The sequence below is a fragment of the Camellia sinensis genome, chromosome 7 (assembly GCF_055761805.1).
Source record: "Camellia sinensis isolate YWXY chromosome 7, ASM5576180v1, whole genome shotgun sequence".
In the NCBI taxonomy this organism is placed as follows: Eukaryota; Viridiplantae; Streptophyta; class Magnoliopsida; order Ericales; family Theaceae; genus Camellia; species Camellia sinensis.
Window position 1 is genome coordinate 78198909 of NC_138967.1, and position 72089 is coordinate 78270997.

General features: G+C 35.0%; 2 protein-coding genes and 1 long non-coding RNA gene across 4 annotated transcripts in view; 2 read left to right on the forward strand and 1 right to left on the reverse strand.

Moving 5' to 3' along the window:
• The window catches only part of LOC114272686 (chitinase-like protein 2), a 4408-nt gene extending 3433 nt beyond the window's left edge, over positions 1–975 (forward strand). The window contains exon 3 of the mRNA XM_028214406.2: positions 273–975. Within this exon, the coding sequence (XP_028070207.1) occupies positions 273–684 (412 nt within the window). The 3' untranslated portion in view covers positions 685–975. The remainder of the gene's footprint in view (positions 1–272) is intronic.
• Positions 976–32118: 31143 nt separating this feature from the next.
• Positions 32119–52238, reverse strand: LOC114272685 (integrin-linked protein kinase 1). Of its 2 annotated transcripts, XM_028214404.2 has the most exons (12): positions 51224–52238; positions 48639–48713; positions 48450–48554; positions 46941–47026; positions 43993–44113; positions 43732–43811; positions 43384–43446; positions 43145–43266; positions 42463–42548; positions 42030–42154; positions 36830–36961; positions 32119–32259 (listed from the first exon to the last, which is right to left on the reverse strand). In XM_028214404.2, exons 1-12 carry the CDS (start codon positions 51638–51640, stop codon positions 32253–32255), a joined length of 1419 nt encoding a protein of 472 aa, XP_028070205.2. In that variant the 5' UTR covers positions 51641–52238; the 3' UTR covers positions 32119–32252. The 2 variants fall into 2 exon arrangements, with proteins under 2 accessions (XP_028070205.2, XP_082734405.1); XM_082878279.1 differs by lacking the exon at positions 43384–43446 and having other exon boundaries at positions 43145–43185; positions 43762–43811; positions 51224–52189.
• Positions 33436–34906, forward strand: LOC145795174 (uncharacterized). Its single transcript, XR_014335526.1, has 2 exons — positions 33436–33633; positions 34690–34906. It is a non-coding gene; the product is annotated as an uncharacterized LOC145795174 (long non-coding RNA).
• Positions 52239–72089: the final 19851 nt, after the last annotated feature.

Sequence of the window (72089 nt, forward strand, 5' to 3'; positions counted from 1 at the left end):
CTGAAATGGATCGTAAGATCCGGATCGGGATTCTCATAACCATGGTTGGTTCCCATCAACATCAGTGATCGAGCCATCCGTTTCTGCGTTTGAGTATTGCTTTTGGTTGAGGTTGTTTCTTGAAGCAACATCAAGATGGATTTATTGTCTTTTGTAATTTACTTCTGTTTTAAGTCATAGAAATTGTTGTGAAACTACTTTATTTAGCTGTTTTTTAGGCAGAATATTGATTGCTTGTTATTATTACTATTATTTACTTTTCATTCCCACAGGAACTACAACTATGGAGCTACAGGGGAAGCCCTAAAAGTTGACCTGTTGAGCCATCCAGAATACGTAGAACAAAATGCAACCCTTGCTTTCCAGGCAGCAGTGTGGAGGTGGATGACACCAGTGAAGAAGTCACAGCCTTCCGCTCACGATGTTTTCGTTGGCAACTGGAAGCCCACCAAGAACGATACAATGGAGAATAGAGTTCCAGGCTTCGGCACCACCATGAACGTCCTTTATGGAGATAATGTTTGTGGGCAGGGTGATGTTGATTCCATGAACAACATGGTCTCTCATTACCTTTACTACCTGGACTTGATGGGAGTTGGCAGAGAGGAGGCAGGTCCACATGACAAATTGTCCTGTGCCGAGCAGAAAGCTTTCAACCCATCCTCTACCACCAGTTCTTCTTAGAGCTAGTACTATTGGTTCATACTCTTCGAAACAAGAATGATAAATAAGAAGGCCAACTAAGATCACATTTTGAGTTACAAGTCGATTTTATTGTGTGAAGCCCAGTTTTTAGTATTGAGATTTATTAAAAATTGTGGGTTGATTTTGTGCAGGAGCACGGTGGTGTTGTTTTGTAAATGTTGGAGCTTCTTCCTATAATAGATGTGCATTATGTAGTCATGATACTCCCAATGTTGTATGAAGTATGAACCTTTATATACTTATATGTTTCAATTGTTCAGAACTGAAAAATCCAGTGGTGCTCTCTCTCTATCTTCCTTCGGTTGGTTGGTTGGTTGGTCAATCAAATGGTAAATCCAATAGAAATTCTAGTCACGGCCTTATGGAACAAGAAAAGAACAGTTTTCAGTCCTAAAGACATAACAATCCATTGATAATGATGATTACATATTCTAGTGATCACCGCCTTTTGGAACAACAGTAGAACAATTTTCAGCTTAGCTTAAAAGACATAACAGTCCATTGATAATGATGATTAGGGATATAAAACCCTATTTTTGGTGTTTTATCCGGTCCAGATGAATACCAAGTTGTGAAATATCTGTAGCTCAAAGTTCTATGTGTTCAGATTGTAGGACAGCGTACAAATTATCTAAAATTGTCATTACAGGTGTTAACTGACTTTTTTTTTTAGGGACAAGCATCAATAAATCCCATATTCCCATCTTATATACTAATAAGTCTTTTTCAAAACGTTATGAACTCAATAGTCCCATCTGTGTAAAAATTACTTAATTAATCAATATATTTAGCCCTGCATTAATGGTTGGAGAAATTCTATTTTCACACACTTTTTTGTCTCTGTGTACACATTTAATGGAAAAAAAAAAATTAATGACAATTTTACCATGAAGCACAATAACCATAATGGACATCAACACACATTACAAATTAAATTCAGATTTTCTCTACACACATCTTTAAAAAAAAATAATAATTCTCAATGCACATATTTTGAAAAAAGAAAAACTAAGTGCCTCCATTGTTTTTCACTTCCTCTATTGTTCTCCATTGCTTGCTACACTCCATTGTTACACTCTATCCATTGCTTGCATAAACTACTTTGATATCAAGTACCAAAAAATTGTAAAACATTCGAAACTACAAAACCGAATCAATTTAAAAAATTCAAAAATTAAGTATTGAAAATTTATAAATAATTCGGAAGTTCATAATTGAAAATGTACAATAATTTCGGAAGTAAACAACCGAGAAAGACTATCTTATTTGGAAAACCAGTACCGAATGAGCAAAACTTATTTCATTTGGGAAAAAAATCGACCTATTTTATTCGTAATTTCTAAGATTTTTCTTTGCTCCTCCCAACAGAACTTCTGAGTTTGTAAGATTCTATGCTTCCCATTCGTAGTTTTTGCTTTCGTTTTTTTGCAATTTTTTAGGGTTACTTGTCGTTTCTAAATTTTTTTTTTTTTTTTTTTCTGATTGATCTCTCATTTCCTTCAGGTTTCAATGGCTACTAACAACGCCCCCTGCCTAGAAAAAGAACAGGTAATTCATATATATACAGAAGCTATATATGTATGCTTACGAGATAGACAAAACTATTAATTGGAAAATATTACTTTGTTGATAATTGTGTGCAGATATTTGGATTGGTAGAGATAGAAATGGAGTACAAGGTAGGTTTTTTAACAAGTAGGTGTATCAATCTGCTATGTGATTTGATTAGAAATAGCTCTTGATTCCTAGAAGGGTCTTCAATGGAGTTGTGGTTTGTTGCCATGGGTAGATGTGTGGAAAAGTTGAGTCTACAAAGGGTTTGAAGCTGTGGAAAATCTATTTAAATGGTGTGTGTACAAGATGTGAGTAAAGTTATAATTGAAATATGTGGTATGTGGAATGAGAATAATAACATATAACTAAATTCATAAGTGTGTGTACTAAGATATGATGTGCACAGAGATGATATGATGTGTGAAAATAAAATTTCCCTAATAGTTAACACATCTAAATTACCAAAAACTCATATTGTGAAATGACACATTTAACCAAAGTGTACTAAGGGTTATTGCAGTCGTTAAGAAAAATGCTTGGGAGCACTAATTAGTGCTCCCACTAATTAGGTGGCAATGGGTCCCGCCATTAATGATGTGATGTTTTGGTCTTGGAGTTGTATTTTTTTTTTTTTTTTTACTTTTTTAATGCATTAGTGCTATTAGTGGTGATGTTTTTAGTGGAATGAATCATTGTTGCAGTCGTTAATGGGATGTTTAAAAATCTCATATTTGTGATGGGAAGTGATTTTTAGGATGAGAGATTAGTGGAACTAATCAGCTCATAAGAAATCAAAAATGACTAAATGGATCACAATTCCTTCAAAAGGGATTTATGGGTACTTTTTTTTTTTCTTTTTCTTTTTGAGAAAATTAGTGATAAATCTATATTTCTATCTCTATAAGTCTTTAAGGACAAGGGTAAGACTATTGGGGCCATAAGGACATTTGTTAAAAATTTATTGGTCAAAAGGACTGTTACCCAAAAGACAACCTAAGAGGGGAGGGTGAATTAGATTTTTATAAATAAAAATAATAATACCCTAATAAAAATTATAACTAGCACAATAAATAAATATAGTTAATGAAATAGAAATAATTAAAACAAGTGTTCTAACAACTATGTCAGTTAATGATTTTAGCACAGTGAAAATGTGAAATATAGCTATGGCAATTTAAATAAAATAAAGAAATAAGGGAGAGAGAGAGAGACAAACAAATTTATAGTGGTTCGGCTTCAACTCGGCCTACGTCCACTCCTCAAGCTTCACTTGAGATTTTCTATTATACTCTAGCTGCACAGGGTACTAGCAACCTTTTCATAGATGGAACAATCCTTTACAGATTTTACACAGACTTTCTAAGTTAAGAACACTGAGTGTACTACACTCTTACAAAGTTGAAAAGAAAATGTTTTTGCTTTTACAGAAAGCTACAAGAATTATCTCTCAAAGATAGATATAAAAATAAAATTTTGATTTTTCTATAAACCTCACACAAGAAAGATGGGTTTAAAGCTATACGTTTTAGTGTATAATTTCTGAAAGAGGATGTAAACAAAAATTAAAGAACACTTCTCAGAGAATTTTTCAGAGAATAGGTGTGAGTGATTATAGATCAAAGAATATTTTCTAGTTTTTTTTGTTTTTAACTTGTTTACATTAGAGGCTTTGGTATATATAATGAAACTTATAGCCGTTGTATTCATTTGAATATCTTCCACTCCATCATTACTAATTTGAATATCCTCCACTTGAACTTTTTGGCCTGCTGCTGTGCTGGGCTGTTTGAACCTTTGTTTTAGGCTGTTTGAACCTCTGGTTTGGACATTATTTTTGAGTTGAAATGAACTCCTGATTTAAGCAAATATTAAATACATTCAAACATTATTTAGGATAAAAGTTTATGTGAGAAATAATGGGACAAAATAAATTTTGATTCTATTTTTCTTTTTCAAACATAATTAAATAAATCATCAAAATAAATTTTGAATTCTATTAAAACATAATTAAAAAAATCATCAAAATAAATTTTGAATTCTATTTTTCTTTTTCAAATAAATTAAAATATAATTAAATAAATCATCAAAATAAATTTTCGATTCTATTTTTCTTTTTCAAATAAATTAAAGCATAATTAAATAAATCATCAAAATAAATAAGTTTAACAATCTCTCCATTTTTTATGATGGCACACAATGATGTTTTGATTTGATTTGGGAGTAAGAAAAGCTCCTTCTCAAGTCATGCTCCCTGAATTCATTTCTAAATACATAGGTTAGCACATGTGTAATAAATAAGCTTTAATTAGAGACATGATATGAGACTAAGATATCAAACTATAAATATATAATTATCAGATTAGTTTTCAAATAATACCATAATTTGAAAATAATACCATAATATATAACATCATAACAAAATAATACCATAATACATAACATCATATAATTTCTCCCCCTGTGACATTATCAAAAGAAAATCATGGGTCAGAATCTGGAGGAGGAGAAGGAAAATGATAGTGATAAATGGCATCTACACAATTCAAAACGTATATATACATATATATATACGATTCGCGTGCCTCTCTCTTTTTCGTCAAAAATCGCATCGGACATGCGTCCTCGCTTTTGCGTCAGCCGACCGACAAAAGCGAGACGGGTCAATCAATGGCCTCGGCTCTCTCTCCCTCTTGTCTTCTTCTCAATCACTCTCTTCTCTTTCTTCTTTCTCATTCGCTTCCATCTCTTTCTTCTTCTACGTGAGAGAGATAGAACAGAGAGACTAAGCAGAGCAGAAAGGCTGCCAAAAACAACCCTCCCGTCGATTACATCTCTCTCTTCTATTTCATGGCCTCGTCCCGTCCCCTTACTCTCTTTCCAGACCTGAATGATCCCATAAGCGCTGCTGAGCTGAGTGCCCCGGCTCTTGCTCTTCCCAACCTTCCTATGATGATGATTGAGCAAATAATGGCAGTTCAATCAGACATTGAAGCCAATCATTTCACATTGACGTCTTGTATGGAGACGGTGACTGCAGTCACAAAATTGGCTCACTGACTACAGAACAAGACGAGTGAGCTCCACCAGGTCAACGCCCAACTCTCGCTACTCCAGCGCATGTACAAGGATGCGCGAGTAGAAATTTGCGCACTGAAAGCCAAAAATAAAGAGTTTAAACGAAAGACCACCTCCATGGTTCGATTTGGAGTAACGTCGTTCTTGGCCTTTGATAGTCAGCGGGGAGTTGTCGCTCTCAACGAAAGCATGGGGGCAGGGCCTTCAAAGGCCTCCTAAGGTGATAAAAAGAGGAAAAAAACGATGGAAGAGGCGAGTAAGTAAGATTAGCGTATGGCCGTAAAAAAAATGAAAGATTTTTTTTTTATGTATATATGTTTATTTTGATCGGCGTATGGCCGTAAAAAAATGAAGGGCGTTTTTTTTTTTTTTTGATGTAAATATTTGTATTTTGAGTTGTTTTTGTTTTTATGTTTAAGTAATGAAAAATGAAATTAAAAAGCAGAAAAAAATAAAAAAATTAAGCCCAAACAAAAAATAATAATGAGAAAAAAAATAAAAATAAAAGAAATTAAGCCTAATAGCAAAATAAAAAAATAAAATAAATTAAAATAATACCAGTAAAAATTAAACTTAATGGGACGTTGGTGTGGCTGGAATGGTAATGCAAAAAAAATACCATGAGGGTTTAAAAAAAATCAATGTATGCAAAGTTAATTTTACCTCAAAATGCAAAATAAAAAAAAATTACACAATTGAGAATAGCAAACTGTTAAGGATAATAAATGTATGAAGGACTTGAGAGCATGCAACTGATATAAATATTTCCATATCAATGTAGCAATACACATATATTATTTTAACAAAAATTCAAGTTTCACAGTCATAACAAAACTTTTTAAGTAGAAATCGACATTCTAAGCTCGCCACGAAAAAAATTGAAGTGATCCACGCTTAGGGTGTAACGCCCCAAATTTCTAGTCCAAATGATAATGCAACAATCATGGCTCTCTTAAAAGAAAACCAAATATGACTTCTCATACTTGCATTACATAATAATAATAGTTCCTCATGCGATATTACATTGATTCAACAACAAGTAAATAATCAAATAAGCACCCCCAAGGGTTTACAATCTTCCAAGGCTTAAGCCCGGTACACAAAATGGTTATTCAAACCCGCACATACATAGCCCTTGGCTTACAAATAGGATCACAGCAAATGAGAACTTTAGTGCTCTCAACACACACATTTCCACGCCCTCAATTAAGCGGGTTCACCACATCTTTTCCTGCACAAAAATCCGATAGGGTGAGCATAAAGCCTAGTAGGAAATCCTTAACAATGTATATACATTTTATACATGTCTCAAGAGATGAATGCACATGCCATGTCTTTTTGAAAATAAAACACATTTTCATCTTTTGAAAACCATCATGCTCAATGATGTTTTGCAATTTCAACTGTTCAAAATTAATCAATTTAATTAAAGGGGGCGGTAAATACAACTCTGGTAATCCTTAGGTCAGTGTTTGCAAGTAGACTATACGAGTACTACCAATTGTCATTTTTACCGGTATTAATCGGAAGGCTCGACACTTATCTGCGCGATTCTGGTCTTTCACCAAGGACACACAGGCTAACTTAAACAATTTCATCTACACCATCTATCAAGACTTACCACCGTATTTACCCCAAAATCATTTCATGAAAACCCATTTCCCAACATTCTTTTCTCAATGCAAATTTCCAAAACTTAACATAGTCCAATGAATGGAAATGCCAATGTATGCTTAATAATGCAATGCAACATTACTTTCATATTCAATTGTTCCACACAATATACCATTGTGATCAAAATTCTCAATAATCTTTTCAACACAATTCCACAAGATAAATATATATATATATATAATTTTATATCCAATTCATTCAAGAGAATAACATAATTCCCACATTTCGAGCAATCTCAACAATTTAGTCAATTCAAGACTAAATCAACATTTTGACAACAATTCCAAGATAAACAACATTTCTCATTTTTTTTTTCGCAACATCTTCCAAGGATTTTCAACATCTTTCAAGGATTTTCAACATCTTTCAAAGAAAAGATCCAATTTCTAGGTTTTCTCACAAAAACCATTCATCTCCCAGTTATTTACAAGAATCTCCCCAAAATTATCTTTCTTCAATCAATATGGTTCAAAACCTTCAATTTCTATTTTAAAAGGAAAAAAATTAAACCCTCTTTCAAAATCACTCATCTTTTTGAAATCAACAATCAATTTCTCAAAGCTAATCAAAGGATGATTTTGAAAATCATATGGATCTTGCAAAAACATATATATAACTCTAAGAAAATCCCTATCTCAAGTTTTGAAGAAAAAATGAGATGAAACCTCCAAAATCAGCAGTATCGAAACTCGATCTTCATCGCACACAACGAAACCCTCGAGATGATAACCAATTTTGGTGAAGAACTTAGGTCTAAATCCCAATGGATTTGGAGAAATCAAAGAGAGAAGATGACTTCTAGAGAGAGAAGCTCCCGATTTGGAATTCTAGAGAGTTTCGGAGAGAGAGAGAGAGGATTGAAAAAGTGATATGAAATATCAGATTCACGAACTGATATAACATGGTCTGCTCGAGCGTGGAATGCCCCGCTCGAGCGTTAAATACACAAACCCAATACTTTTGCAGATAAGTCAAACTTCTGAAACCAAACATTCTCCGATCGAGCGCATAAACGACCGCTCGAGCGAACAAGCAACGTCGAATGCATTTTGCATTTTTGTTTTGGGAGCACTGCCCCTCAACCTCGCCAGGGCGCTGCCCTAGGACCCACCAAGGGGCGCTGCCCCCTGGACCCCCAGCTCGACCCCCGACTGGCCCAATCAAAGTGGCAAATCATGAAAGAAGGATCGAAACCGGGATCGCTACATAGGGGTTTGTGAAAATATCCACAAATTGCTTGTCGGTGTTTAAAAATTCAAGTATAATATCCCCTTTTTTAACATGATCTCTTAAAAAATGATGTCGAATTTCAATATGTTTTATTCGTGAGTGTTTAACCGGATTTTTACTTAAATTGATGGCACTAGTATTATCACATTTAATAGGGATATGATCATAATACAAATCAAAGTCCTCCAATTGTTGTTTCATCTAAAGTATTTGGGCACAATAACTTCCGGAAGCTATATATTCAGCTTCAGCCGTTGATAAAGCAACATAATTTTGCTTTTTGCTAAACCAAGATACTAATGAGTTACCAAGAAAGTGACAAGTGTCACTGGTGCTTTTTCTATCAAGTTTGCATCCAGCAAAGTCGGCATCCGAGTTACTAATTAAATCAAATGCAACACCTCTAGGATAAAACAGTCCCAAATTTTGAGTGCCAACAAGATATCTAAAAATTCTTTTAACAGCACTGAGATGTAATTTCTTAGGATTTGATTGATATCTAGCACACATACAAACACTAAACATAATATCGGGTCTACTTGCAGTTAAATAAAGAAGTGAGCCGATCATACCTTGATATTTTGTTTGATCAATGAACTTACCTTTTTCATCCTTGTCTAGCTTAATGGATGTGCTCATAGGTGTTTCAGCTATTTTTGAGTCATACATACCAAACTTTTTGAGTAGTTCTTTTGTGTACTTAGCTTGGTTGATAAAAATTCCTTCCTTACATTGTTTGATTTGAAACCCAAGAAAATAATTTAGCTCCCCCATCATGCTCATCTCAAACTCACATTGCATACACTTAGCAAATTCCTTACACAAGATTTCATTAGTAGCACCAAATATAATGTCATCCACATATATTTGCACAATAAGTAAATCATTATTTTTAGTTTTAACAAAAAGTGTTGTGTCAATCGTTCCTTTAGAAAAATTATTTTCAATCAAATATTTACTTAATCGTTCATACCATGCATGAGGTGCTTGTTTCAAACCATATAAAGCTTTTGATAGTTTAAAAACATGATTTGGAAAAGCATAATCTTCAAAACCTGAGAGTGGTTTAACATAAACTTCCTTATTTATAAAACCATTAAGAAAGGCATTTTTTATATCCATTTGATAAAGTTTGAAATCTCTAAAACATGCAAATGCAAGTACCATGTGAATGACTTCTAATCTAACAATTGGAGCAAAGGTTTCATCGAAATCAATACATTCTTCTTAATTGTTTCCTTGTGCAACAAGTCTAGCCTTGTTTCTTATAATTGTGTCGGATTCATCAAGCTTATTTCGAAAGATCCATTTGGTACCGATAATAGTATAATCTTTAGGTTTTGGCACAAGTTTCCACACTTTGTTTCTCTCAAATTAGTTAAGCTCTTCATGCATAGCTATCGTCCAATGTTCATCGAATTCAGCTTCTTGAAAGTTTTTAGGCTCAATATGTGAGAGAAAAGCCAAGTTACTACAAATGTTTCTAAGTGAAGAGCGAACTTCAATACCTTTTGTAGGGTCACCTAAGATTAAATCCTTAGGGTGATTATGAACAAACTTTCATTCTCTTGGCAAATCATCATTGTTTCCTCCTTCTTCTTGAGGTGAGAGAATAGGTTGTTCAATCTCTTTATTCAACTTACATGATTGGTTCTCTTTTTTGTAGATACTTGAATCTTCCACATTTTGTTCTAAATCTATATTATCACTAACAATTTACTTTTGAGCAGAGATGTTAATTTCATCAAATGCCATATGTATAGATTCTTCCACAACAAGAGTTCTTTTATTAAAAACACGATAAGTTTTGCTAGTTAAGGAATAGCCAAGAAAAATTACTTTATTAGATTTTGAATCAAATTTACCTAAGTTATCTTTACCATTATTATGCACAAAACATTTACAACCAAAAACATGCAAGTGACTAATGTTGGGCTTTCTATCATGCCAAAGTTCATAAGGAGTCGTTTTGAGAATAGGTCTAATTAATGCACGATTTAAAATATAACATGCGGTGTGAACGGCTTCGGCCCAAAAATATTTAGGAAGATTATTTTCACAAAGCATTGTTCTACTCATCTCTTCTAAAGTTCTATTCTTCCTTTCTACTACACCATTTTGTTGAGGGGTTCTAGGTGCTGAAAAATTATGTCCAATACCATGCTCATCACAAAATAATTCAAATTTCTCATTTTCAAGTTCTCTACCATGGTCGGTTCGAATATTAGTAATAAGAAAGCCTTTTTCATTTTGAATTTTACGACATAGTTTTATGAAAGAAGAAACGGTTTCATCTTTGTGTGCTAAAAACATAACCCATGTAAATCTTGAATAATCATCAACAATAACAAGACAATAATGTTTACCACCTAGACTAAATGTCCTTGAGGGACCAAATAAATCCATATGCAGTAGTTGTAAAGGTTTGGTTGTGGAAATGTGAGATTTTGATTTAAACGATGTTTTAGTTTGTTTTTCTTGTTTGACAAGCACTACAAAGATGATCTTTTTCAAATTTAATTTTTGGAAGTCCAATGACTAAATCCTTTCTCAAAAGTTTAGCAATTAAATCCATATGAACATGACCAAGTCTTCTATGCCATAACCAACTATTTTTCATTATTAACATATAGACATTTAACATCACTAGCATAGAAATCATTGAGATGAAAAACATAAACATTATCGTGACGATTACCAACGAATAAAGCTTTATGATCATTTGTACTTTCAATTGTGCAATGTGATTTATCAAAAATAGCTCGATTACCTTTATCACATAATTGACTAATACTAAGTAGATTATGTTTAAGTCCATCAACAAGTAAAACATTTTCAATAGAAGGGTTAGGAGAAATATTGATGCTACCAATACCGATGATTTTTCCTTTCTTGTTGTCTCCAAAAGTAACAAAGCCTCCATCTTTGGATGACAGTGTAGTAAAGAAGGATTTATCTCCGGTCATGTGTCTGGAACATCCATTATCAAGGTACCACTTCCCTTCTTTAGCTTTGAACTTAAAGCAAACCTACAAGATGACAATCAAGTGTTGATTTTTGGTACCTATAGTTTCTTGGGTCCTTCTTGGTTAGTTTTGTCAGATCCCTTAACAATCCAAATCTTTTTAATTCCCATGTTTATATTATTTTTTAATGGACAAGAAGATATATAATGGTCTTTCTTTCTACAATAATAACAAGTAATATGAGGGTGAGTCATGAGACATGCATTTTCAAAAATTATATTGAGATTCTTTTATTTTTTAATAGGGTCATATCTAATGCCCGCTTTATCGAAAACACATCTTTGATTTCCAAGAAGCATGTTGAGATTATTTCTACCTTTTACAAAATTTTCAAGTTTTTTTTGCTAAATCATCAATATTGTTTTTTAAAGGAGTTTTCTCATTAGAGATAGTATCAAAATCATTTTTCAAAATAATTTTTTCTTTCTTTAATTTTTCTACATTAATAGATAAAGATGTAACAGATTTCTTCAACATATTATTTTTTACACGAACTTTTCTAAATTCATCTTGTAGTTCATGGAATGCACTTTCAAGTTCTTCATAAGAGTAGTTACCTCATCTTGAGTAGAGTCTTCATCTTCAAGAGTCATGAGACATAAGTTGGCTACTTCATTTTCAATTTCATCAGTTGAGTTTTTATCTTCACTTTCTCCCCAAGCTGCTACCATGGCTTTTTTGTTTCTTTTGTAGTCTTTTCCATGATTCTTTAATTTTGGACAATCTATCTTCATATGTCAAGGATTTTTGCACTCATAGCAAATAATAGGCTCTTTCTTGTTATCTTTTTTATACTGTTTCTTGAAAGGTCTTCTTCCTCTATAATTGTTTTTCTTGAAGTGCTTTTTGAGATTTCTACTAAACATGACATAGCTTTTATCCTCACTAGAGTTTTCATGTTCTTCTTCATTTGATGAGGCTTTGAATGCAATTCCACTTTTCTTTTTGTTTTCAACATCCTCGTGTCCTTTCATAGTGATCTCATGAGTCATAAGGGAACCCATAAGCTCATCCAATCCAACTGTGGAGAGATGTTTGGCTTCTATAATGACCGTGACTTTTGCTTCCCAATTCTTTGGTAAACACCTAAGAATTTTTCTCACCAACTCACTGTTAGTATAAGTTTTTCCAAGAGATTTCAAAGAATTTACAATTTCAGTAAATCTAATAAACATACTTGAAATAGATTCATCAGAGTTCATTTTAAACAACTCATAACTATGAATAAGCATATCAATACAAAATTTCTTCACTTGGTTTGTACCATCATACGTTACCTCAAGTTTGTCTCAAATTTCTTTTGCCGAATCACAACTTGAAATTCTATTATACTCTTTAGAGTCTAATCCACAAACAAGGGTGAGTTTGGCTTTAGCATTGGCTTGCAATAATTTATGATCCCTCTCATTACATTCATCTTCAGTTTTAGATACACTAATATTGTCTACTAATTTAGTAGGAATTTTTGGACCTTTGGTGACAATAATCCACATGGCATAATCAGTGGCTTGTAAGTATAGGGTCGTCTTATCCTTCCAACGACTATAGTTGTTTCCGTCAAACAATGGTGGCCTATTTGTGGCTTGTCCTTCAGCTAAGGTTGCCATAGATCGAAACTCCTAGATGGTTAAATCTAAAACAAGAGTTTAGGCTTTGATACCAATTGTTACCTAAAAGACAATCTAAGAGGACGGTGAATTAGGTTTTTACAAATAAAATAATAATACCCTAATAAAAATTATGACTAGCATAATTGATAAATATAGTTAATGAAATAGAAATAATTAAAACAAGTATTCTAACAACTATGTCAGTTAATGATTTTAGTACGGTGAAAATGTGAAATATAGCTATAGCAATTTAAATAAAATAAAGAGATAAGGGAGAGAGAGACAAATAAATTTATAGTGGTTCGGGTTCAACTCGGCCTACGTCCACTTCTCAAGCTTCACTTGAGATTTTCCACTATACTCTAGCTTCACAGAGTGCTAGCTAGCAACCTTTTCACAGATAGAGCAATCCTCCACAGATTTTACACAGATTTTCTAAGTCAAGAATACTGAGTGTACTACACTTTTACAAGGTTGAAAAGAATGTGTTTTTACTTTTACAGAAAGCTACAAGAATTATCTCTCAAAAATAGATATAAAAATGAAGTTCTGATTTTTCTGTAAACCTCACACAAGAAAGATGGGTTTAAAGCTATACGTTTTAGTGTATAATTTCTGAAAGAGGATGTAAACAAAAATTAAAGAACACTTCTTAGAGAATTTTTCAGAGAATAGATGTGAGTGATTATAGATCAAAGAATATTTTCTAGTTTTTTTTTTGTTTTTAACTTATTTACATTAGAGGCTTTGGTATATATAATGAAACTTACAGCCGTTGTATTCATTTGAATATCTTCCACTCCATCATTACTAATTTGAATATCTTCCACTTGAACCTTTTGACCTGCTACTGTGCTGGGCTGTTTGAACCTTTGTTTTAGGCTGTTTGAACCTCTGGTTTGGACATTATTTTTGAGTTGGAATGAACTCCTGATTTAAGCAAATATTAAATATACTCAAACAATATTTAGGATAAAAATTTAGGTGAGAAATAATGGGACATAATAAATTTTGATTCTATTTTTCTCTTTCAAACATAATTAAATAAATCATCAAAATAAATTTTGGATTATATTAAAACATAATTAAATAAATCATCAAAATAAATTTTGGATTCTATTTTTCTTTTTCAAATAAATTAAAATATAATTAAATAAATCATCAAAATAATAAATTTTGGATTCTATTTTTTTCTTTCAAATAAATTAAAACATAATTAAATAAATCATCAAAATAAATAAGTCTAACAAGGATATTTGTTGGTCAAAAGGACATCACCACTTATCCGTTCAAATCTTTTTTTATTTGTTCAATTTTTTGAACCTATCTATTTAAATTTGTATCTATCTGTTGAAAAAAACCAAGTCTATTTTTTTTATCTATTGAAATTCACCAAGCATTTTTTTTTTCCTATATGTTGATTTCACAAACCGTCTTTTTTTATTTCTCTCTATCTGTTTCTCTCTTTGTGCACCTTATCTCTTTATCTCTCTATCTGTTGATTTCACAAACTCACTTTTTTCTCTACCTCTATCGGTCTCTCTTTTTTACTCATTATCATTTCTTCATCTCTCTATCTGTTGATTTCATAAATCCACTCTCTTTCTCTCTCTCATCATCATCTCCCCTCCCTTTCAAATACCAACCCCCAAATTTTTTTCCATCAAAACAAATAGTTTGTTCACATATATAACACAATCAAAACTATTTTTGCAGAAAATCACAATCCAACTATCAATGAAATCCACCATATCATACGATCCTAGGGTTTATTTGATCGCAAAATGGAGCTCAATTTGATGATTACTTCAATTTACTAACCCTAGATTTCCCTCATGAGCTCGTTTATGGTTTAGCTTCTTCAGCTTTAACTGTCTTATCGTTGCTGGCGAAATCCTCCTTCTTTGAGAAGGTAGGCCTCATCCAGATGCTCTGTGGTAGAGTTATCATGGACGTCATCAACATTGAGCATGCTCGCATCGCGGAAGGGGTTGGCGTCTGTACCGTTATGGCCCTCGAACGTGCCCCCACCGACATTTCATCAAACACCTTAGAGGAGGAGAGAAAAGGGGGTGCAGTGAAGGGGGAGATCTAGGGTTTATGGTTTCTGAAGAAGAAGAAGATGAGGAGTACGACAGTGATGGCACCGGTGTGGAGGTGATGATGGTAGTGATGAACCTAGAAACTGGCTCGAGTGAGAGAGAAAGTTGGAGGAGAGAGAGAAAGATGAGGATGAATGTGAGAGAAATAGAGAAGTAGGTTTGTGTCCTTATAGAAAGAATAATTTCGCTCGTGGACCTTCAGACGAATGAAATATAAATTTGGACCTATGGCCTGAGAACCTTTTTTTTTCTTCTTCTTTTATTCTTTTTTGTGATGTGATGTTTTAGTTTAGAGGTTTAATTTTAAATTTCCAGTAATTAAGGGTTTAGTCATATGCTTCTACTTTATGGTTCAATCATTATATGGCCTACTTATTTTTGGTTTATATTAACACCCTAGCAAACTAATGGAAAATTTTCAAATTAGTGTCAGAGTAAAGAAAAATGGCAAATGCTAACTCTCGAGACCTGAATCTTTTGACTCCTTTGTATACTTGTATTAACTCTTGGGACTCTTCTATTGTCTATTCATATTAGGAATTGCCTTGTTTCTTCTACTGTCTTTTATTTTGAAAGTTTTTGGCTTGGTTAATGGTTGTTCCAGCCCTATTTAAGTAGAATTCTGGGTTGGCAATCGATCGCATTTGGGAGCAATTGATTGTTCTTCGTTAGAAAACCAAGTAGCTCTAATCGAAAGGAAATTGATCGCTGTACCTATTTGAATTGGTTGAAATTTCAGTAGAGTGCTCTGATCAATAGTTGATCGATTGATCGATCTTGAAAGTACGATTGATCGCGTTGACTAAAAATATGACTTAAAACGTCTTTTTTCCTCTCACTTTCCCCACTTCAGTCTCTCTCTCCGAAAACCTTCTCTATCTCTAAAACATTTATCCATTTTACACAAATCTTTCGATCCACCACACCTACGGTCAAAATCTGACCTTGCTCCTTTGAGTTAGATTGTAGAGTGCGTCAAGAGTTTCGTTCTAACCGGAGCAGAGGTAAGGATTATTGTTAGAAATTGGGCGCCCATGTGGCATGACCCTTAGAACCTTTTGAACCTCATCCAAATGGGTTTTGAATTTAAATTCAAACCTATTTGGATGAGCCACTCAGGATATATATCTATCATATCATGATATGGATAGATGATATAGATATCAGATATTATCTCATTTAACCAATGGATAAATGAGATAAATATAATATATATCTGATATATGGTTATGGGTAACCAAGAGAGAAACAACGTATGTTTTGTTTCTACCGATGATACTGACTCTCTTCCAAAAAAAAAATAACGATCAAAGTCATTTTGCACTGTGGTTTGTGTGGGTGATATTCACCATTGTAATATCACCCCACTGCTGGGATTGATTGATTGAGTATGGAAGCACGTGATTTATCCAAGAAGGTTCTATCATCAAGAAGGTATGATTTGATTATTTTATCCGCTGCATATTCTGTGTTTACTTGTTTACATTGGTATCAGAGCCATTGATGGATATTTTCGTGTTTCTATTTTTACATGCGTATATATACATGTATATGCATGAATATTAATGGAGGAGGAAGATGAAGTGCACGGTTTTCTTTTTTGCATTTTAACTCCATTTAGATTGAGAGAGTGATATATCTCAATTTTATGTTGCTTAAATGTTATTTTTTATGCCATAAATGTTTTTATTGTGAAAAATGGAGTCCGTCAGTACAAAAATCGGACCGGAAAACACCCGGGAAGGCGGCGCGTGTGATTCACGCGCTGTATGACGCCGAGCAGCAGCCCCACGCGCCACCACGCGCCTCCACGCGCTGAGCGCGTTAGGCACGCGCCCCCCACGCGCCACACGCGCGATCTGTCAGCTTCCTTCCACACGCGCGCGTTAGCCGCGCCGCTTCCAGCCGCGCCACGTGTGCGACACACGCGCGCCATGCGCCGCGCCGCGTTGACTCGCGCCGAGTTGCGCTGAGCGGCGCCAAGCCGAGCCGAGCCGTTTTCCCGCCTGGCTTGGCTCTAAGGCTCTGTTTGTTTGTTTTTAATTCTGAATTGCGTTAATTGGCCATAATTTATTGGTTATAGCTTTGTTTTAAGCATGGTTGGTACGCTTAGACTCAGAATTAATTTTTCTACATTCTGTAAAATTTTGAAAATTTTACGAAAATAAAAAATATTTTTTCTGTTTTAATAATTCATTTTTTATGCTTTAAAATGATGCTGGTATTGCATAAATAATTTTCTGGGGTTGAAATTTTTATTGTGGACTTCTGAAATGTTTTAATATCTACTGGTAATATTGTCTCATTTTATCAGTTTCTGGATTTTTTATTTCTAATTTTATGTGTATTTATTAGTCATTTAAAATTCCAGAATATTTCAGAAAAATTTCAGAATATTTCAGAACAATGTACATTTTAATTATGGCATAATCTGAATATTGTTTCTGTTTACTAGTTTCTGGATTTTTTATTTCTAATTTTATGTGTGTTTAATTAGTTATTTAAAATTCCAGAAAATACTAGAAAATTTCAGGATGATGTACTTTCTGTTATGGCATAATTTAAATATTGAATACAGCATATTTTTTTGGGTTTGTAATATGTTGTAATTAGAAGAGCATGATTATTTATTTATTTATTAGAATTCCATTATTAAATAAATATAGCATGAGTTATTTGTAGATTTACATTAAAATGCTATTGTATGGAATTTATCATGCTTTGTATATGCCATAGTCAGTGGGAGGTTATTCGGTTGAGAGAAATCTTTGTAGATTAACTCCCGAAAACCAATATTTTGCGCATAAATTAAACTAAATTTTGGATAATTGTCACTTGTGGCGCAAGAGATGATTACGAGCATAGCGGATTTTCGATCTTGCGACTTGTGTAATATTGTCACTATTTAATTTAGATTTTTGCGGCAAAATTATATTATGCTAATCAAATTAATCCCAATGCGAATTTCTCTCTAAATTGATTTAGCTTATGGAAGTTAATTTGGTTGACCTAAACTTAGTAGAGATGTTCAAATGTGAACAAACTAATCCCATTCTTTAGATGAGAAAAAGTCTTGGAGACTTTAGGTCAAACCTTAATTGAGCCAAAGTAAGGAAACATTACTCAAAGTCGCCGTGTTTTTGTTGCCTTGTTTGGCACAATAAAAACTAATGTGTGCGCTATAGTTAGCGGCACGCTACATAGTTTTGGTTGGCGAGTTTTGGAGTTATGAAATTAGTAAGCCCTCAATAGATCTGTATATGATCTTGACTAATGAGCTGCGCGGATTGACTTTGTAATTTGACTTGTAAATAATGTTACATCATTGGATGAAGTAACATTCAAGAGTCACGTCATCCAAGAAATGCGAGCTTAAATAAATTAGTCATTAAGTGTAAGACGAGTAGCCAGTACGAGCAGTGTTTTGCTCTCTACCCAATTATTGGGAGTGGATTGAGCGAAATTTCATGCACTATAATAGTGTGCGTTGAAATATCACATGAAGTTAAAAGATTAGCGCTTAGAAGCTGCAAAATCTATTAACACTGAGTGAAAAGATTAGCGCTTAGTGGCTGCAAAATCTATTAGCATTGCCAACTTGTCTAAGTGTGGACACTTACTGTTTCCACACTTGAGTGTGAAACATGGATGAGGTGCTTCTTTGTGTGATTCCTTTACTAGGCTAACGTTTTGAATAACATTTACCGCTAAGCGCAAACATTGCAGCATAGTAATGAAAAGGTTAAGGCTGACAAGGTTGTTATGACTCTAAGAATTTAACGCATCGCTTGTAAGAGCATTGTGTTGAATTAGACTCTTTAGCCTAATTCGCGCTTAAGTTACTTCAGGAGCTATCATAGTTGATAGCTTATTCTCTCCTTCTTGTGGATAGTAGAATTAATTGCAAGTAACTATGAAGCGAGAAATAGAGATGGCAACAGGAGTATCGTCATCTTTCAACTAGATGTATTAAAGTGTATGGAGAATAAAATTGACTTGAAGGTGCAGGGGATTAGCACTTACTAGTTAAATTTGCGACTTAGGCGCAGTTGATATCTCCATGACATCCTTTTTATGATCTAGTGAATATGACTTAGTCGTGAGTCATTACCTAGTTGGGCCTAAACTTTTAAAACTTGTCTTCGAGAACTCACACATTAAGATGATTGAAATTAGTTTATGACATTGGTCATGAACCAGTGGCTTATTATACTTAATCACATTAATGAGATGATGACACGATGGTTTGAGTAGGCCTTCTCGGGCCCACTCGCTTATGACATCCTGCTCTCATGTGAATGTGTAACTTTGTTCGCAATGGGTGCACACAAGTAAGTAGGAAAGCCGCAGAAGGTCATTTGTTTTGGCACATTTAGTCCACTATGATATTTTGTGACTAGATATGTGTGAGGGTACAATAGCTAAGCCTCAATCTCGACACATTTATAGATTACGATACGCATCTGAGTCAAGACTATTTGATCTCCCATAAGTCAAAAGTTTTGAGATGATTTTTGACATTGCACATATGAGGTCGAGATCAATTAGATAAGAGTTTTTTGTGCTTTTAGTTTTGACCAAGGTGGCGAGTATCTATTTGAGTTATTTTTTCAGAAAAACTCTGTGAAGAGAGATGGATGCTTAGAACATTGATTATTCCTAGTACTCAACAACACACTGGTGTAGTAGAGATAAGGAATTAAATATTGTTAATGTTAGGTAGATAATGGCGCAAAATGTTTCCCAATTGGGAATTGCACTAGTTTGTTGCCTATATCCCTAACTAAGTGCCCTCCATATCAGTTTTTACACTCCATTTTGAGTAATGGGTTAGCAGAGAGCCATCTATGGGCGATCTGTAACCATTAAGCAGCTTATCTTTATTCTACTTCTCATAAGATTGCGAAGTTAAGACCTAGGGTTCTATAGCACATTATTGTATGCTGTCTTGTAAACACAAAGGGTCGTGTGGCGCATTATTGTATGCGGTCATGCAAACCCTCCGGGTCATGTGCATATAGGTAAGCAGCTTTGTGGTAGTGTAACTAAGTCACATAAAGTTTTATTAGTAAAGGTGACGTGAATAGAGTTTTCGGAACTCTATAAGATGGAGAATTCCAAGCATAGCGCTCTATGTAGCCTAGTTGAGAATGGAAAGAAATTTCCAATATCCTAGGGACAGTGGGAGCGATGTGTCTACTAATGGATTACTCCATTAGAGCAGAATACTCTACATTCTTAGTTGCGTGGTAGCAAATGTGAAAATTTTCCACGTCATCACTGGGTGATTGAGAGGGAAACATTCATGATTGCTCCGCAAGATGATAAAGAGCCTAGGATAATGCCAAAGGCTCTAGTCTCCTGTTTTTAGAAAGTGGATCAATGTTGCGCAGTTTAAGACAAAGTCTTTGAGGATTAACCATTTTTTATAATTTGGTTGACTTTCCATTATGACGCAAAACTGTTATAAAGTTATGCGTAATTTGGATAGTCATTTTTGAGGCATAAGGCTCGCTAGATACCGAATGGTCGCACCATTGAGGAAAGTGTAGACCATGAGAAGACTTCCTCCTGGGGAGTGAGGTTATTTTGGCTTAGGCTATAATTGACATAAGTTCGGAACATTGATTTGTGGACATTGTGACCCGATTTCTCATTAGAGAATTGGATAAGTAGATTCGTAGGGATTTACCTTCTGCTTTTATGGTGAAAAGTTAGGAGCGCAAAAAGGTTGCTAGTTCCAATAAATCTTTTACAGCCTAAAGCAGTTATCCAAACAGTGGTTCTTAGATTTCGTCAAGCCATGATAGGGCAACGATGATCGATGAAGACCACTGAGGCATGATCAATGGTCCAAAAGAAGTTTTTCCTTACTTAGTCATTATGAGCCAGGAATTTATAAGGTTGTCGCCACCTAGGGTGGGCAGTCCTCCATTTTAGATATGATGGACATGGGTGATGTAATTCATATGCTCGGATGTACGATCCTTAGGGATTGTTTTAGGAAAATTCTCGGTTTGTCTTCGATGACTTACATAAGGAATATCCTAGAACGATTCTAGATGCAAAATTGCAAACCCATTGACTTACCTATCGGTAAAAGCCAGAGCCTTAGCTATTGAGTGAATCCTCAGATTGTCTTTTGGAGAAACAGATGACCTATATTCCTTGATTTTTTCTTTGTTGTGGGAGCCTAAAGTACGCTATGTGGGCGTATTCGGCATGATAAGTTTTATCTTTGATAAATGGTTAACTGAGTTGTTTAGACATTGACCTTGCTCATTAGACTGTGGATAAAATGCTTTATTAGAAGCATATTAATTTGCTCCTTGTAAAATTCAATGCGCTAGTTGGGCGCATCTGCGCTAGTTGGGCGCATTAAGAATGAACGCAAATTGGTCACCAAAAATATCTTTAGAGAGGTTATTGCGCAAGAGGTAGTGATCTTAAATCATTTCATGTGAGGCGCACATGGTGGATTCCGTTGTATATACTTATCGCAAGAGGTGCTGATAAGGCTTATGTTTGGAATCTATAATTGCGCAAGCTGTGGTCAATTTTTTTTTAAATCGATCACTTATTTTGAGATGATGGGATGTTGACACTATTATGGTTTGTGTCATAATGATTAGCAAATGATGATGTCAGCAGGCAAGATTGGCTCACTCACACGAGCAATCGCCCTTGGCGCTTGGGAGCGAGCAAGGATGAGACTGGTGGTTTATTTTTATTCGGAGCCAAGAGAGGCTTAAATCATCCACTATGTATGTCGCCTTGGTTATAACCAAGATGAGGTCGTGTTAAGGACCAAACATGGATGTTAGTACCCACTTTCCATGTTGTGCCTGTTATGATTAGCCAGATTCGAGATCTCATTTGGCGCCTAGAAGGCGAGCAAATAGAGAATTCGGGTTAGGCGCTAGAAAGCGACTAGACTAATATCTGTACGGTGTATCGAGTATGACGTCACTCTTTATGGAAGAGTTACTCCACCGTAACATATATTCATACTATATGTGCTTAGCGACCGAGTAATGAGGTGAGAGAATGGATCCCTACTTCCTCACCGTGTGAGTCTTACGAGTCATTATTGATATGACTTTCATTTATGTACCCTTTTGTGACTTTTGACTATGTCATAAGGTAAGGGGTTGATGTTCTGCTACTTTGGTATGTTGCCTGCGGTCATGCATGATTCGGCCTTAAGGGACATCACTGGGAGAGCGGTCAATCCTAAACTAAATGGCATGAGTGCAAAGGGAAGATCATCTAGTATTACACCACTGTTGTATATTCACTGCCGGCAACTCACATCGCTCTGTATGAGAGGCGAATTGAGTGTGAATATATTGCAAGAATTGAGAGGGTCAAACATGCTCTTTTTGAGGGATTAGAGATGTTTTTTGGACCGGTGTAATTAGATGGGTCTGGGGTATATGAGACACTATTTCTATTCTTTTTGGGTTGATGTCTCTATGCTGGCTCATTTTGAGTTTCTAGTATAGAGCTCCCACATGCAAGTGTTCTCAGCAGTCGCACGGTGCAGTGGCTAGTATGAGATTGTTTATTTTTGGGGAGATTGAGATTGAGACGTGGCAGTGTCATGCCAACTCATGTCCGAGTGGGAGATGTTAGAAATTGGGCGCCCATGTGGCATGACCCTTAGAACCTTTTGAACCTCATCCAAATGGGTTTTGAATTTAAATTCAAACCTATTTGGATGAGCCACTCAGGATATATATCTATCATATCATGATATGGATAGATGATATAGATATCAGATATTATCTCATTTAACCAATGGATAAATGAGATAAATATAATATATATATGATATATGGTTATGGGTAACCAAGAGAGAAACAACGTATGTTTTGTTTCTACCGATGATACTGACTCTCTTCCAAAAAAAAAATAACGATCAAAGTCATTTTGCACTGTGGTTTGTGTGGGTGATATTCACCATTGTAATATCACCCCACTGCTGGGATTGATTGATTGAGTATGGAAGCACGTGATTTATCCAAGAAGGTTCTATCATCAAGAAGGTATGATTTGATTATTTTATCCACTGCATATTCTGTGTTTACTTGTTTACAATTATATTACTCTTGTATATTTGTTTTATCGTGTTTATGTGGTATTTTTATTAGATATGAAATTTAGAGAAATTGGGAGTTTTGATATATGTATATGGTATAAAAATAGAGTTTTCTCTTTTAATTTTAAATTTAGAGTATTTGCTCCCAAAGTGATAAATGGAACTTCAATTTCAAGGTTTGGTGTTAAAATTGAAAGAATCCCTAATTTTGTTCAAAAACCTAAATTATTGGAATTGGGGAAAATTTGTGTTTTGTGTGTATAACTATGAAGCATGGACACTCCAAAGTTAGTGTCGTGGCGGTGTCCGACACGGGGACACGGGACACACTGGGTACGCGTACAGGACACGCCAGATGATGTGTCCTTTTAATTTAATGATTTTTTTGTAGGGGACACGGCGGGGCTCATTTTTTTTTTTTTTTGCGCCTCGTATTTAGTGCTTTTGTGAAGAATATTATTGGATGTTGAATGTTTTTCCCTTCTCGGTTATCGTTTATTATGATTTTTTTGTGAATGGATGATCTATTAATTTGTTTAAATGTAGTGGTTATATTTATTGAATTAATGTTACTATGTTAGTATTTGTTAATTTTGATTTAAGATGAATGTAATATGAATCTACATAACACATAAAAATATATAATAAAAAAATAAAATAAAATTCGTTGTGTCCGCCGCCGTGTCCGTGTCCCTATTTTTTGAAAATTGCCATGTCCCGTGTCAATGTCCGTGTTCGTGTCCGTGTCCGTGTCCGTGCTTCACAGGTGTATAATGTTGAGAAATAGATAATTGTGGTGGGAATTGTAAATTTCCTTGGATATATTGAGTATTATTGTAATTGTTGAGATTGTTAGACATCTTTTGAGACATTGGCGATTTTGGAAAATTATGAAAAATATTGGAAATGTTAATTTAATTATGCTCTTGCATTGCCTTAGTGGAATACTTTGATAGAGAAAATTGTTCTTGGCAATCGGTGAAGGATTGCATGTTTGTTGTAGAAATGGGTTGGAAACTAGGAAAATTAAAACTTTTTAATTCATGCATTGCGTTGGCATTTTCATGCTTTCATCATGCATATCATGGAGCTCTTTTGTGAATTTGCCTTGGAACTATTTTGGTAAAAAATGAAAATTTGTTGAATTATTTAAGTAAATAATGTGGTCAAATTTGGGATATGTAGAAAACGTTTGTAAATTGAAGCAAGTTAGCTTGAGGTCTTCAACTAAAGTTCGGAAGCCCGCTGAAGTCAGGTGTCCAATTGCTCTTCTGGTTAATAATCAGAGAATGTGGATTTTTGGTAGTTTTGTGTAGACTACTAGCGGACGCATGCTTAGGGATTTCTAGTGTATTATTTACTGTTTAATAATTGGTTTACTGAATTGGTGGAACTTGAAATATTTGGAAAAGCTTGCATTGTTGCATCCATTAACAAAGAAAACATTTTTGGCATGAAATGACATCACTTGCATTTATCTTCATATTAAATGCTAATCTTATATACATTGGTTATATTATCTCTACTGGGCAATTGTGCTCATCCCTTAGTGGAAAACTATTTTCAGATACCGGTGATATGCCTCCGCATCGTTGAAGGTTTGGGAGATTTGTGGAGAACAACGGCTCATTTTGTTGTTTAAATAGTAAAGCTTTGGCTTATATGTTTGGGGTAGAGCCCATCTTTTTGTAACAAGGTTCCAACCTTGAAATATATACGCCGATAGGGCACTTTTATTTGATTATTTACGTAGTTTTGTAATTGTACCACATGTTATAGATTCAGGTGTAGAAGGTTGTGAATGTATAAGTGCATGTGATCACTTTCAAAAAACTCTTAGTTTTTATGAAATGGAATATATGGAAGTGGAGATTGTTTCGACTATGATCATGGTTGTTATTTAGTATTCTATTGACTTCCGCATGTATAAGTGGATTGAATTTTAGATTAAAGAATAAATATAGATAATATAAATCAGACCCTATAGAAATTGGGGTAAAGTCTATTTGGTAGTGCTTTGGAGACTACTAGTAGACACGTACCTAAGGATTTTCAGTATTATATTTACCGCCCAATGTTTTGATGAAATGGAAGTTGTGATTAGTATGTTTTTGGAAAGTGCATGGCATAACCTCTTGGGAACAAAACATATATTTTGAGCATGGCATATCATTGCATCTCATGATCATGATAATGTGAAAACTCATGCATTTTGTTAAGGTTATCTTTGCTGGACTATATGCTTATCTCTATGTGCAAATCATTTTTCAAGTATTGACGGAATGCCTCCACTGAGATGAAGGCCAAGGAAGGTTTTTGGAGCTAAGACTTATATTTTGTGTATTTTTTTGTAAAGCCTAGTGCTTAACTTGTATTGAGTTAATACCCTCATTTTATTTGTAATAGAGCTAGTCCCTTGAAACATGTAAACCATTAGGGCATTCCTTCGTTATTTACTCTTGTGTTACATGCAATAGATTCAGACTTCTAGGATTATGAATATATCCACCTTTTGAAATCTCAAAGGACTTTGGAAATGGAATATATATATATATAAATTCGATGGGATTTTCTTTACGTATGAATGTTAACTCACCTTGATAATTATTATTGACTTCCGCATGTATAATTCTATTGATTAATGGAAATCTATAATACATATGGGTTAGACCTGATAAATGGGGTCTAATGAAACTGAGGGCGTTACAGTACTTCATTACAATTCAATCTCATAATGCATTCCAATCAAGTTTTCAATTGAGTCAAAGTAGGTAGATAGATTCGACTTGCAATGTTAGGGCTCCAATAGAGATTTGAGGTAAGTAAACAAAATTCCACTTACGAATTAGGGCTCCAAATTGTCGCAAACCAAACTCTAGTTATACAACTCAAAGTAAAATCTATCCAATTCATGCAATCAACATGCGAACAAAACAATGCCGATCAAAAAAAAAAAAAAGTGAACAAAACAAAGGATCAAGCTCAAATGCGCTGATACCAAATAATGGAATGAAACATCATGACATATAGGAATTCTAGACAAAAGGCTAGTTCGACCATCAACTAACACAACAAACTACTCACATCAAAGAAGACCAGAACTCGTGTAGAGACCCTAAATTTTGTAATTTACTTTCGAAACTCTAACTTTTCGTTGATACTAGATTTGCCCAGTTTTTTGTCTGGTTTTTTGCCTTTTTTCTGGATTTGGTATAACGAGACCCAAATTAATTCTTTTAATCATTGTCTTATAAAAATATATTGATAATAATTGATTACTTTTCATAAATTAGGATTTGGCCCTTAAGTTTCAATTTCATTGCATTTATAACCCTGTATTTTATTATTAAATAAATAAGTGTACCTTTTTTCATTTTTTGTACTAAATATTATATATACACACACACATATATATATACACATGTTGTACCCTATGGCCACCCTTGATGGATTGATTGTAAAATAAAAATAAATAAATAAACAAATAAAAGAGAAAAGAAAAGAAAAGCATGGCAAAGGCATGATGCCTACCATGATTTAGGGAAATGGTGTCCCTTTGTCCCCTAATTAGTATCCTAAGCCAACCAAAGCCTTAATTAAACCACAACTAGGTCCCTAATCCTTTTCCATTCCATTCCATTTTAACCAAATACCAACCAAGTCAATTGAAAACCAACCGAGGGTATTTTAGACAATTCAACACCTAATCCTCTTCTATAAATAAGACCACACCCCTCATTCTCTAAACATTTTGGACTGGCCAAGAGAGAGGGAGAGAGAACAAGAAAGATTAAAAAAAAAAAGCACTAAGGGAGAGGAGAAAAAGAAGAAAAGAAGAAAGAAAGAGAAGGAAAGATTGTGCAACAAATATAAGACACTACCCCCTCAAAAAAATAAAAAATAAAAACATATTTGCTCGTGTATTATTTGCCTCGCGCTCAAATATAGTATCAGTTTGTTGTTGCTAATTATTCATAATAAACATAATAGATGGAAAACTTAATTGGAATGGTAATGGGTTTTGTGCTCACTCTACATATCTTGGAAAGATAATTGAAATTAATTATTTGGAAATAAAAGTTGGCAGAATGTATTCCCTTTTTGAGTTAAGTCTTACGCAAGTGGTTGAATCGTAGCCCTAGGATGGAACGGGTGCATTCGAACTCTATACGGCAGTTTAGTTTTTAGAGGGATAAGGTTGGGTCTGTTTTGAGGACTTTCAGGGTGTTGACCCTTGTTTTTGCCATCCCTTTTGTGATCCTCCGTTGGCACTACTCGGTAGATAACTAGAGTAGGCATCTGGGATAAGGTCTACAAAGCAACAAAAGGAGGAGTACCGAATAACTCGAATACAATCCTTGTGGTCGGAAGGAAAGGATCTCTTTGGAGGATTCAAGAATTATGCACTACCATCTAACATGATTGAATGACTATGTTATTATTGTTGTATATTTCCATTATATTGTGTCTTGTATCATGCTTGTTTGCCTGTGTTGGATCAAGGTCATAGCTTTTCATTCCAGGTGAAGAAGACTATGACATAACAAAAGGAGTAACCGAAGCTTTTGAAGATCGGTGGTTGCCTTAGATGCTAGGTTTTTCTTTTAATTTGAAAGATTATGTGAAAGTTTGGTTTTGTAATTATTAACTTAGACAAACTCTCATGTATATAAATTATTATTAATATCTGGTATTTTGTGTTTTTATTTATGTATTATGGTAATACGTTAGTTAAACCCTTTTGCACTATGTTATATTGTAACCTTGATGTTCTCGAAATTTAGGACATCACAACAAGGGTTCTGGTAATATTATTTATGTGTAGAGCACACCAGAATGAACAACTCACTAAAAGATAAGAGAGTGAAAAGCTCTCCTCATAAAGCATTCACCTTGGTTGTTGAACTTGCCCAAGCTAAGGCAAAATGGCAGGACTTAGGTAAGTTCCACAGGACTTGGCATGCAATATAGTGTGATCGATACAGACTCTGCTCTAGCCCATCATAGGATGTTGGAAATTATTTAGTTTGGTGGCTAAAAGTAAGGGAACATAGACACAACGAAAAATAGGGCTACCTCTCATAGCTCTAGAGCGAGGGGGAAAAAACTAAGCATGATGAATAACTCAATGCATAGCAATAAAAATCTAAGAGCAAAATTGGGGAGGGAAAACTCTGCCATTTTTTCCCGTCTTGTCCTATTTGTCTTACTTTTCACCCAACGACTAATTCTCTTCATCTCCGCTGACCATCTGCTATTTCCACCTCTCCAATACTATATACTCATTTTATTGTTACTAACTTTTTAGACAGTCTACAAAAACCTCTACAAAACCAAAATCCAAACACGACATTACTTTTACCTTCAGTTTCACCTTCAGAATATGAAAAAAGTAAGTAAACACAAAATAAGTTATATACGAATCTCGCCACTAGCCTCGGTGAGTTGTGAGTCATGTGGAACTAGTTGACCTTTATGTCTAAGGAGTCAATTCCACTTTCTGCCTAGTTAAAAAGCTGGGGAAATAGAATTAAACAAAACAAAATTATAACAACCTCGTCAGCCTCCTGCTGCAGCAGCTTCTTCAATTTTATTATGCTGTATTTGTTATATTATATTATCCCAAGGCACTATACATTCTTTATTATAAGGGTTATTTACATGAAAACCCCATAAACTATTGAAAAGTATCACTTTGACCCCCTAAACTATAAAAGCGTACATATGGACCCCATAAACTGTTGAGAAGTATCACTTTAACCCCCTAAACTACTAAAACGTACCAGTTTGAACCCCCTAATGGAAGAGATGTCAATAGTTTAAAGGGTCCATTTGTATGATTTTATAATTTAGGAGACAAAGTAATATTTCTTAGTAGTTTAGAGAGTCTATTTATACGCTTTATAGTTCAAGGGGTCAAAGTAATATTTTTCAATAGTTTAAGAGTTTTCATGTAAATAATCCATACTATAACTATCAAATTCTTACTCCAATTGAGACTTTAATCTTGCATCTCCATTTTAGGGTGGCAAAAAATAAAACTGAAGCTAATAGTTGGTTTATTATTACGCACCAATCGTGTTACGGTCAACACTGTTTTTTCACACTAAGCTAATTATCCATTTCCCCCATAAACTACACATCATAAGAACAACTAAGAAAAGGAAGCTCTTTCACATATTATGCACTGAAAGGCACTGTTCCGCTCCTTAGAAAAATAAGAAACAGCGACACTAATGTATTTTGGACTTGGTTCATCTGTTTCAAAATCTTTCAGTATTTAATTTAAATTCATAATATATAACCTGAAGCTCCCTAAGAGCCAAAACTCTTTTTGTCAACAAGGATTGCTATGAGAACCTGAATATAAAAATAAAGTAAATAATTAAGTAATAATAATTTTAAAATCTCAAATACTTTGATGGTAAATTCTAAAGTGCAAATTAAATATTTGAAGGGTCTTTTAATTAATTTTAAATCTAAAATAAATTTATGGTGGAAATCTCTGATTTAGAAGCAAGATTTACTATTAAACTAAATAAAAGTAATAATGTTAGACAATAATAATAAGTGGATTGCTAGTTTTGTATATAAGGATAACAAAAACCCTAACTCTTATTATAATTGTTTTCCACAACACTAACAGCCCTAGTAGCCGTGGGTTCATGAAGGAAAGAGAGGTGTGATTCAATCATCAAGATTATTGTTGTAGCCAAGAAAGAGACCTTTGGGTGTGCTGTGTTGTGCCATGTGATTTCTTAGATTTTCTTCTCTTCTTGCTCTGTCTTTTTATCCTTATTCATTTTTTATTTTATTTTTTCAATTCATTTATGTAGAGGTTGTAGGTGTGTGTATTTTGTATATATATATATATATTGTTAAAAAATCTGAGAAGTTAAATTCATATGTAAAGAATGGGTGTAATTCTTAGTCTAAAAATTCTGCACAAACTTAAAAATTAAGAAATCATATTAAACAAATGAATTTTAAGCTGAATTTTTTACAGTAACTTAATTACATATTGAATTTCATACCATAATTTTTCAATAATTTTTGGGAGTCAAAATCCATGTAAATTGATACGTTCAAATCTGTTCAGAAAACTAGTGTATAACAATAACTTCGGAATTGTCATTCTCTTAGGATATAAATCTAAAAATTATCAAATCAGTGTCATTAGAACCGGTTACGTGTCTAGTTTTTTACATTTTTGGCCTTGCATTGATTTCTCGTGTATATTAAGAGAACCGTCAATTTCTTTAAAGTGCTGCAGAAAGCAACCTGTTTGGACATAATTAATTGTAAATAATTATATCTATATGCAAATCAAGTAAAACCAATTGAGTTTGAAACTTAGGATATATTAGTTGATATCTAAAAGGTTTTGGAATTTTTCTAATAGCATAGAGTGGGTTTTTACTTTTCAAATTTAGTGAATGGATTGGACAAACTTGTTTAAAATTCTGTTTTATCTTAAAAATACTTTTAATTAAGTTTCAATCTGAACTCATGTCTTGGGTAATTTTAGACCTTGAACAACATGAACTTAGGTATTATTTAGTAGTAACAGTGAGTTGGGTTGAGCCACGATATTGTGATTTAGCTTGGAGTTACTTCGTTTCTTATTTCTTATTCTTTTTAGTATTTTTGAGTTACTAGTGACATGTGATTTTCGTACTTGTTCAAGGCACTAGTTGAACTTTCCTATTCGGTTTGAGGATTATATTAACCGTGTTTAGGTGAGTAGTTGCATGCTACATGTTTTTATAAATGTTCCCCTACCCTGAACTATTGAAAAATTAAATTGTTATTTCAAGACTAAACTGTTTTGATAAATTATTATAGTATCAATGGAATTAAATTATTTTTGAAATATGTGTAAACTAGAAATACTGTAAGCTATTTGTTATGGTCTCATGTTTATAATGGTGAACTACCATTTTTTGTGAAACTGGATTGTATTGATTACTGGGATCATTTGTACATAAAAGTCCAGGGAAATTATTCCACTATGTGTGGTGACTCTAGCCACTAAGGAATAGATTCGGGTTGGGTTATGATAACTCTAGTGCTCAACGACTGTAAGGAAAAGATTTAGACTAGGTTAGGTGACCTTCAATCAAATCGTCTTAGAGAAAAGGCTCAGGTTGCCACCCCGAGGATGACTCTTGATTCGATATTGGATCCAACAGGCTTATTGCCTTGAGAACTTTGTAGCGTGTTACTTGTTATTCTTGATACCCAAAAAATTATTAATAATCATGTTATAATCTGTTTTAAGTGGAGAATGTTATTTGTAATGTTCTTGAGAGACATAAGTATTTTAACTATTAAGTTATGAAACCTTCTTTTTGAAATAGATTGTCTTTATCAAAACTGTATGTCAATCTAGTTTCTGTGATATATATCTTATTTTGGGATTGAACACTGTTTTTCAAAACTGTATTTACTGTTCAAGCTTCTCCTCACTGAGCTATCAGCTGACTTAGTTGTTTATGATTTCTAGATGATAGAAGGACTTAGAGTGGACTCATGGTGTAGCGGGGACTCAATTGCATGGACTCTAGGACATTCATTATTTTGTTTTAGCTTGTTATGTCAATTTTATGCATACATTGTGGTTAGGTTTTATTTAGAATTATATTATTTTGTGGGCGATTTGTGTTCCATTTAGTATATATTTTTAGAAGTTTGTTATAGCTGATTTTACCATTTATACTTGTGACATGTCACATTATTGGGTTTTGATATATTTATTTTTGGACTATCGTTACATTTATTCTTAGTGATTGTTATGGCTGATTTTACCATTTATACTTGTGACATGTCACATTATTGGGTTTTGATTTATTTATTTTTGGACTATCGTTACACTTATTCTTTGTGATATTGGGTTCGCGTTTAGGCTTACGTGTGCCTTGGGTTAAGTCTATGTGGGCCACGGCCGGTCATGCTTAGATTTGGGATGTGACAATAGCCCAATATAGATCTTTTTTTGGAGAAATTACACATCAATTGGATGTTTACAAAATATTTACAGATGAGTGGAAAAGTATATGAATTTAATTATTAATATTTATAATTTGTCATTGATTTAAAATATTTTTGAAAGATACAGTGTAGTAATTCCCCCATCTTTTTTCTCCCATAGTCGATATTAAGTGAAGGCCTCTTCTTAAATCCTGCAAAACAATCAATTGTTAATTGTTAAGAGACAAAATATAAGCTTCTGGTTAAAACAACAGGCAAGTTAAAATCAAGTCATTTTACTATCGCCTAGACCTACATTACCATCCACCCAAATTATTTTCAATTCTCCTGTCAATATGACTGAAATTAATAATGATCAAGTCACTTTACTATCGCCTAGACATGCGTTACCATCACCCGAATCATTTTCCATTCCCCTGTCAATATGACTGAAATTAATAATGAACCCCTTTTTTTGTTGTTATGTTGAGTAATTGCTGCTTATATTATAATTTTTTTGTATGTTACCATTGAAATCATCGAATTTATCCTATTAACAGACCTACCAGCAGTGGTGTTCATATTCTAGGTAAGACAATTCTTCTCATAAGCAATAATTCTTCTTTTGTAAGTGTGCCAAGTTCTAGCAGGAATGAAAATGGCTAGTCTTGCTGCTGATTATTTTTCTCTATTTAGAACTGTGAATAGAATACATTAGTGGTTAGCGGGGAAAAAAACCAAGAGGAATCTTCAATTGATCACTACTTGGTTCAGTGTGGGTTTGAGGTTCAATATATGCACAGTATCAACTTGCTAAGAAATAAAAACACTTCTAAATAAATAGTGTGTCCTGTCGGATACCAACACGACACAACACTCATGGAACACTTCTCAACCCTTGAGAGACACACCTCAAAATGTCTTACTATGTTTTAAAATTTTCTAGATTTAGACATGCTTTAGACACTTGGAGAACATAGGCACATCACTTAGGCACATATAAAATACAATACAAGTTTGGATAAAATAACTTGAAATTCAATAATAATAAAAAAGCAATGTAAATTTATACTTATTGTGATGTTTTGAGTTTTAGACCTGACTTGAACTAGTGTTTTCGGACCTACCATTTTACTTTCAAAGTCCTTGCGCATTGTTTAATATCTTAATGATCATGGTTAGAACCGTACCTTGTATCTCAAAGTATTTTGGCAAGCATGATTTTAGAGTTTCAAGCGTAAGGATGAAACGGCGAAGTGTAGAATCACTTTGGCAAAGCTGTTCCTACACCAGGCAATGCTGCACATGTAGCCGGTAGGCCCACACGTGCGGATTAGTGCAGGCCGCGAGAGGTTCTAAGGATGGAGCTTCGCATGTGTGGTAGGGTGTGTCCGCACGTGCAGCGATGGGGAAAATTTGAGATTTTCTCCCCCTTCTCTCTAAAACCTAACCTAACCCAAACTATTGCCCTAGTTTTTTGGACCAAAGTGAAGAGCACGTTGAGGGCATTATTTTCACCGGAGCGATCGTCGATAAGGTGAACTCAAAAATTCCAGATTTCTTCCCTCTTCCTCTCGATCTTTGAGGTAGGGATTTTCTTAACCTAGTACATATATTTTAGTAAGATTATGTGATATTTTGATAGCTAGAATTGTTTGAGAAATTAGGATTTTGTTAATATTACTATTAATGTATAAATTGGAGGAAATTCTCAAACGCCTACAAAATGTTTCAATTGTTTTACCTGTGATTGATACGTGGCATATGAATTTGAGAAATTTACACTTCAAATAAGAAATCTCCAAATTTTTCAAACCCTAGAAAATGTGAAAATTGAGAATGTGGTTGTGTATGAGAAATTCATGAAAATTTTTGAAAAAAAATTGAATGTTTAGAAGTATTGAGAATGTTGTTCTTGGAAATCATATTTTATTTTGAAAAGTGTTGAGAATTGTGAATTATGCTCTAAATATTGGCTTATTGGAATATTGTGAAAGAGACAAATGTTTTGGCAATTGGTGGAGTATTGCATTGACCTGTTGTAGAATTGGTATGGGAATTAGGAAAATTGAAACATTTGGAAAAGCATGCATAGCATTGACATCCCATGTTTCATGTTTTTACTTTCTTGCATTTTTTTAATTTTTTGATAAATGTTTTTACTTATTGCATTTTAAGAAATGCATTGTGTTGAATTATCGAGGAATTTTAGAAAATGTTGAGAAATGGGGTAAATACCTTAGTAAATCAAGTTAGGGGGATGTAGTTATGCTTATGAGAATTAAGTTGGCTTGAGGTTCTCAATGAAAGTCCGGAAAACCGGGGGTAGGTTCCAATTTCCTTTCAATTAATAACCGGTAAAGTGGGGTATTTGATTGGTAGTGCTTTGTGAGACTACTAGCAAACACGTACTTATGGATTTCCAATGTTGTATTTACCCAATGTTTTGATAAAATGAAAGTTGTTGAATCGTTTATGATTTCTGAAAGTGCATGGCATGATCTCTTGGAAACAAAACTTGTATTTTTTAGCATGGCACATCATTGCATCTCATGATCATAATAATGTTAAAACTCATGCACTTTGTTAAGATTATCTCTGTTGGGCTATATGCTCATCCCTATGTGGAAAACTATTTTAAGGTATTGACAGCATGCCTCCACCGAGGTGAAGAAGGATTTTGGAGCATGAAACTTGTAAGCCTTTAGGGCATGTATTTGGATATTGTTCACTTTTGTATTTAATACATTACATGCTATAGATTCACACTTTAAGGGTTATGAATGTATCAATGCATGTAATTCACATTTTGTATTCTCAATGATAAATTGAAATGAAATATAGTGAGAGAGATTTATTTCATCTTTGTATATTGACTTATTTTAGGAAATATTATCAGCTTCAGCATGTCTAATTCGAATTGATTAATGAGAATGGTTAGTGAACATGGCTTTGTCTCAAGTTAAGCGGGTTTATGAAATTAGAGGCATTACACCTATTCTCCTCCTTTAGAGTTTAGAAATTAGTGTTACATAGCATTATGTTATTATCTTTGAATGAAATAGCATTATACGTGACATATATTAAGTGCTTACCCTCATATATGACATAAATAAATATATAAAACAACTCGGGTCACCCAAGTATTGTGTCCTATATTTTTGAATATTTATATGTCAGCATCTCAATGTTGTATCATGTGTCGGTGCTTCTTAGTCAGTCTATTAGTAGTCATGTTTTCGAGGACTAGCGTGCATTCATGGTCGAAGCTTTACTTCATTGTTTTTCCCCACAAATATGGTGGCTAGCCCTTGTTCCAGATTTTGGTTTGGTTTTTGCCTCTCTCACATTTAAATTGCTACTGCATGACAGTCCAACGATCATCAAAACTGGTTTCCATATGGCTCAAAGTTAAGGCCCATAGACTTGGCACAAAGTTCTTTTTTGCATATTTAGTAATGCGGCCAATGAATTGCCAACAAAATACATATTTTGTTGCCCATAGTTCCTTTCCAAGAAATTCATATAGGCTTCAAACATTTTTTTTTTTTTTTTTTTTTTGGGTTCAACCTAATAATACTACCATTTTGTTTCAGTTTGACATTGCTCTCTCAGATCTTTAGCTTCCATTTGGATAGATTAATTTCAAATGAAAACGATTTGATGTCAAACTTTATAAAAATATAGGAAAGTTGGCTATTATAGATAGATTGAGAAACTGAAGGGGACGATAGAGTAGAGTAGAAGTGAAGTATTTTATTATGATCTTTGTACAATTATAATCCTTGGTACGTTTACATTATTATTGACTTATTTGAAATCCGTCATGATAAAGCTCTCAAATTCAATCTTGAAATCCATATTTAAACTATCATATCTAATTCGAGCTATTTTCCTTCATTGATTAGTGTCCAAATCCTTTCATTTCAAATCCATAAATTCAAACATAACCTTATTATCTTTCAGTCAAACTAAGAAAATGTATTAGCAACTACACAGATGTGCAAACATGTGTTTGCACATAGCATGTATAACACAAACCCATACTTTTTATCAAGTATGAATGCACGCTTGACCCATTGCATGCATCTTAAAACAACGCACTACTTTGTAAAAACTATGCATCTCTAATAAATCCCTGACTTGGGAGATTCAAATGCCCACACCACCTTTCGCCATCACTCTTCCTTGCTTACAGCATAAACGAATTCCTTTCTTTTTTGCCTCTTTTTTTTTTTTTTTTTTTTTTTTTTTTTTTTTGAAATTACCATTCTTAACTTCCACATGGGTCACTGGGGAGCGGTTAAAACTCAGCCTATTAACCTCGAGGTTGTAGGTTTAGACCTAAGGGAAGCTACTTTGTGCAAACTATGCCAAAAGTTAGGTCAGTACCCAATTTACCCCCTCCTATAGACCAGGATCAAATGGGGACTAAATTGGGTGCAGTTTACCATGCTTAACATCCAATATTTTTTAAAACTAAAGTAGAAGGCTAAACCAACAGAAAAAATTGGGTGCCCAGGTTTTAGTTTGTTTCTTGGTCCTAAACCCCCCCCCCCCCCCCCCCCCCTCTTCCCTTTTTTCCAAAAAAAAAAAAAAAAACAGTAAGAAAAAATTTGTTCAACAAATAGATCTAGAGCCTTGAAATTTCTCCTTGTGTAAAATGTCAACCATCTTTACACTGATAATGTTATATCTTTTGTATGTCTTCAGAAAGCCATATATATATGAAATAGGGAATAAAAAATAAGATACTCAGAAAAAGACGGAACAGGCACATACCAAGGTAGCTTAAAAGCGTCTTTCCACCATCCATGATTAGAGCAGTTTGCAAAAATTCTGTCCAACCTTACGATTATCTCAGAAAAAGTTGGTCTTACAACAGATTCTGGATCCCAACATTCTTCAATCACCCTATGCATGCAAGAAAGGAAAAAGAAAAGCATGAGATATGTAGAAATTTAATGTATAAAGAGAAATAGAGAATTGTATTATTGATTGATATTTTTTTATATATTGATATATTACAATGATTCCTATATATAGAAGAGAGGATGTGGGAAGAGAATAGGTGAGTGTGTAGTAGGTATGGAGTAGGTGAGTATAGTAGGTATGGAGTAGGTGAGGAGTAGGTGGAGAGTAGGTGAAATAGGTGAGTGTGTAGTAGGTGGTAGTGGTAGGTGTGTAGTAGGTGAATTTTAACAGCCCCCGCAAACTCAAGGGGGATAGGAACTAACCAACTTGAGTTTGGAGAAAGTAACAAAACAAGAAAATATATAAAAATAAAAGAGGATAGGAGACACTGTCTGGTCGTGTCAGACCATTGGTGAAGACACTGGATGGTGGTGTCATAACGTTGTAGAGGACACTGTATGGGGGTGTCATAACGTTGTAGAGGACACTGTATGGGGGTGTCATAACGTTGTAGAGGACACTGCATAGTGGTGTCATAACGGTGTAGAGGACACTGGATGGCGGTGTCAGACCGATGTAGAAGACAGTTTATGGGGTCATGTCGGACCGTTGTAGTAGACAATGTTGTGACAGTTGTTGTGACAGTTTACAGAGTCTTGCTGGACCCTTGTAGAAACTAACCGGAATCAATGTCGGGACAGTTTACAGAGTCTTGTTGGACCCATGAAGGAGCTAACCGGAATCAATGTCGGGACAGTTTACAGAGTCTTGTCGGACCCCTAAAAAGTCGCACCCTCAAAAGGTGTGCCCAATCTGTCAAAAAAGGCGTGCCATCAATCCATAAAAAGGTGTGCCAGATATCATGGCGAGGCACGTGAGTGCCTTGGCTGGCGCGCCCGTTTGTTGTCTGGCGTCAAGTGGCGCGCGATACGCGTGGCTGCCCCGGCTATTTAACCAAGACGAAGGCGGAGGCTGAGGCAGAGGCTGAGACAAGAAACTGAGAAAAAACTCTGAAAAACAAACTCTTCGTTGTCGGAGAGAGAAACTCGGTAATATTCTGTAACACGCTGTTGCCTAGAAAATGGCTTCGTCGTCCCGCGGTCTGCTCACCCTCTTTCCCGACCTCAACGAGTCAACAAGAGAGAGAACTGGTGCGGTGGCACTGGAACCTCAACCAAGCGCCCCGGAGTTTGCTCCGTTGAACTTTCCGATGCGGTCTGTGGAGCAAAGAATGGCAGTGCAGTCGGATGTGGAAGCCAATCAGTATACATTGAAGTCATGTGTGGAAACCATGACTGCGGTTACAAACTTGTCGAACCGGCTGCAGAGTAGGGCAAATGAGGTGCAGCAGTTAAACTCCCAGCTAGCTCTGCTCCAACGCATGTATAAGGATGCGCGAGCAGAGATAAGTGTGCTAAAAGCGGAAAATAAGGAGCTGAAGCGGAAGGCCACCGTTATGTTCCGATTTTGAGGGCCGCCATATGCTGCAGTAGAGGAGCAGGGAGTAGTGATCATGCCCAGTGGAGTGGGAAACACGGAGGCAACACCGGCAAGGGCCGCCCAAGACGGAGACAAGAAGAAAAGACCGGCGGCAGAATAGAGAAGAAAAATCCCACCTGTGAATGTGGGTGTTTGTTTGTATTTTATTTTTTTTTATTTTTTTTTTTTTTTTGTTTTGTGTTTTTTTTTTTGTGTTTTTGTATGTGAAAACATGGTGATCGGGGTGAGACCCGACATGAATAAAATGAGTTGGTGTGCAGATCTTCCTGCTTCTTCTTCTTCTTCTTCTTTTTTTTTTTTTTTTTTTTGGTGCAAAAAAAAAAATAATAATAATAAGAAGAAGAATAATAATAATGGAAAACCGTGGGCTTGAAAACTATATAATAATAATATATTAATGGTATGATTGTGTAAGAATAATAATAATAATAATATATAGTAATAGTGAAAGCATGTGCCGTGTGGGAGCAGCTGCAGAGAAAGAAAAAGAGAAGATAAAATAAAATAAATAAAGGTAAGAGAGGAGTAGAAAATTTGAGTGGGGAACATGAGTGTGTGGAAAGAATGAAAAAGAAAAAGGATGGGTTGGATTTGTACAAAATAATAAGAAAATAAAGGAGTGGAGAAGGTTGTCTCCCCTGCCTGAAGTGAAATCAGTTGCCTTAGTGGAAGAAGAACTCATCAGCACCGAATACTTAAAATCATCATCAGTCTTCGCCATAATCGAAGAACTCTCATCAATCACCGATTCTCCAAAAACCCTTTTCTCAATCACACCTGCTCTTCCGATTTCACCAACTGGGTCACCCAAATCAACACTCTTCTCAATCTGGGTAGTCCCAAAAACAAGCTCAGAAGCTCTCTAAATCAACTCATCGAATGTCTGAAACATCTCGTCCAGTTCAACCAAGTGGGTCGCCTCTTTCTTCTGCTCGTGGCTTTGGAACAACGCCATGGATTTCCTCACCTGTTGGAGCACCGAGAAGAGCTCCGGCGGGACCGCCGGCGGCGCCACGTGGAGGGAGATCTCGGAGAGACGAGATTGGTGTTCGGTTTCGACGGTGTGGAGGAGGGAAGTGGCGGCTTTGACCTCCTCGATTGTGGGTCTGGGAAGGAGTGATTTGTAGGTTTTCATGATCTCTTCTATGGCTTCTACGTAAGCTGGTGATGGGTTTGGATTGGGTATTGAAGCCATAGCTGTTGGGTTTGAGAATAGCAGTGTTGCAGAGAATGGAACAACTGGAGAGGAGGAGGAGGAAGAAGAGTTTAGTAGGCCGATCAAGTGGTTGCTGGGAAGAAGAGTTCGTCGCCAATCAAGAGAGGTTGAAGCCCTAAGAGGAGAAGACCGAGGAGGATCGATCCAAGGTCGACGATCTCCGTGGATAAGGATCGACTTTATCTTGAAGAAGTCCAACAACAGAAAAAACCTTATTATGCATCAAAATGGAACAACCAGGCTGTCAGGTCTATGGTCGAGAAACGGCCGGAAATGTTGACGCCGTGGATTGCTTGAGGGCGGTGAAAGGCAAGGTTGGGGAGAATTGGAAGATGCAGGAAAGTGAAGGTATGTGTAGAAAATGCCAGCGGGCAGCGAAAGCAAGGTTGCCGGCCGGCTGCCCGCCGGTGAGAAAACAAAATACAGGCCTAAATCTTACAGCTCTGATACCATGTAGAAATTTAATGTATAAAGAGAAATAGAGAATTGTATTTCCTTGTAATTTCAATTCAGAGGACTATAAAGCCATCAAAACAACAAACCATTACCATGACTGAAAAAGACAAATAAGAATATACAATTCAAGAATAGTAACAATTTGATTTACAACTTGGCACCATTCAAGTTTACCAAAATAAGGGGAAAAAAAGGGAAACAAAACACTGAATTATGACTTGGTACAAATTCCCTTTTGATTATGTTGAACTTGGAAAAATTCAATAAAGGGAGAATGATGGTTATCAAACAGACCCTTCGACGAAAGGCAATGCAAAAGGCCATCCCAGTGTTATAAAGAATCACCAATCTGATTTGCCCACATTGATCGTAACAAATATCATCATCCCATATATTGATGATCATGTGGCAAAAAGAAATGCAACGGACCTAGTCACTCTTAATTCCTTTTTTGGTTATAAGTTTAGACTTGTAGCAGCTAATCTTTACAGATGCATGCACTCACCTATTAACCATGGTGACCAGATAAGCCTGGGGAGAGTCAAACCCAAGACATCTGGTTCCCTAATATGTTGTTGGAGTTGTTTAAAATATAACGAACCCACATCTCAACAGAAGATGCTAGACAAACAAAAACATGGCATTAAAAGTAAATCAATTACTTAACATTGACTTTTACATGTTAATATGGAAAGTAAAAACATCAAGAAAAGGCTCATGTGAGGGGTCACCCTAACCCCTTGACCCCAATTTTTATTCCTTTCTTTTAGAAAGGCAATCCCAAATTTTAATAAATCTTTTTAGTGACTTCTAAAATAAATATCCAATAATTATGACTTCCAATCAAGGTTTTAAAAAGCGGCCGCAACCGTTACGTAACGCCGTTATGTAATGGTTGTGGTAGTTACCGCCAACCGTTACGGCTGCTTTTGCAGTGTGATTGAGATTCACAGGTGTATCGGCCGTAGCGGCTGCTATAGCGGTCGTAATGGTGCCGTAACGGCCTATTACGCACCGTTATGTAACGGTTCCGAATTGCTTCTTTCAAAAAAACACAAAAAAAAAGTTGAAAATGGGGGAAGAGAGATAGAGAGAGAAGAGGGAAGACGGAGGAACAAGAGATAGAAAGAGAGAATAGGGAAGATGAAGAACATGTTATTGATTTGTTGAAGTTGTAAGACCTATGCTATTCTATTCAGCTATTATCACTCAACCATTTTGTTTGTGTGTATCTATTTATACATTGTTTGAAAATAATAATAATAATAAGTGTGGTCATTATCTATTTGGCTTGATTAATATATATATATATTTAGACTTTTATTTATTTTCTTACTTTTGTCGTTATTTATCTTATATATAATAATTAGTGATTATTTTTTGTAAAATATAAAGTCATTAATGATTAAAATAAAATGTAAAAAACTCAGTTTATAGTGATTTAAAAATATGAAATATATTAGATCAAACTTAAAAATTTATAAAAATTTATCAATATTTATTTTAAAACCCAATAAATATGATCATGGAAAAAAAATGTGCGTATCGGTAAGTTTTTTTCAAATTGTGCGAAAAATAAAAAAATTCACGGTTCTGGTTACCACAACCGTTACGCTACGGCCTTTACACCCCGCAACCGCAACCGCGCCACCGCCACCGTTACGGCGACCGTAACCGCTTTTCAGAACCTTGCTTCCAATTGAGCAATCTTTCAGGTACAATTTCACTTTCATGGAAGGATCTTGGCATCTTGCTATGGAGTTAATCAATTTCTTTACAAACTAGCATAACAAACTTGTAAAATTGTATATCTTAGCACCACTGCATTAAGCTATGAAGATTGAATAGCTTGAAAATGTTGCAAATTTGGTAACTTCGCTCAGGAAATCAGCTTACTCTTTCAGATCTGGAGGATAGTATTTAGATTTTGTCTTGAATGTTGGTCTCTTTCCTTCCAAACACATCAATTTAGCAGCATCTTCTGGGGACCTGGGGTGGAATGGTTGGACTCCCTCCACCATCTGAAACACAATCAGAAAAGAAATGCAATCGTTAAACATTTTGTTGTCGACAAATATACCTGATAGATGCTAGCATGATGTATAAAAATTGTCACAAATTGTCCAAATTGCACTAGATATGTACATAGTTGCAGTACTAGATAGTGCAGAAGAAAAGCACCAAAGAAATGGTACATGTAATGAAACAAACGGGGAAAGTAGTCATCATTTCAGGAAGATAAATTACATTCAAAGAAGCAAACATCTGGAAAAAAGTACTAATTAGGTAACTATTATGAATGAAAGGAAAACAAATAAATAAAAGATACCTCATAAAGAATGAGACCGAAAGAGTATGCATCCACACTTCTGTCAAATATTTCATTTTTATAAACCTCGGGTGCCACATATAAACCTACAACAATATGGATAAACACTTATTAAGTAGTGCACGGTGATGGGAAACCAAGGCTTCTTTTGCCTAATATACTGTTTGGGGTAAAATTCTTGTGTTAATGTACCTCCTTAAATATAAACTTACTTTTACTCCTTAAAATATTGTCTTACTTTGACATACTACAATGAAATGAAAATTCGTAAACTTCACAATGGTAGTCAACCAATCAGATCTATCAAATCCAAAAATATACATTTTTTAATAGAGAAAAGACACTAGTTTACAAGTTTTAATTACTCTCAGTTTGATAACCGCCAAATTCAGTCAAAAGTGCCTTCACCCATGCACTCAATGCCCCAAAACTAACAATAGCATTAGTGAATGCTTGATCAACCAAGGCCTCAACCTCAATAAAATCATTTGCTGGAGTGCCAATAACCAGTCAGTTTCACACACGCACACAGGATTGGGCACTTCTTGAAGGTAACAGTTCTGAATACAATGCATCATTCCGATTACATTCCAAAAGGCAAGATTTGGTCTGAATAAATATAGTCTATCTACTGATGTCTGTGGAACACCTAAAGCAATTTATAGGGTGCACCGGAACTTACTTGAACAATCAATTTGAGCATCAGGCTGCAACAGTTTTGCCCTACCAGGTGACACTTTAGACAAGCTTATCAAACCAAATCCAGATACCTTCAACAGACCTCCAGAGTCCAGCAAAATATTTCTGGCACCTTACCAAAATTTCAAATATTAAAAACAGCAGATCGATCTGATGATTGGAAACAAACTTGAATTCACAAATATACAGATTAGAATCAAGTCTTGCATGTAGTTGCCTTACTTGGGCTTTAAATCGCAGTGGAAAATTGGGTCCGGTTTACATTCATGAAGATAATTCATGCCCCTGTTTACAAGAAATCAAGCAATGACGTCAACATAAACAAGACGGAGACTCATGAAAATTATTAAAAAAAAAAGTTTAGATGGAACAAGCATTTCAAGTAGTTTGATATGTACAGGCAAACTGAAATGGAACAAAAGGACATATACGTGCACATTTACAAGAAAGAAACGAGAAAAAAATAAGAAGAAATATTGATAATAAAGTAGAAATGGGAGGAAAACATTGATTCAAATGATAATATTCAAGGAAATTTCAATAAATTTCTTTAAGAAAAAATGCACATGCCTCGCAATGTCTAGAGCAAATTTTAGAGCTCTAGATGGGGATAGACGCCCTTTCTTTTGAAGATAGTTCCCCAAGTCACCCTGAAAAATCACCATTCAGAAGAGCAATGTTAAACCTGCAGTACAAGGCATATACAAAATCAATACAGCCAATGCACTCCTACTATAGCAACGCCCAGATCAAAACAAACCCACAGTAGCATTATGGTTACCAAACTTGCATTTAAACTTCTAGACACAGGACACACGCAAAGATGCTTACTTTTGAATGATACTCTGAAACAATCATCATTGGTAAATTCTGGGTGACAGCTCCAACAAACTGAACCACATTAGGATGCCGGACCTTCTCTAACAAAGTTAACTCATGTTTGAAAGCATTTCTGCATAGAAAAGTATAAGATGCAATGTTTGAGGCGTGCAATTAGATGAACTTCATAAACTAAGCAGTAAGGATCAAGCCATTACCCAAAACAAAATATAAGATAAAACTATCAAGGAATAGAGAGCAACTTAAAACAACAAGACTACCATAAACATTAATACTGTGTTTGGTTGGGGGATTTGAGGAGGGATTTAGAAAGGGAAAGGGAAAAAGTGTGTGAAAATTAGGTGAAATATAGGCATGTTTTATTCACATTTCACCTACATTTTCCATTTCCCTTTCCAAATCCCTCTCCAAATCCCTCAACCAAACACAGCATAAATGCAATTGCTTAAAGAAGAAAAATATGTACTTTCCTAAATATTAGACTTCAAAACAGCCCATACTTCATCCAGAAATTTTTCTTATCACTCATCAAACAAAAATGACACATCACGTTGAAAGGCAAATTTTCATGTTCATTTAAAATTAAAAGGTCAAGTTCATCAAATGTAATATGACCCTAGGAAGGATCCTACAAGGCCATTAATATGGTCCTAAAAGTAATTTACTAGTGACCATAGCCACCCAATTAAAATTGTGGCAATAAAAAAAATCCCATTAATCAATAATGGGTAAAAACTCATTTTCCACTAACATAGAAACTGATTGGTCTAAAATTGTGGACCCTACAATTATAAAAATAAAAAATAAAAAAGTGTATTGACCCCACCTAAATTTTTGGATTCCATTGCTTTAAATCAATCAGAATTTGAGTTTCGATTACACATTTTAAGAGTGCGAACAAAATCAGACTCCACTTCTGTAGCATTTGATGTATTTTAAACATCACAAATAAACACAAAATTTATGGATTGATTAGATGGTCATGGTCCATACATGTGTACATGAATAGTATATTTATGTAACTTGATACAAATAAAAATGCTGTGCATGGGTCCATGTATAGATGGCTGTAAAACTAACCAAATAATGGGAAGACCAAATGGTTGTTTTGTTAAAACACACCAACAATGAATCTGTGACTAAATTTCTCACTAACTAACGTGGGCTCACCAAAAAAAAAATTAACTGCTAGAAGCTACCCACTTATATAAAGTGGGAGTTTTATATCTCAAACTTCCCTGCTACCCACAGGGGTAGCAAGGAAAACTACCCCCTCCTCTCTCTATATAAGCAGCAGATGCGATGCGGAAAGGAGAGCAGTTAGTAAATGGGAGAGGAAAAAAAGTTAGGCGGGGAGAAGAAAAAAAAGGAGAGACAGAGAGCAACGACAACAAATCAGTCAGTAAAGGAGTGAACAGAAAGATCACAGTGAGGCAAAATATATATATATATATATATATATAGAAAGAAAAAAAGAAGAGAGCATTCTGCAAAGAGAAACAAGAGAATGCTATACAAACAAAAAACTCATACATAATGATGTGGCTCAATGTGGACCTTTCTCTTCAAAACAAAACACCATCAAAGATGAATTTATTTACAATAATGGGGATTGCCACATCATTCTTGTCAAGTTTTTTGGATGAATTTTATGTAAGAACAGAATTTTCTGAGAAACAAATACAGAGAGAGTATTTGAAGTGAGGGAAACAAGGAACCTGTTCTAAAGAGAATATCTACAAGTTATATTTTCTCTCTTCCTCTCCCCCTCTCCCCCTCTCTTGTTTTTGTCTCTTCTAAACGAAAATTTTGCCTGAACCTTTTTTGCTCAAAGCTGTGTTAAAATTTTCATTTGGGTGAATCTTCTCTCGTTCAAAGTTTTAAAAAAAAAAGCATGGTGCCTTCTGTTAAGCTTTCTCGTTTGCAAAACTTTTCTTCCCTTTGACAAATGTTTTAAACAAATGATGATTGCTCATGGTAGAAGAGTGCATTTGCTTTCTATGCAAAAGAAAAGTAATGTTTTTAACAAGTGTATTTCACCCACAACAAAATAAAAGTGTGGGCTTCCTTCTTGCAAATAATTTTGTTCAAGTATACCACATCACATCTATAGGGTGTTCTTGAATAAATGTGGTTTATCCAGCTCGCGTGATTCACCGGTTCCACTGACTAGACCCTTAGAATGATTCAGTCCATAGAAAATTTTACATAATTACAGGTCCGCCCTAGGTCAACTAATTCGTCTATGATGGGTGCCGTAGCGCGCTCTGATTCACATATTCATGAATTGAAAGCCAAACACATCAAACTCGCAAATTACTGAAGTCAAATCTGCAAAATGAATTTGAACGGGAACTTTAACAACCTTTATACTGTCAAGACTTGGCTACAAGCATTTAATAATGCATAGGTCGGCCATACCCCCTTGTAAAGGCTACTTTAGTGCCGCCAGCTATTTCGCAATTGACAAGATTGGTGCAACCTCCTAGGGTATGATCAATGAGAGTTATATAGAGGGGAAAAAAACAAAAAAAAAAAAAAATTGCTTCCAATGCTATCTCGATGTGGAATTCTAAGAGTTTATCAAAAACTTGAAGTTTCATGCTTTCTGGGTTGCATCAACATGTGATCATGCAAAATATAAAATATAACTTTTTATGCACACTTTGAAGTGCTCCCACTCTCAAGATATTTTTGCAAAGTACGCTCTCACCCACTAATTAGTGACTTTTAGGGGTCTGCCTATTGTTCTCTTGTCACAGAAGCGCTAGATGCAACAGACACAACTCTTCAAGCAAGCGCTCCTCTACCAAGGTTTTAAAAAGCGGCCATTACCGTTACGTAACACCATTATGTAATGATATGATTCATAGAAACACAGACACTTAAAAAAAAACTAACACGAAATGTGGAGGAAAGAGGCATTTGTGGGTACATACATGCTTGCAGGGTCTGAATGACTGTCCTTGTCCAGTATCTTTACAGCAACTTTTGTGCCATTCCATTTAGCCACTTGATATGTCCCCTGTCAAAAGATATGGAAAATATCTATTACCAATTCATCACTAAAGAGACTATTTGAGAGTAGATCAGTCAAAAATCGCAATATCAACACACACACACACACACACACACACACACAAACAGAGAACTGAAAATAAATAAAAGTCTCATTCTGACAGAAACACAACAATTGCAGAGCTGAAGTCATAAGAATATTTTAGCCACAAGATGAACAGCATTACAGAAAAGATTAAAAATAAAAATAAAAATAAAAATAAATGAATGTACAAGCAAACTAAACAGGATATTGCATCAAAGCAAGAAACATGGCTTTGATCATTTTATGCCATGAAAAAGTACTATCCAAATAATTGGCAGAAAATTCATAATCAACAGTAGCACTATTTCATTATGGTCCTAAAAAAAAAACTGAACTATGCTAAAAGGAAAATTATTTCAGAGTGGGATGGTCGTAGTTAGTCAGGATTAATGGGGTAATAATGTGGGCCAGTTTGTATATAGCCTGTTGACATTGTTCGCTAATAAGGAAGTTTGGGTCTATTTGGAAGGTCCAATATACACCCATCAGGTTGATAACGCCGTCTCAGTTGGAGATGAATTTGGACTGACTTGAAGGAATTAATACCTCAAATTGCACATCACCAAACTACTAAGTTAATGAATCCAAGCAAAATTTCCACCCTAATTCATGGAAATGACACAAAAGGGATATAATGGGAACCATTCTAAGTTCTCCTTGAGAAATACTAGTCTAAAATTAGAAGAGTACTATAGTTCTTGCTAGACTCAAGTCAATTAGTTATATAATAAGATGTTTCTTCTTCATAATAAAAATAATGAGAGAGAGAGAGAGAGAGAGAGAGAGAGAGAGAGAGAGAGAAGAAGAAGAAGAAGAAGAAGAAGAAGAAGAAGAAGAAAAAGAAGAAGAAGAAGCTGTTTCCTGTTTCTACAGGAGCCACTAAGTTCCCTTCCAGTATAGGTTACAACAAAATCATTCAATAACTATGATAGATAACACCTATTAGTAACTTTAAATGTACACAAATTAAGAATTTTTAAAATAAAATGTAAGAAATAATAAAATGACAAAAAGAAAATCTCAGTTTCAAATCATTTGAGGAAAAAAAAAAATTTTTGATGCACAAAAATCTATATAGCAGAAGAAAACCAGTAGCGCTTCTCATAACAAATTGGATGTCAAATTAACAAGAATGCACACTTAACAAGAATGGACTGAGTTCAACAATATGCTTTTTCAGGAAAGAGCATTGCCGATTGGAAAAAAGAGTCCATCCCAAAATGAGAAAGCTTGGATAGGGGATGTAGAAATAGGATTACCAAAAAAGCATTGTAAAGATTTGACATTGGATCATACACATAAAATAGCAGTAATCTACTTATATTGAAGAAGATAAAGAACATACCTTTGTGATACCATCACTTCTGCGAATTTGAAGCTCTAATGGATTGAGTTCATACTCAGGAACTTCTCGAGGATTTGCAACAGCCATTGGTGTCTTTCTAAATTTCTACGAATATGTGAAACATGATTGCATTTAAATTCACAGAGGTCAAAGCTTTTCAATTTAAAATAGGGAATTAATTTGGGGTACCGGAATTTTAGTTCCATGGGCCTTCAAAGTATTATAAACTTCTACATTTCCATAGTATTTCGCATCAGCAGCCGCCTGTCATATGACAAGAAACTCCTTGTAAAAAAGCAATATTTGGCAGAACACAACATGGGAAGAAAAGACAGATACAACTTTGGAACTCCCATACGATGTAATGGTCCATTAATTTGTAACAGACACTGAATCATAACAAGGTAGAAAGCTGACATTGGTATAAAAACGATTCACTTTGCTTGGTTGCACTTTTTCAAAAACACATTTTAGAAAATTTTACTTTCTTGTTTTGCATTTTTTTTTATTTTCATTGAATTTTTTTAATATTTTAAGCATTTTTGTTTTTTTACTTTTTAGATATACCTAACATAAATATACCTAAAAAGTAAAAAAATTGTGAAAAAAACCTTTTAAAAATTCACTAAATACCAAAAATACAAAAAAAAAAAAAATATGAGAATTTAGTACATTTTTTGTATTTTTATGTATTTATTAATTTTTTAAAATATTTTTTCACAAATTTTTTACTTTTTAAATACATCTAAGTAAGGTGCATCTAAATAAGTAAAAAAAATGTTTAAAATTTTAAAAATTTAAAAATATTCACTAAAAACAAAAAAACACGAAAACTAAGGTGCCGTTTGGTAACACATGGTGCCGTTTGATAATACTTACGTTTTCAGTTTTCTGTTTATATTTACAAAAATTTAAAAAACTCAAATAAAAACTTGTTTGGTAAAATTTTTGATTTATAAATCAGTGGTCTCAGTTTATAAATTTAGCCAAAAAATGAAAACACAAAAAATGTGTTTCCATTTTGAGTTTTCAGTTTTTTTTTTTTACCACCCAACACTGGCCACCACCCGCCACCATTTTCTACCACTGTCTTCCGCTACTACCACCCACCACCCACCACCTACCCCCCCCCCCACCACCACCACCACCACCACCACCTGCCACCACCACTCACCACCCACCTGCCACCCACTCGCTACCACCACCCACCCCTCGCCACCACCGCCACCACCACCACCACCCACCACCCACCTGCCCTCCACCTGCCACCACCTACCATCCGCCACTACCATCCACCGCCCGCTACCACCACCCGCCACCTACTTGCCACCACCACTCACCACCCACCTGCCACCACCAACCACCCGCCACCACCACCCACCTGCCACCCACCCGCCACCACCACCCATCACCCACCACCCACCCACTCGCTACCACGTACCACCCACCACCGTCACCCACCCACCCACTCACCACCACCACCACCACCCACTCGCTACTACCTACCACCCGCCACCGTCACCCACCCACCCACCACCACCACCCGCCATCCGCCACCCACCTACGACCACCAACCACCACCCACCACCTGTCGCCACCACCACCACCACCCACTCGCTACCACCCACCACCCGTCATTGTCATCCATCCACCCATCATCACCACCCACCATCCATCCGCCACCACCAAGCACCACCTGCCATCTGCCACCCACTCGTCACCACCACCCACCACCCGCCACCACTTTCCACTACCGTCTTCTGCCGCCACTTGCCACCTCTTATCATTTCTCACTCTTTTTTAAATTTTTTTAAACATTTTTTCAGTTACCAAACGCGTTTGTAGTTTATGTTTTTCTAAAAATAAACAAAAAATAAACAAAAACCAGTTTATAAAATTTTGTAAATATAAACTGAAAACGTAAACGTTACCAAACACACCAATAAACTCAATTTTCAAAAAACTTAATCCAAAAAACTCATACTAAACACACTGAATATTATCTCATTCCCAGTTTCCCATCACTAGGAGTCTTGGATAATTTATTACATCACACAAATTTGACATGGTAAATATTACTCCAACTTAAAAGGTTAAAATTAAAAGCATAGTGTAAATTGAAGAAAGGATGTCTAACAACTATTCAAGGCAACAAAGGTTATCAAAACCAACTTGGTCACTGATAAATTATTTTTTAATGGCTTTGAACCATTTTAGGATCATATCAAACTTAATGAACTTGACCCTTTAATACAAAATAAATGTGAAAATTTGTATTTCAACAACATGCAATATGGTACTAAAAAAGAATATGAACTTAATTTAGTTTAACTAAACATATAGCCCTTAAATGAGAGGAATGGTAAAGAAGGATTATGTAGCCAACCTCACTTAAATGTGACACAAGGCTGGCTTAGCTATTCTTCTATAACTAAATTAGTACTATTATATACTCACTACTATTGGTTTTGGATTGGCACTAAACCGGACCAGACCAGGGCACATTTCTGCTTCTATAACTGAGGCCACAATAGTCTACAACCATAAATATAAAATTCCATATTTGATAAGAAATAAAAACAATACATATGAATGCAAGAGCTTATTGATATCGAATCAATAATGCATTAACTAACTACAGCATCATAATTTCCGAGTAACTAGGGCAGCAATAATTTGTCGAAGCAACCACATTGAACGATTGGTGATAACAAACTAGGAACATAGCAAATTAGTAATGCATGACTCAACAAAGAAGAATGAGAAATACCCACCGTACTGCCCCAGCGATCACGAGCATTAATATTGACCCTCCGATTGACCAAGAGCTTCACAACCTCGAGGTGGCCTTCGCAGGCGGCAATGTGCAAAGCAGTCCTCCCATCCAAGTCAATGCTATTTACATCAATGCCATCGTCCAGCAAATCCTGGACTCCCTTCACGTCACCTCTACAGGCCATGAACAATAACTGCATCGTAGAGTCGAGGTTTTCAGGCACAGAGAGCTCATCTTGAGCGGCACTACGACAAATCGGATCAAGCGAGGACTGGCGTCCGAAGCTAAATCGCCGGTTGTTGCGCCTTGGATCGAGAGAATTCTGCCGCTTGAAGCTGAATCTCCCGCTCATCCTCACCGAACCTGTCGAGAATTGCCGGGAGATTACCCGTGTCAACTGAACAGCTATCTCCATTCTCTCTCGACTCTGATTTCTCAAATCAAATTGCGTCAAACAAATTAATTGCTAAGAATTCAAATTCGACAATCCACATGACGAAATGTGAATCAAAACCGTGAAATTAACAGGATCGTAGTTGAATGATTGGATCAAACAAGGAAATTGAATGTACATGTGTATATATGAATATGATGTGTGTATATAATCGATATGATGGCGTGACGATGGAAAGAAGAACGCAGATGACAGCTCGATCGAGAACTCTGGCAAAAATCTCAATGGTCCAGCAACAACCAGGAGAGAGAGATTACATTAGAAATGAAGAGAGAGAGAGAGAATGTCAGAGGTTCCTTCCCACGAAGGATGGAGGGAGAAGAGAGAAAAATCAGGGGAACATGGTTGAAATTTGAAATGAATGGAGAGAGACGAGGGTATGACTCTCAAACCAGGATAGGATCCTGAAATGAATAAAGATCCTCAAATTAGTCAACAGAGGATCTCATGCCTCTCAAACCAGGATAGGATCTTGAAATGGATAAAGATCCAGTCAACAGAGGATCTCATGCCTCTCAAACCAGGATAGGATCTTGAAATGGATAAAGATCCTCAAATTAGTCAACAGAAGATCTCATGCCTCCTCCCAAATCAGATTTTTTTTTGATTTTTTATTTTTTTTTATTTGCACATAATTTTTTGAATAAAATTCAAATATTTAAATATTAATTTATAAATTTATTTTTGTTCATAATTTTAAATTTGAATATTTGATATTTATTCAGAAATTTATATCCAAACACATCTGCAATGTATACTGACAGTTTGTGTAGTATACAAATATAATTTCTCTTTTTTTATTATTTATTTTTATTACAATAATAATTTCAAATAAAATTATTAAAAAGAACATTAATTATTTTAAAATATTTTATTTCACAATTAAACTCAACTCGTTAATTCATAACATAAAGTTTATCTGAGCACCTACTTCTATCACCACTTACACAATTTAAAACCCTCAAAACCCTCTGACGACTAATCTTCCAACAATTTCTAGTGGCAACTATTAAATAGCATACAATTCTCTGATAATGGCGATAAGTGAAAGTTTTTTTGACAACCCAAATATCATAAGATAAATGGAGCATCACAATAGAAGTTCAAAGGAGGTTCACAACTTGGATGATGTTCGCAGGTCGGAAGAGGTTAACCTTAAAATGATAAGTTTTTTTTCAAAAACAAAAAAAAAATTATAAAAATGGTTTTATTTTTTTTGGATTCTGAAGTTTCGAAGATATGTCCAAAATGGCAACACAAGGCATTAATTCAACAAAATCTACCCGGCCAATATTCATATGTATGGCACTTTGGATATAATCTTAATGCATACTTCTGTTTTGGTTATTCAATTAACTTTAATTTTATTTGTTAATCAAACTATTTGATGCATACTTATCTTTATTTGTTAAACTTTGATGGGTCAAACTTGTTCATAGACATAAGATTTTACATTTTTATAATGTTGGGCAACACATGTCCAAACAAGTACAAATTGTTCTATAAAACATGTTCGAACATTGCAACAAAGAGATTGACGGGGGAGAGAGGTCGACAGTGAAAGATTGCTTGTGAGGGAGATCGACGGTGGAGAGAGGTCAGCTGTAAGAGATCCCTTATGACAAAGATCGATGATGAAGAATCAATGGTGAACAAAGATCGATGACAAAGCTCTGTCAAGAGTTGAGTTCAACAATGAAAGTTCAACAGTTAAGGGTTTTGAAAGATGAAAGGTTTTTAAAAAGTACGCATTTTGGTGGGTGTGATTTTTTTTTTTTAGATCGAGAATAAAATCTTCATTGCAAAATTGATAAAAGATCGAATCGATCTGGTACAACAGTATCACAAGATCTCAAAAAGAGATAAATAATTTCCATAGAATAAAGGATCCAAGCCTCCAGAGAGGAGAAGAAAAAGCCCCCCACGAAAGGAAACAAACTTCTACACAGAAAGGATTATTACATCAACAAAGTAAAAATTAAGAAAAAAAAAAAAAAAAAAAAAAAAAACCCAGATCCAAGTCGCCACCGAACTCATCAAAAACTCCATTGCTTTGCAACCATCAACTTGAAATCGAAAAATCCTCATCCGCTAGTCAAGATAGAACATTGAGGTTGAAATGGTCATCTAGCGTGAAACAAACGCGTTATCTAGTATCGGCCTTCGGATTATGAGAAGATTTGAAACTAAATCTTAAAGTTTTGGGCTCGAGAGTGGAGAAGGTAAGGTGAGGATGGCCGAACTTATGAGGCAAACATCAGATCTAGGTTAAGGACCAGATCTAAAGGAGGGTCAAAGAGAGGAAGAGAAGACAAGAGGATGATGGAGAAATAGGGGAACCATCCTCGTCTCCCTCTCTCCTTACAGGAAAATTAAAGAGCAAAGTAAAAGGATTTTAGGGTTTAGGGAGAGGCCATTCAAATGTGGGTGTCATGTTTTTAGAATGATACTTTTGGAATTATTTGGAGGGTTCTTAGTAATTTTTAGAGTTTTGAATTTTGCAGTTGAAGGTCTAAAGAAAATGAGGGTCTAAAGTATTAATTGGAGTGCTAATAGCAACACTTAATTACATTACCTGTGAGGAAATAAACAATAAATCAGTGGTGAGTTTTTAAAATATCAACAACAATGGCAAGTGAAAAAATATTACAAAGACATGAATATGGAAAATTCTATTTCTACACACCCTTTAGTCTCTATGTACATATTTAATGAAAGAAAATTTTATGACAATTTTACTATAAAGCAAAATGACCATAATGGACATCAATATATACTAAATATCAAAACCAAGTTTTCTTTGTACATATCTTTAGAAAACGATAATTCTCAGTGCACATCTTATGAAAAAACAAAAAACTAAAGCCTATATTGTTCCCCCATTGTTTATCACTTCCTCCATTGTTATACTCCATTGCTACACTCTATTGCCCTCTATTGCTTGCCATAAAATACTCTGATATTGTTACATTGTTTACTTCCTAGGTTTGTGTAAGTTCATACTCCATTGTTTACCATTTTCCATTAGAATCCACCATCATTCTTGATTTTTGTGATGGAAGGTTTGCAAAAAAATGGAAGTTCATATTCAAATAGAAATATGCCTAGTTACAATCAATGCAAATCATGAAAAAGTGGGTTTTTTGTGCAAAAGTTGATTTTTTTTTTTTTCCTTGTTGGTGATTCTCATTCGGCTAACCAGTGCCAAAAATGTTTTATGAGTTTGGAAATTAACTTCCGAAAAATATAAATTAATTCGGTTGTAAACTACTGTAACACCCCGAAATAAATAACAATAACCCATCTCATAACATTACTTACAAATGATCAACAACATCACATCTTCTATTCCTTTCATAACTTTGATCATACAAAAAATGACATATGGCATATACATTCATAAATGCTAGATCCTGAATTTATAGCATATTACATGGATACATGATTTAAAGTAGAAGTAGAACCAATTAGTTATATACCCTAATGGATACATCTTTCCAAGTCGATGCTTGGGTACAACAAAATGAGTTTAACTCAATACAAGTATAGCCCAAAGCTTATACAAAATTAATTACAACAAATAAACAAAATGAAGCCCTTGGCTCCAAGTCCTCCCAACCTACGTTCTTGGTGGAGGCATATCATCAACACCTAAATGCTGTTTTCCATATAGGGTGAGCCAAAACCCAGTAAAGATAATAACACAATATATGAATCTTAACAAAGTTATAAGGTGAATGCACATTCATGCCATTTGTCAAACATTCCTCGTTTTCTTTCTTAAAACAATGCAATGCCACATTATAAATCAATTCATGAAAATAATCCTTTATAACAGAAAACAGGGCAGTGGATGGTAAGTCTATTATTTGTCTCTTCATTTGGGCAACTAGCTGATATGTTCATCAAATCTGTTAGATCAACCTTGTTATTATCTTCCATTGTCAAGCTTGGTTTAGTGAAAATTTTTGAACCAACTTGAGGGGGAGTGTTGGAATAAGTAAATAAGTTAGGATCCCGTAAATCATGTATTACAAGATATTAAGCTATTTTTCTTTATTCTACCTTTCTAATTTGTAATCTCTCAAATTTAGTATATATATACAAGGCTAGTCATGAATTATGATTAAGCTATTATTGCACAAAATTCTTCTGCTAGTACGAGTACGACAACATTTTTAGAGTACCCGTGCTTCATAGGTGACAGGCACAATCTTAATTGCATCTGCATCGAACAACTCTTTACCATCAAGCCAACAAGCATCAAGAGGAGGACGAGATCTTCTTTTTCAGTAATCCATTCATCATCCAAATAAATTTAATCAATTAGTATTGGATTAATCTTTTGTCTTCTTTTGATACTCCTCTCTCTTAGTTTAGTGCTGTACTTTACATAAACCAAAGCATTCAAACATTTGTGCTCAAGCCTATTTGTCTTTTTGTATGAATCTAATATTACACCATTAATATAAGAAACGAAATATAAACAAGTTAGAATATTAGATGGATTATCCTCCTTAGGAATCAGTGCCATAGAGGAGCAATTTAATCCACTCACCAATTTACCATTCCCATGAAACTTCATAAAAATTAATGATTTCAAATTTCATAAATATCCAACCCTTATGAAAATAGGTTAGATTAAAACCATCTGGCCCAAAATCTTTATTGCCATCACACTCCTTAACAACAGCCCAAATTTCTGCTTTTGAGAATTCGTTTTCCAATAGGTCAGTAGCATGATTTGGGCCAATGGACTTAAATGATCCAGAAAGCTTAGGTCTATCCTTCTAGTGTTTTGTGAACAAGCTCTTAAAATGGTTAAACACTACCTGCTTTATCTCCATAGGATCATCATAAGTCATTCCATTCATAGTAATGGAATCAAGCAAAATTTTGTTCTTTCTTTTGCTAGCAGCTAGCCATGATATACAAATATTTGGTATTTCTATCTCCTTTTAAAGCCTAGTTCAATCTAGATTCTTGGAGCCATAACCATTCTTTCATTTTCCTTAGTTTTTCCTATCTCTCCTTGAATCTCCCTTTTTCTACTAACTTCAGACTCGCGTAAAGATCTAACTTCAACAACCAGATCCATAGAATGTAATTCCTCTTCGGCTGCCTTGAGTTTGGTAGCCACATTATCAAACACTTCAAAATTCCACTTCTTGAGAGCCAATTTTAGTGCTTGCAACTTTTTCATAATTCTGGAAAATAAGTTTTGTAACTTCTGGGAAATTTTAATAACAAAGTCATTGGTGTATTCATTATCAGTATTATGAGATTATAGTATGATATTTCATTTAATAACATATCATCACAATTAATCTAGAGATATACCTAATTGCATAAATTGTTCCAACGGGTAAAGTTTTTATTTTGTAATTGTTTTGATTTCTAATATTTGTTTTAATTTGAGGTGAGGTTAAAATTTGGTGTGTGCTTTCTAGATATAAACTGAGACCAAATAAATTGATTTAATATGTTAGTTGTAACATGCACACAATATATTGTGTGGGTGTGAACTTACTGTTGTGATTGGAGGCACCACAATTTTATTGTTGGTTCATATTTACATCTTATGAATTTTAAACTAAAGGCATGGTGCCATCCATGATTTAGGGAAATGGTGTCCCTTTGTCGCCTTATTAGTATCCTAAGCCAACTAAAGCCTTAATTAAACCATAACTAGGTCTCCCTAATCCTTCTCTATTCCATTCCATTTCAACCAAATGCCATCCAATTCAATTGAAAACCAACCGAGGGTATTTTAGATAATTCAACACCCAATCCTCTTCTATAAATAAGACCACAATCCCCCTCATTTTGACACACTAGAACCGGCCATAAGGAGAGGGAGAAAGCAAGAGAGTAAAACAAATAGTAAGGAAGAGAAGAGAAGAAGAAAGGAAAGAAAGGAAGAAAATTTTGCTAGAAAGGTAAGACACTATCCTCCTTCCTTCTCCACCATTTCTCTCTATATTTTCTTCTCTTAAATGATATTACATCTATATTACTCATGTTATAGTATGTTGGTATGATAGCTTGCTCTTGAATCAGTTTAAGTTAGTGTTTTCGCCTTGTTTTTCCTTGATACCGGTATGTTGCACCTTGTTTCCTTGATTTTATTTCAATATCAATTCTTCATGAACTTCAGAACTATTTCAATGGGGTATTATATGATGTATGTAGAGTATGTGTGATTTTCTGTAAAGCCTATAAGTATTTGTTTATAGCCCATCCAATTTCTTCAAGTTTTTGACAAAAGGTTCCTGAAAAACAGCCTACTTTGTGTATTTTTATAAAATTAAAGAATAATTCCCTTAAGTTGAATTTTCTTTCAAAAGTTTCCTTTCGATATTATCTTTCATCTAAAATTTATTTGAGCAAAAATGATTGAGCGGATTGTGGGAAAATCCATTTTTCCAAACGGTCATCAAATCTGGACAGAACTAAAGTAGTGTCAATTTCCTGGAGCTATGGTTATCGTTTTTTATTTTTGTAAATTGGAGATGAAACTATACTCTTTTTCTTACAATGTCAACAAATTTCAGACCCATAGGAGTCCTAGAAGTATTTTTACCGTTTTAATCTTTTTGTCCCTGCGAATCTGAAATACTAAGTAGTTGTGGTCATGTGCTTTCTTGCCTTGTATATTATCAATGACTTGTCTATTATTAGTTTTGCCTCCATGATATCATATATGCCCCTTTATTAGTTATATTTTCTCGTGTATTATTTGCCTCGTGCTCAAATATAGTATCAGTTCATTATTGCTAATTGTATTTCATAATAAACTTAAGAAAGGGGAAACTTAATTAGGGTAGTGACAGTGTGGAGGGATAAAAATTAACCCATGTGAAGTGGGCCCACCCAATGCCTACATGGAAATAGAAATAAGGTAATAGAATAATATCTTGCAATGCAACTTGCCAACTTGCCAAGTTGGTCTGACATACATGTAAAATGGCTTATTTTCATTGGACCAAATTGGTCACTTAAGCTCATTGGGCAAAATGAGTAGCAAGTTTGCCTATATAAAGGGATCTAATCTTCATCTCCAAGGGGGGAGGTATGCCTAAACTATTTTATTTACTTATTCAGTCTCATTTAGATATATGCTATCTAACTCGATCGTCGGAGTGCCCTCCGGCCGACAACCGCCAGTCGGGAGGCACTAACCGTTCATTATTTTGTAGTTATGTTGTAGATTCGGAATGATGCGGCTCAATTCTTCATTGATCTCTTGATTGATATATGTGGGATAATTTCTGCGTCCACAATTGGTGCCGTTTGTGGGAACGATAAAGATTAACTAAGAAGATGACAAAACATCGTTCTGAATTTCTATTTATCATCAATATAGTGCTTATCATTATTGCAAATATATTATGTTTTCTTATTAACATGCGGTCTGTTGTTCCAAGCTCCATAAGAATAACATCGAGTGCATATATGGTAATATTTGATCCGCTTTGTATTTTGTCAGTTGCATATAAAGTTTTTTTTTTTAAAAAAAAAAACTAATAAATATTTGCATCTCATAAATAGCTTTAGCAGTGGCTTGTTTGGCAAAATAAAATGTTGTAAATAGATCCATGATTGAGTACTAACTTTCTCTCTCTATATTTTTGGTTTTTGGTGAACTCAAAAACATAAGCATAAATAGATATACATATCACATCACATAGTTATGGGCTTAAAATTGATCAAAACTATCCTTTGAAAATATCAAGCTCCAATATCTTGGCAGTTCGTTTGGCAAAAACGGAAGAAAGTTGTAGCTAGCCAAGAATCACTACCTGACTGGACTGCGTTGACCACAACGCTAACCAAAAGTAAGGAAGTGCCGACCAAGGCAACCCACTTCAGTTTGTTCTTTGACAAGCTTGGTAGGCTCAATTGTAAACAAAATTTCAGAACATGAAACTTTATGTTTTGGATCATCTACCATGTGAATCATCAAGAAATCAAGACAAAAACTTACCCGAATCCATCGATGAACGGTTAAACAGAAGCGTGATTATCAATAAACCCTTTGTTATTGATTTTGTTATTACCTTCTAATCCTTTCCCTTTTGGTGCCTTATGTTTCTCCTTGAGAGGATTTAGAAGAAAAATGGCAGTTCTACTCCATTGGAAGGAATAAGGACCATAACCTTTTAAGGTTGAAATTGGTTTTCAAAATGAAACGGTGTGGCAGTTTAAAGAAGGAAAACCAACTTAACCAATATGTTTTAATTTCTATTTCTGCCCCTCATAGAAATAGAAATTACTCAACTAGTATCTACACATTAGGTCCATAACACATATACCCTTAAGCCTATTAACTAAATTGAATCACTTAAATTGTAGGCTTCTTATAAATGATAACACCACATTTAAATATGTGGTCCCATTGAGACATTATCTAACAATCTCCCACTGGACCACATATGTAACCTGAAAAATGTGCTTAACTTTAGTGAGCTCAGAAATTTGTTATCATGACCTGAGGGTATCAAACAATCTTGTCCATTAACTATATTGATATAGGATCAAAGCGGTCTTCGTTACATTAATCGTAACTCGACCCACCAATGGTCACGTATACCAATACAGCTAAATAACATAGATCAATCATGGATGCGTAGCATGGAAATTACATGTAATGTGATCCATACATGCCTATTTCCAACTGGTCCTACTTAACTTTATTGAGATCAATACTTCACAATACGTAACGGAGTGTAATAAACTGAATACTTCATTTCTGCAGAAATTAATCTAATTACATAGATAAAACTCAAGGCTGACATAAAGCAGTAATATAAATACAAACTCCCACTAAACCAAAATGTTCTCAAATAGAACAACACCTATATGAGCAGTGTGCTCATGAAAGACCTTGGGTGGTAGTCCCTTCGTAAGTGGATCTGCTATCATGGAGTTTGTCCCAATGTGCTCTATGGAAATCTGTCCACTCTGCACTCTTTCTTTTACAACTAGGAACTTGATATCAATATGCTTTGATTTTGTCGAGCTCCTGTTGTTATTGGAATATAAAACTGCAGACTTATTGTCACAATATAACTTAAGTGGTCTTTCAATGCCTTCCAAAAGACGCAACCCAGTGACAAAATTTCGCAGCCATATCCCTTGGTTTGATGCCTCATAACATGCTACAAACTCTGCGGCCATGGTGGATGAAGCTATGAGCGTCTGCTTTGTAGACCTCCAAGAAATTGCTCCGCCAGCTAACAGATAAATATAGCCTGATGTGGATTTCCTACTGTCTTGGCATCCAGCAAAATCGGAATCGGAATATCCAATGACCTCTAATTTATCCGATCTCCTATATGTGAGCATATATTCCTTTGTTCTCTGTAAATATCGCATAACACGCTTGACTGCTTTCCAATGATCCATGCCAGGATTACTTAAATATCTGCCTAACATGCCAACTATGAACGCAATATCCGGGCGCGTACATACTTGAGCATACATTAGACTCCCTACAACCGAGGCATAAGGAATCTTCTGCATTTCTTGAATTTCAAGACTGTTCTTTGGGCATTGGCTGAGACTAAACTTGTCTCCCTTAGCAATCGGGGTTTCACCTGATTTACAATTTTGCATGCCAAATCTATTGAGTACTTTTTCGATATAGCTCCTTTGTGATAATCCCAGAATACCCCGAGAACGATCTCGGTGTATTTCGATTCCTAATACAAAGGAAGCATCACCAAGATCTTTCATTTCAAAATTCTTATATAGAAATCTCTTGGTGTCATGCAATAAGTTTATATCGTTTGTGGCAAGCAATATATCGTCAACATATAAAACCAAAAATATGTGTTTACTCCCACTGAACTTGTGATACACATATTCATCAACAACATTAGTTTCAAAACCATACGAAGTGAGAACTTGATGAAATTTGAAGTACCACTGACGAGAAGCTTGTTTGAGTCCATAGATGGATTTAGTCAATTTGCAAACCATATTCTTTGGGTCTCCTGACACAAAGTTTTCTGGCTGCACCATATAAATTGTTTCTTTAATGTCACCATTAAGAAAAGCTGTTTTGAAATCCATCTGATGCAACTCAAGATCAAAATATGCAACAAGCGCCATAATTGTTCTAAAAGAATCTTTCGAAGAAACTGGAGAGAAAGTTTCTTTAAAGTCAATTCCTTCCTTTTGAGTAAAGCCTTTGGCTACAAGACGTGCCTTATACCTCTCCACATTACCATTTGAATCCCTTTTGGTTTTAAATATCCATTTACAACCTACGAGCTTCGCACCAACTGGTAATGAGACAAGTTCCCAAACTTTATTGTCTTGCATAGACTTATATTCTTCATTCATGGCTTCTATCCATTTATGAGAGTTGGAACTTTCCATGGCTTGACGAAAGTTGATTGGATCATCTTTCGACATTCCATTTTCTACCTCATGTTCCTGGAGATATACAATATAATCATCTGAAATTGCAAATCTCCTTTCTCTTGTGGATCGCCTTATTGGCACAGGTTCTTGAGGTTGAGGTTGTAGAGTTTGTTCCTCAGGAACAATTACCTCATCTTGAATGAGGGGTTGAACTATATTATCTTGAACAACATTGTCTGGTTGAGGATCCGAAGTTACTTCTCGAGCAATGACAGGTATAGGAACCTGTAATTGGTCAAAAGTAGTAGTAGGAAGTGGGATTACTCCTGCTTCCTCCTCAAAGACAATGTCTCTAACTGGATTTCTCCCCCAAACTCAACATCCTCAAAAAATGTTGCAATTCCTGTCTCAAATATTGACCTATTTATGGGATCATAAAACTTGTAACCCCGTGATCGTTCGGCATAGCCAATAAAGTAGCTGCTAACAGTTTTAGAGTCTAATTTTCTTTCATGAGGTTTATAAGGCCTCGCCTCAGCAGGACACCCCCATACATGCAAGTGTTTTAGACTAGGCTTTCGCCCAACCCAAAGCTCATAAGGTGTTTTGGCAGCTGCTTTAGTTGGCACCCGATTTAAGATATAAGTTGCTGTCTTTAGAGCCTCACCCCAGAGGGACTCTGGTAAAGTAGAATGACTAATCATACTTCTTACCATATCCTTAAGAGTCCGGTTTCGTCTCTCAGATACACCATTCATGCTAGGTGATCCTGGCATGGTGTATTGTGGGACGATTCCACATTCCTCCAGGTATTTTGCAAACGGTCCTGGACGTTGTTCACCTGATCCATCATATCTGCCATAGTATTCACCACCACGGTCAGACCTGACACTTTTAATCCGTTTGTTGAGTTGTAACTCAACTTCGGCCTTAAATTTTTTGAATACGTCCAAAGACTGTGATTTCTCATGGATAAGAAATAGATACCCATATCTGGAATAATCGTCTATGAATGTGATAAAATACTGTTGACCATTCCAAGATGCCATAGGGAATGGTCCACAAATGTCCGTATGAATTAATTCTAAGACATCTGTAGTCCTATGGGCACCATATTTCTTTATTTTGGTCTGTTTTCCCTTGATACACTCAACACAGACATCAAAATCTGAAAAATCAAGAGAGTCCAAAATTCCATCAGACACAAGGCGCTCAACTCTAGATTTAGAGATGTGACCTAGGCGTTTGTGCCATAATGAGACTGAATTTTCCTTAGTTAATTTACGCTTTGTACCTCGTGATTCCACGTGCAAGGTTTCATTATAAGATGCAATAGTTTCTAGCAAATATAGATTATCAAACACATTAAGTAAACCAGTACCAACAACATTTGAATTAATAGACATATTAAACTTCATATTTTCAAAAGAACAACAATATCCCAATTTGTCCAATACAGAAACAGAAATTAAATTCCGTCTAAAGGACGGTACAACAAAAGTGTCTAATAAATCCAAATAATAACCAGTTTTCAGCAATAATCTAAAGTGCCCTATTGCCTGCACTTCTATTGACTTGCCATCACCCACAAAGATGTATCTTTTAGCATCAGTTGGCTTTCGGTAGTTCAGGCAACCTTGCATAGAAACACATATGTGAGTAGTAGCACCAGAATCTACCCACCAAGTGTTTCTTGGTACTGAAGCTAAATTTATTTCAGAACAGACCAAAACATAAAATGTACCTTTCTTTACACGCCAGGCGACGTATTTGGCACAATCCTTCTTTCTGTGTCCAGGCTTGCCACAAAAGAAACAACCATCCTGCACTTTCTGTTTCTTTGGTTCCGGACCCTTAGGAGCAGCAACTTCCTTTCCCTTATGCTTTCTTTTGCCCGTATGCTTGGAGGTGCTTGCCAGATGAGCACTTTCAGTCCTTTCTTGCTTCAATCTCTCTTCCTCTTGCACACAAAATGAAATGAGCTCATTGAGAGTCCATTTCTCCTTCTGGCAGTTATAACTGACCTTAAATTGGTTAAATTGTGCAGGAAGAGAGATGAGAACTAAATGCACGAGTAAATCATCAGATAGGTCGAGCTTTAGTGCCTTAAGTTTTGAAGCAAGATGAGACATTTCCATGATGTACTCGCGAACATTACCCTTGCCTTTTATACTTTATTGAAATCAAGCTGGCTAAAAGCGTGCTTGTTTCAGCCTTATCATTTTTAGCAAAACGCTTTTGAATTTCTGAAAGAAATTCACCGGCAACGGTAACATCCTCTGTTATTGCACCCCGAAAGACTTCTAGAATCCCACGCTTCATGATCATAAGACTTAGCCTGTTAGAACGATCCCACTTTTCAAAGTACACAATTTCCTCAGGAGTACTTTGTTCAGTGAGAGCATTCGGTTTTGGCATTCTTAATGCCAAGTCTATGTCCATGCAGCCGAGAACAATCAATATGTTCTCTTTCCAGTCCTTAAAGTTTGTTCCATTTAACATTGGAACATTGTTCATGTTGGCAGAGATTGAAGTAGTTGACATTAAAGCTGAATAGAAAATAAAATAAAAGGAATAAACAATCATGCTCGCATTAAGTAACCAAACAGATAATCTCTAAATAAATTAATTTAATGACAACATCTCAAGATACCTAGTACAACATTAATACCAAGCCTTTGGGTAGTGATATTAACTGTAAGTGGTATTCTTGTTGTAATGATCAAACATTGACAATAAGTTATGTCAAATAACAAATCTATCTTTTGATGGATTTATTATTCACATTAGGTTTCCTTGACAATTGACACATGTTTATCACCACAAAATGTGTGTGTAATTCTGCCAAGTATGAATCATGTCTTTGGACCGATAAATACCCGCATGAGATACACATACATGAACATCAAAACAGTCCATATAAAACAATCTAGACAAGAGAGAGCACTTTGGTGACATCTTGTTTTAATTGACTTATATTTAGAATGTTAGAAAATTAAAATTCCACTGTAAATGTTGTATGAAATTTACTTTAAATTTAAAGATTTCTGAATGTGTTACCCCGTATATGTTATATACATTTCAGCAAACCCAATTATACACATACATATATATATATATATATATATAATTGATGGGTCCAAAATTTTTTTTTAAAAAAAAAAAAAACACAAAACACATGCATCAAGGAAAAGAAAACTCCAAATCAATTCGTTAACCAGAAAATAATAACATAATGGTATGCTGATTCACACACCCAGGAAAACTACACATGCAACCAAGAACCAATCAAACCGCATGAAAATTAAATATAGATACATGATATAAATATATTAACACATGCATTTAAGAGATGAAGAAGCTGCCCAAAAAAAAAAAAAACAAACCACAAAGCACATGCATGGATGATTATTAAATTCCCAAAAACAAGCCACATCTGTATTGTGAAAAAGAACACAAAAAATCGTTTTGTCTCTGTTTCATACATTCAGGAAAAACAATGCAGAAACCAAACGGTACACGGTTTTTTTTTTTTTAAATATAGATACATGAAATAAATATATCATGTATGCACTTATTTACCCACTGCCCATCCGAATCAGTTTACATTTTTTTCAGAAAACAGATCACCAATTTTCCCAAAAACAAACAGAAAATACATGATTTGCATTAATAAGAAAAACAGAATCTGATTCCAGGAAACTAACTAAGATGAATAATAGCATATCAATTCTGATAATACACATGATATATATGCTCTGATACCAATTGTAAACAAAATTTCAGAACATGAAACTTTATGTTTTGGATCATCTACCATGTGAATCATCAAGAAATCAAGACAAAAACTTACCCGAATCCATCGATGAACGGTTAAACGGAAGCGTGATTATCAATAAACCCTTTGTTATTGATTTTGTTATTGCCTTCTAATCCTTTCCCTTTTGGTGCCTTATGTTTCTCCTTGAGAGGATTTAGAAGAAAAATGGTAGTTCTACTCCATTGGAAGGAATAGGGACCATAACCTTTTAAGGTTGAAATTGGTTTTCAAAATGAAACGGTGTGGCAGTTTAAAGAAGGAAAACCAACTTAACCAATATGTTTTAATTTCTATTTCTGCCCCTCATAGAAATAGAAATTACTCAACTAGTATCTACACATTAGGTCCATAACACATATACCCTTAAGCCTATTAACTAAATTGAATCACTTAAATTGTAGGCTTCTTATAAATGATAACACCACATTTAAATATGTGGTCCCATTGAGACATTATCTAACATCAATCCCAATGTTAGAAGTCGACCAAATCATATCTTGAACTGTAAATATGTAGTATATTTTGCTTGTCATCATATTCATGCTTTTGCATCCATGCTTCAAGCCTTAAGATACGACTAAATTTGCATCTGTGGGTTTAATTTTTTATTTTGTGATTTTGTGCGCTACTTCATGTTCTTGAGATAATTCACATGTCATATATTAGAAACCGGATCTTTAATTGCATTTCATGAGTGAATTGCATTAGGATCTTGTATATAGGATCATGCTTATGTTTACTAACTTTGTTTTGTAATTATTGGCGGGACATCAATAAATATGTAATTTTTTGTGCTTTAGCTTCCCGCTTGTGTATGTTTTTCTTATTATGTTTCGCATCCTACCATGTGGTTATGTGCTTATTTGAAATAACTCTATGCATGCTAGTGGGTGAAAGTTGTTTTGTTTAATTTGGAATAAAATTGATTTTCATGATTGCACTATTCAAAACATTCTCAAAATTATGTGTGGACACTCCATTTTGCCCGTCCTTAAGACTTGGGTGCTTTCCTCTGAACACTTGATAATGAAATGTTACGTTGTGCAATCATTCAATTCTTCAGCAAAAAGATTCTGTTTTGAGCTTTAAAACCTAAACTTTGCACCCCCTTTGGACCAAAAACCTTATTTTTTCTAGCCCGACCACTTAGAGAACAGCTGGCCAGCAGATGACTGGCAGGCCATTTTCTTTGGGCCAGCCATACATCCTCATGGCCGACCGGTCATGTTCAGCGTAGTAGATATTTTCACGCCTGCCAGCTGCTCCCATGCACATGCCTTGGATCAGCTGTCTCTTTTTCAAATATTTCTGACGTAAAAAGTTGTTTTTCTATAAATACAACACCCCCTTCATGGTTTGGGGTTAGAAAAAATATCCAATAGTCTGAAGCTTGTCCAACACACTTCTCTCCTCTCTTTTAATATAGATACACAATATGTACATTGTAATAACCTGACCCTCTCATATGCTTTAATTCCCTCATTATATGTGTGCTTATGTGTTTGATGTGAAATTCATGTTTTAATGTGTGAATTACGTATTTATAAATTTGAATCTGTCGGTTATGAGAAAGTATGTTAAAATTACAACATTTGGACTGAAAATTGAAAGCCTTATAGGCGTGATAAACTGAAATTGACTTTACAATTATGATTAGTATGATTTTTAGAACATAATATGAAATTTTGTAAATATTTGATTCGTAACGAATTAATTAAATTAATTTAGGCTAACCCTTAATTAAGCTTGATATAAGCTCAATAATACATACACTTGACCCTTAATGTTAGGACGTGGACTCCAATACAAAAATATCTCCTGGAAAGACTTAGGCCTCGTTTGGGAACAAGCTAATTTAGTAACTTTTTGGCTATTTGGCTAAAATATGAGTTAAAAAAAAATTAGTATGTTTGGGATGACTTTTTGGATTTTTACGAAAAGATGTGCAAAAAGTAGAGAGAATAGAGAATCTTTGACTTTTTGGTATGAGTTGTTGGCTTTTTGACTAATTTAGTAACTTTTTGACTTTTTGACTAAAAGAGAGGATTCCCAAACGAGGCCTTAGAAGAGAGAAGAAGTGAAAATGAAAGGAAGAAGAAGAACTTCAACCTTAAGCTTGGAGATTGGAAGAAATTAAAAGAGTAACTCAAAGATTGGCTCAAGGTAAGTATAAATCAATTAGAATACTCTAAATCTTGCTTTAATTGGTTCAAATCAAGACTAAAATGAAGCTTTGACACCCATGGAAGTTAGGGTTTAGGAGTTATGATTAACACATATCGTGAAAATTTGGATTTGGTTAATTAAATGGTTGATTCTTGTGTTTTGAGCAGTCTTGCATTAGATTATGAACCATTGCCTTTTTATCTTTAGTTTTTGCATGCTTTGAACTCATGTATGTATATATGTTTGTATATACCATGAAAAGATGATGAATGAAGGAATCATGGGAATTAGAGTTGTATATGTCAGTTAAAGTAGGTTATGATCAAAGTGAGTTTGGGTTTCATGTTTATTATGTTCATAAGTCATATTTTTGAAGTGAAATTACTTGAATTGAGCCTTAGAAATGCCTTTGGAAAGCTTAAATTTGTTGGGTTTTGGACTGCACAACAAAGCCCAGAACCGCACGTGCGGGGCTCACAGCCACATGTGCGAGATGCACAGCCGTACGTGCGGGGCTCAAAGCTACACGTGCGGAAAATAGGGGAAGCAAGTCGAACATTCTGAAATAAAAGCAACTGCGGGCCGCACATGCGGCACACCTTTCCGTACGTACGGTGAGGGTCTTCTGCACATGCGAGAAATATGAAGGAAAACTGTATCATTTTGTTCACCTTTTCGACCCTCTAAATCTGTTAATATGTATGTTTAATCCCTCAGAAATGCTTAAGGACAAATAGGAATTGAACAAAATGGAAGAATGATTAAAGAGATGAAGCTAAGAAAAAAATGAAGTGATTATCCATTTGCATGTGTGCTATGTGTAGGTCGCTCGTCGGAAGGGACTATTGTGCGACCAAATCACTGTGAGTAATAATAGTGTAACGATATATTACGCTTAAGTATTTTAGCGTGCTTTATACAAGTTATGTTTTGTTGAAATGATTGAGCATTTGACAACAATAGCATATGAAATGGACCTGAGGTCGTTCTATTTCTGTTATATATGATGGGCCCGAGGCCGTTATGCCTGATATGAATTACTTGGTCCCAAGGCCGAGGGAGATAGAGACATGTCGATGTTCCATCTACCCTATAATGTTTAGAACAACTGTTGACATGTTGGGCCTAAGGCCACTCTGTATTATTTATATTGGGCCTAAGGTCGTTCTGTATCATGTTGGGCCCAAGGCCGTTCCGTCTTATGTGGGCCCAGGGCCGTTCTGGAATGTGATTATGACTAAGATATGTGTTATATATATATATATATATATATTCTTCAAGGCATATGCTCACTCATATGAACCTCCTTACATTATTATTACTCACTAAGCCTTGCTCACTCCGTATTTATATTTATTTATGTAGGTGATCAGCTTGGAGGTCAGCCCTAGGTTAGCTTCAAGAAACTTTTGATGGACCTGTTTTGTTAAGTCTCCAAAGTTGGAGCCTTTTGTCTTTTTGAGGAGTTCCTTTGATGCTACATTTTTGTTAAGTTTTTGGTGGCTTTTATTGAACACTTGGTTAATATGTAAATTTTGGGTTATTAACTCTTTGTATATACCTACATGACTTGGACTTGTATTTATATGAACCATTTATGTGAACTCTCTATATATGACATGATGTTTTAAGATCCTGGTATTTAAGCACTGCTCAATGAACGTTCTGTTATTTTATTTGCTTCCACTCAGGCCCCGTTATGATAAATTGTTTGTAATCTATATGAGACCGTAAGTAATAAAGAGATCATTGGCCAGTCATGATCCAAACTTTTAGGGGCGGATTTGGGTCGTGACATACACCTTACAAGCTTAAACTTCAAGCTTTTGCTGAGGTTCTTGAACACAATTTCATTTGCTTTAGAGTATTTGGATTGTGGTTTGTGAACTAAGAACAACATCCTCTCTTTCAAGAGGTGATCTTTGAACTTTTTCACCATATTTTTCCTCTCTTTTCTCTGACTTTCATACTGATTTCAAAGTTGTTTTTAAGTTTAAAATGTAATTAAAACTTTGTTAAAAGTAAGTGAGCTAGCCACATTTCCATTGGTTAACTCACTAGTTGTGCACCACTTTGTTTTCTTTTCTTTTTTTTACTTTCTTTTCACTTCATTTGGTTAAATTTTAGTACCTTTTTAACATTGTTTTTAGGTTGTTTTTGTATGCTATGACTTGAATATGGGCTTATAAAAGGGTCCTAGTCCTCCCAACTACATGTGCTCTTACTTCCTATGCTTTAATATCATATTTGTGTTGTTGTAAGTCCTCCCAGATTTGGCGTGTTTATGACATAGCGGCCAATCCGTTGGAGTTAATTGTTTTACCTTGTTATAGCTTAACTTGGAACCTTGTGGCCATGGGAGGATTAGAGCTTAGGCTTAGCCACCCAGCCTCAAAACATGTAAATAAAAGAGAGAAATAAATGGGGGTTAGAAGACATACAAATATTGCAAGTTTACCCTCGCAGAAGAGTATCAGAATGTCCTAATTAACTAATTATTACAAACACAAATGAATGAACTAATTAATTACTACAAGTCCGAATGAAAGCAACTAATTAAGTACATAATATGAATTTCAAAGCTAATCTAATGGACTTGAATGAGCGGCGAGTTGCATGCGCACAAGCGAGAACATCCTCCGGAAACCTCTATGTTTGCTACCGGAAGCTGTTCTGTTTACAATCAGAAAAAGTTCTATTTTGTTCTCAAAAATCTACTTTGTTTTGCGAGAAAATACCACTGTCGTACAACATTCTTGGCTGGCCAGCCTGATCAAGTGGTCGGCCGTACAGAATAATGGCCGGTTGGCCATTGTTTCTAGAGAATACCCTGCTGCAACAGAACTGGAACAGAGCAAGACAGAGGGTTTCCAAAAGTTATTCATCCTTCCTGCTCTTTCCTGTCATGAGGATTTTCAAGGAGGGTGTAGGTTTGCTTCCTAAATCATTAACCATAACAAGATTGTTGCATGATAATCTTTGAAAGAAAGAGGAAAAGACTTAACTAAACGCAAAACAAAGCTATTCTCCTTACCTTCTTCCTATCATGAAATTTATTCATGGAAGAGGTAGACATGCTTAACTCATAACTCATCAAGTCACAAGATAATACGTGATGACCATAGAGCAACCAAAATGAACAAAAGTAACAACTCAAAAAGTGTTGTCAACTCATATCCCTACTCATGGAATAAGGATGAAACATCCATTTCCATGCTTCAAAGTGAAACTAGGAGAGAGTTTTCAACACTTCTCAATAAAGAGCTCTCTAAGAGCAACAAAGCAAGTAAGGGAACAAAACAAGAAACAGACTATCTATCAAAGCTTAAACACACAACTTGCCAAAGTTGTTGACAACTCCTCTTTTCATGGAACAAGGATGAAACATCCATTTCCATGTTTCGAAAATGATCGATAAGAGATTTTTTCAACAATTTGAACACGGAAGCTACTACCTAGCTTCAAGGTGGACAACACCTATGAAAGAAAGAAATCTAATGCTAGCTAAGTAAACTAGTTGTATATAGCATCATGTTTCGTTTCATATCATTACCATGCTTTGTATCCATTTTTTCATACATTAAGGTTTGGTTCATCATTTTTGAACATCATTGTCATTTCCTACTTACTTGAATACGTGTGTTACCGCATGCTTTGAGTTAATCCATATGACATGTTAATAAGCCGATTCTAATAGTTGCATTCTTATATGTGTTGCATTAGTTACGTTCATTGTTAGGGTCATACATTTTTCTAATTGCTTTCTTTTTCTTTGGCTTACCTCGAAGTACTAGGTGAGCATTTTTTTTTTTTTTTTTGCTTTAGCATATTCATGTGTGTGATTGTTGCCATGCTTAGCATCTTACCATGAGGCTACGTGCTTACTCAAAATAAACTGTTTGAATGCCTATGAATGAAGGTTATTTTACTTGCATTGGAGATGATTTTGATCAAATGTGTTACCCAAAAGACAACCTAAGAGGGGGGTGAATTAGGTTTTTACAAATAAAAATAATAACACCCTAATAAAAATTATGACTAGCATGATAGATA

What these genes read in the sequence shown, in the direction of transcription:
- LOC114272685 (XM_028214404.2), bottom strand. Translation starts at nt 51,640, where the DNA reads ATGGAGATAGCTGTTCAGTTGACACGGGTAATCTCCCGGCAATTCTCG. An exon ending in GTGATCGCTGGGGCAGTACG is followed by an intron (nt 48,714 to 51,223) that starts GTGGGTATTTCT and finishes GTCATATGACAG; the next exon opens with GCGGCTGCTGATGCGAAATA. An exon ending in TGCTCAAATTGATTGTTCAA is followed by an intron (nt 42,549 to 43,144) that starts GTAAGTTCCGGT and finishes ATATTGTTGTAG; the next exon opens with GTTTATATGTGGCACCCGAG.